We start from the raw sequence: 69,104 nt of genomic DNA, 5'->3' as shown, positions 1-69,104 counted from the left end.
CCATACTTTATTCTTTTCAAGCACACTCCCGTGCCAGGGCCTTTGCACTTACAGTTTTCCCAAGCAGCACATCTGTAAGTCCTACAGATATCTATATGGCTTATTCTTGCTCTTCTTTTAGGTCTCTGCTGAAAGGCCATCTCTTAAGAAAGACCTTCTCTGACCTCCTATCCAGAAAAGTAGCCTCTCTCTCTCTCTTTATCCTCATATGCCACTTAATTTGTCTTCATAGCACTTGTTACTGCCTAACATCACATGATAAACTGCTACATGTTTGTTAACTATCTAACACCCCTATTAGATTGTAATCTCCATTATGATCATGAACTTAATATTTTTTTGATGTGGAGTCCATATCACTTAGAAGTGTCTGACACATAGAAAGTTCTCAATTTATAATTATTAGTTGAGTGAATAAATAAACAGTTAAAATCTAAGCATTGAGATATTTCCATTTGGAGGCACAGTGTCAAGAGTGTATGTGTAGGATTAAAAATGACCTTTGTTCAGTCTCTCATGGCTCCTGGGTTGGACAAGGACAGTAGATATAAACCCTAGGAGGAGAGTGTAGGCTGAACCCCACTAAGGGAGCAGGCCTCCTTCTAATGTCACTTCAGCACGTGCCTGCCATTGGACCAGGTGATGAGTGCCTAGAGGCTTTCAGAAGGCAGAAGGCCTCTGTGAGGTAGAGTTCCAGGCAGCTTTAATGGCTGCAGCCAGAACAATGTGGCAGTGAGTACTGACAAGGGCAACCCCAGGCTGGAGTGAAGGAGGAGAGATGAGACTCAGGGAGGAGGCAAAAGGATGTCCAACTAGCTAACTCTGCTGAAACGTCTCCTCTGAAAATGACCAGGTTTCTCTTACAAGTCTTTTCCTTCTTGCTAAGTGACTTTTCTAGTAATTCTACAGACATGAACCAGGCACATTCTCTTCTAGTTTTGAAAACTAGCCCACATTGGGCATGTTCACCTTTGTTGTTCAACAGTCTCACTCTACCTGCAAAATAGTTTCCCTTGGGTTCAAAGGAAAACTCAAGTTTTTATATACTAAATTCTATGTCTCACAAAATACATTTTGTTGGAATTTCCTAACCTTCTTTAAAATGTGCCAGAGCAAGTAGGACAGTCATTCTGGTTTACACAGGGATGATGAATTGCATTACAAATGATCTCCAAACAAATAGAGCTGGGATACAGCACATAATGACAGGGCCTTTTCCTGCCATTCTTATCAAACCCACTGGGCATGGGCAGAGGAACAGGTTACAAGGGGCTTGGATGAGAAAGTGTCCCAGAGAGATGAATGTACACCACTGCTAAATGTCAGTTTTCCTTTATAAAGTAAAATATGTGAGGATACATACATGACATATATGTGTACTTATGTTACTTACTTAGATAGTTGATTGATAGATCAAACTGATCCTTACTTAGCCATGAGGTATCATACTAGTTGACAATGGAATATAAAATTCATGTTGTCAAAAGGAACAAAAATATAAAAATGGACTCTTAGAGGGTGAAAATAGGTATGATCACTTCAAGAAAAAATTTAGCAAAAGCCTCAAAAATGTACTTCTCTTTGATCTTTGATTTCTGGTGATTTAGACTAAGAGCATAATCATAGATATGCAGTAAAGTTCACTTACAAAGATGTTGGTATTGTGTGTAATCAAAATCATGGAAATTTGGAAATAACATAAATGTCTAATGAAAGGGGTTGAGTAAAATAAACCGTGAACATTCACAGTGCAAGGAGATATAATGAAGCTATTAACAAGATGTTAAAATGTTTAGAATTTGAAAAATGCAATATAGTTTTAAGTTTTAAAATGTATTCTGTTTTTTAACTTACTACAATGTCAAATTAGTCAAAAAATAAATGTGCATTTTTACCCAAGCATTTATTCAAAAAAATCTGGAAGGAAATATACCAAATGTTATTTGTGGTTGTTCCTAAATATTTTAATTATACATAATTTTTATTTATTGCTTCTGTACCCTTACTCCAAATCAGCTATAATGAATGTATATTGCCTTTTAATAAAAAGTGTTATGCATTTTTAAACTGTATGATAAAGGAAATGCACCTATGTACAACAGAAGATTGGAAAGAAAAGCAATGGTTCATTGCAACAACAGAGAATAATTTGTGTGCTGCCTCTTAGAGATATAGCTCTATCTTGCCACTCTGAAATGATAATAAATAACAACCACTCTTAGAATGAAGTAGTGTCAGAATGCTACTATGGGAAACCAAAGTAATATTAATAGTTCCAAAGTTGTATGTCAAGCAAATGTAAAAGTTCTCTAGAAAAAGGATGCTGGTAGAATAAATAATCAAAAATAGAAGACTGTACTTTTCATAGAGAGTGCTCTTTGTGAGATGACATAAGCAGAATAAGATAACAGCATTTAAAATATTAATTACTATTCTAATTTTTGAGGTATGTTGATAAGTATTTAAAGAGTTATGTTGCTAGATTTATACAATCACCATATAGTTCATGAAACAAAACAATTTGAAAATTTTGGTCCACATAATCACAAAAAATTCTGCTTTAAAGTGTTTATAAAATCATTATGCAAGTTGATGAATATATTTATCCTTCAATCGTAACTTCTTTGCTTTAATTTCTCCCTACCTTGCCCAAGCTTGCACGCTCCCCAGTACGCACATATACTCATATCCTATTGTCATGATATCAAAAACAGTATTTTTCTATAGTTTTACTTGGTATATTTCTCCTCTCTGGTAAGAAAGGGGACTGAACCAACATAACTGGAATCAGGAGTTCATAAACTATCATCTTCTGAGGACATTGGTCACTGACAGCAATAGTATGGCTTCCAAGTGGGAATCTTCTGGTATACCCAGAAATAGTAAGTCCTCAGAATAATAATGAAGCCTTGTCTGTGAATGATAAAAGCAGCACACATTTATCCTTCAAAGTGATGTAAACCATCTAGAATAGGTAGCTTCAATTATTCTAATAATTGAAGTTTGTTTCCAATTTTAATACTATTATTATTACTTTTTAATTCCCAGGACCATAAAATGCATGAAAAGTAGCATTCAGCAGTCATTACTTGATTCACGGGTAAAACAAAGGCATAGTTGCCCCGTTAAGCAGCCATCTACCAATTGGAAATGTCTCATAGAATTTGAACTAACAGTCAACTTGTTCAACAATCACTACTCAGTGTTCACAGATACTGTTTCTCTTCACACTGAGAGCAACTAATTCTAAGCTAGCCTAGTTTTAGACAGTGTTACACCGTGTCTTTGCACCTGACCAATGAGTAAGGAGCAAGTCCTCAGCAAACAGCTTCTGAAATGGAGTTATCAGAGAAGAGCAGTGATAACATTATCTCAATCACTTTGAATCAGGTGTAACTAAAACCTCAAATCCACAAAGTGATATTAGAAACATAACTTTTTTGTTTATAAAATATTTCTGTTTAATATAGTGTAAAGTAGTATAGAGTAGAGGCCAAGGTCATGGACTCAGAATTTGATGCTCGGGCTGAAATTTTGGCTTGCTACAAACCAGCCATGCAGCTTTGACAATTTACTAAAGTTCTCCATGCCTCCATTCTTTTATTTATAAAATGAAGGTGATAATGTTTCCGATCCCAAAGAATAGTAGTAAGGATCAATACATGTAACACTCTTAGAACAATACTGGGCAATATGGATGAATGTTAACTATTCTTAGTAGTGAATCACCATTTCCACATACTGACTAGTAAGTAATCCGAGTTTATTGAGTTCACAAGAATTATTTGAAAACAGAAGCTGGGAAAAGTTTACTAACATGATTTTATGGCACCCAGATGTTAGTTAATACCTTGAAATTAAACTCTGTAAAAATTGAAAGCAAGCAGTTCTGATTTCAGTAGATTCAAACTTTTTTCACATTGACTTCTTGTTAAGAAATATATTATCCACTGCATTGGATAATGCAGTATCCAATTTACTGCACTGTATTGTATCCAATTTACAATACTCATGAAAGTGAAACTGTTAACTGCTCAGTCTTGTCCAACTCTTTGCAACCCCATGGACTGTAGTCTGCCAGGCTTCTCTGTCCATGGAATTTCCCAGGCAAGAATACTGGAGGGGGTTGCCATTTTCTTCTCCAGACCATCTTCCCAACCCAGGGATCAAACCCGGCTCTCCTGCATTGCAGGCAAATTCCTTACCATGGTAAATATAATATTCAGATGGTAAATACTATTTACTCAGATGGTAAACACAATACTCATACCCACACATAAACAAATGAATATGCACATATAAACCTAAAAAAATGTTTCATGAAGCAGCACTCATGACATTCTCTACTGTCTTTTTATTTGAATTTATTAAGATATTGGTGGAAATCTACTATTGATTTCACCATCCTTAACGGTTCATGACCTAAGATTTGAAAAATTCCTATAAAACCAATCTTTTCCACTATATAATTACATGGGGAAAATATGTGTTCTTCCCATTTCTGGCCACTGTTAGGTTCATTCCTGCCCTGTAGCACCAGGGTTACACTCTCCCTTAGTACAAAGGGAAACAGACTTTTTTCTAGACCTCAAAAATTCCAAACTAGATCAGAATACTCTAATTTCTAGTTCTGACATCAGTTACTCATCCTTCTCAGCACTTATCTGAATATGAAGGATGTGGAGAGTAATCACTCCTTCCTAGGAAAATGAAGGACTTCTCAGGTGGCGCCTGTGGTAAAGAACTTGCCTGCCAATGTAAGAGATGCAATAGACGCAGGTTTGATGCCTGGGTCAAGAAGACCCCCTGGAGGAGGAAATGGCAACCCATTCCAGTATTCTTCCCTGGAAAATTCAGTGGACAGAGTAGCCTGGTGGGCTACAGTCCATAGGGTGGCAAAGAGTTGGATACGACTGAATGACTAAGCACCAGAAAAATAAAAATATCTCTCTGACCTAAAGTTCTTCTCCAGCCATGATTGTGAGAGGCCTGAGACTGTAGCAAGAAGGGAGTCATCAAACCTCTGGAGAGCTGTGAAGAGCCTCTTCCCAGCCCCAGAATAGACACAGTGACCCATGCCCTTGCATCCAATTTGTAGCCGAAGCAGCTCTCAACATAGCATCAAATTTAATCCTTGACAATTAAACACATGGAAAGGCTTAAGGGATGGAAATTTTGCAGGAACAAAGCCAGATGGAGTATATTTTTAGATCAATAAAGTTGACTCCTACCACAAAATCACTTAAACCATGGCCCATTTGCTTTCTCCTCTTTTTCTACACATATAAGTTGCATATTTTTAAATTCCACCTGGGGCTTCCCTGGTGGCTCAGCAGTAAAGAATACCTGCCAATATATGAGAAATAGGTTTAATCCCTGGGTTGGGAAGATCCCATGGAGAAGGAAATGGCAACCCACTCCACGATTCTTGCTTGGGAAATGCCATGGACATAAGAGCCTGGTGAGCTACAGTCTATGGGGTTGCAAAGAGTCAGACACCACTTAACAACTACATAACAAATTCTACCTTAGTCATGATTCACATTTCTTATAAAGTAGCTCTATGCCTTCATTTCCACACTTGACAGCTTGAATTTGAGATGTGAGAATTTCACTTCACAAAACAGTATTAAAAAAAAAAAACAAAAAAAAAAACAAAAAACAGTATTAAATAAGAGTTATAGAGATAAGTGGTGATGACTGGGATTGCATAGTCGGAATACACTTAATGCTGCTCATCTGTGCACTGAAAAATGGTTAAGATAGTAAATTTCATGTCATGTATATTTTAACATGAATAAAAAATAATTTCTAAAGTATTAAATAGAAGTTCTTTCAGATTACACATTTATAAAATCCTCCCAACTCACCCCCTCATCACTAAAACAAGAAAAAAATATAAGCAAGTGTTGCATTTTAAAGTTGCTAGTCAAGTAAAATTTAGTCAGTTATTTTGATCTTTGAATCTAAATGTCATCCATCACCACTTGCTAATTTTTGTGGTTGTGGGGAATAACCAAAGGAAACAGAAAAATCCCTCTTAATCTCTTATTTACTTGAAAGTTTTCACATATCCAACCACTCCACTGAAAATATTCTCCTTAATAAACACGTATCCACAAATAGCATGATATTTTTCCTGATGCCAGAATTGACATAGTAACTTAGTCAGAAACCCACTGACTTACTCAAATTGAGCAGTCAAAAGTAATAAAGATATATTCAAAGAATTATATAAACATGCTGTTCTAAAAGAATATGAAAATAGAGGATATATTCAAAATTTCTGCTTGGCTACAGAAAACTCAAGACAACAAGGACATTTGATTTGGGTACCTCTACTAAATGAAGCCTTGAAGAAAACCAAAGGAGCGGATCATTAAACGTGTGTTTCTCATTGACCTTGCAAGGCATTCATCCAGCATCTTAAATAAAAGAATGCTGTGAGTAAGCATACGCTCTTACTGTTGAATTTTCATGGCCTTATAAGCCACTCAAGCTTCACCTTTGCGGTTAATGTGTCATCAGAATCTATTTCTAGTCATTTCTGGATAGCTTTGTTGTAGTTTCCAATTACCATAGTATATAAGTTTCTCTCTCATGCCCCTGTTAATATCCAAACATCCTACTTACTAGAACAAACTCACTTCATGTAAGATTCATTTTTAAAAATACTTTGAGTTTAGGCTTTTTTTTTTTTTATGGTGCTTGAATAATGCATTTACATGTCAGTCTTAATTCTAATCTTGAAAATTTACTTCATTCAAACATAATGGCTTGACAGTACTCCTATGTCCCAGCACAGGTGCCTAGGAACATGCCTCTGTGCTTAGTTGTGTCCGACTCTTTGTGACCCTTTGGTCTACAGCCCATCAGGCTCCTCTCTCCACGGGATTTTCCAGGCAAGAATACTGGAGTGGGTAGCCATTTCCTTCTCTAGGGGATCTTCCTGACCCAAGCATCAAACCCAGGTCCCCGACATTGCAGGTGTATTCTTTACCCACTGAGCCAGCCCACACCTCCTGATTCCCCCCAAATAATTGATTATATAAAAAAGAGAGCATTTTTTAAGAGACTGAAGGAAATACACTTAAACTTTACATCTGGCTATACAAATATTAATACTTGCTTCTCAATGAACAGTTCTGCTTAAGCTAAAACATTAAGTACAGTGTATCTTGTGGCACCATCCTCATCTAGAACTAAAAGGAAGTTCTAGACAAAAACAGCAGGCCAAAGTTTCCAGGTAAAAAAGGTGCAGCTCTGTTATGCTATGTAATATCCAACTACAGTACTACAAGGAGTTGAAAGGAGATAGTCAAATATATCTAGAATTTCAAGGACAAACAATATAAAGAGCTTCATACAACTACCAAAAACAAATTATATCAACAGCAAGACTTTTTTTAAAACTTTCCAAAAGAGATTTTGAAATTAGCATAATGGTTGAAAAATGGAGTTATATATGCACACTTTGAAGTATTTATTGTTGTTTAGTTACTCAGTCGTGTCAGACTTTTTGAGAGTCCATATACTGCTGCACGCCAGACTTTGCTGTGCTTCAGTATCTCCAGGAGTTTGCTCAAACTCATGTCCTTTGAGTTGATGAGGCCATTTCATCTTTTCCAGCATCAGTTGGCTCTTCACGTGAAGTGGCCAAAGTATTGGAACTTCGGCTTCAGCATCAGTCCTTCCAGTGAATATTTCGGTTTCCTTTAGGATTGACTGGTTTGATCGCCTTGCTGTCCAACGAACTCTCAAGAGTATTCTCCAGCACCACAGTTTGAAAACATCAGTTCTTCAGTGCTCAGCCTGTTTTATGATTAAAATCTCACATCCTTATATGACTACTGGAAACACCATAGATTTGACTATACAGACCTTTGTTGGCAAAGTGATGTCTCTGCTTTTTATTATGCTGCCTAGGCTGGTCATAGCTTTTCTTCCAAGGAGCATGCGTCTTTTAATTTCATGGCTGCAGTCACCATCTGAAGTGATTTTGGAGACCAAGAAAATAAAGTCTGTCACTGTTTTCATTGTTTCCACATCTGTTTGCTGTGAAGTGATGGGGCCAGATGCCATGATCTTAGTTTTTTGAATGTTGAGATTTAAGCCAGCTTTTTTGCCCTCCTCTTTCACCTTCATCAAGAGGCTTTTTAGTTCCTCTTCACTTTCTGTTCTAAGGGTGGTGTCATCTGCATATCTGAGGTTATTCATTATTCTCCTAGCAGTCTTGATTCCAGCTTGTCCTTCATTCAGCCTGGCATTTCCAATGTATTTTGCCTATAAGTTAAATAAGCAGGGTGACAATATACAGCCCTGACGTACTCCTTCCCCAATTTGGAACCAACCTGTTGTTCCATATCTGGTTCTAACTGTTCTTCTCTAACTGTTCTAACTGTTTTTCTGCTTCTTGACATGCATAACAGTTTCTCAGGAGGCAGGTAAGGTGGCCTGGTATTCCCATCTCTTTAAGAATTTTCCACAGTTTGTTGTGATCCACATAGTCAAAGGCTAAATTTAGCAGAGTCCATGAAGCAGAAGTAGTTGTTTTTTCTGGAATTCTCTTGCTTTTTCTATGATCCAGTGGATGTTGGCAATTTGATCTCTGCTTCCTCTGCCTTTTCTAAATCTACCTTGTACATCTGGAAGTTCTTAGTTCATGTACTATTGAAGCCTAGCTTGAAGGATTCTGAGCATTACTTTGCTAGCATGTGAAATGAGTGCAATTATGCAGTAGTTTCAACAATCTTTGGCATTGTCCTTCTTTAGGACTGGAATGAAAATGGACCTTTTCCAGTCCTGTGGCCACTGCTGAGTTTCCAAATTTGCTGGAATATTGAGTGCAATATTTTAACAGCATCATCCTTTAGGATTTGAAGTAGTTTAGCTAGAACTCCATCATCTACTTTAGGTTTTTTCATACTAATGCTTCCTAAGACCCACTTGACTTCACACTCCAGGATGTCTGGCTCTAGGTTAGTGACCACACCACCACGGTTTTCCCAGTCATTAAGACCATTCTTGTTTTTTGCTTTTTTGTATAGTTCTTCTGTATATACTTGCCACCTCTTCTTAATATCTTCTGCTTTTGTTAGGTCCTTACCTTTTCTGTCCCTTATTGTTCCCATCTTTGCATGACGTGTTCCCTTGGTATCTCTAACTTTCTTGAAGAGATCTCTAGTCTTTCCCATTCTATTGTTTTCCTCTATTTATTTGTATTGATCACTAAGGAAGACTTTCTTATCTCTCCTTGCTATTCTTTGGAACTCTGCATTTAGATGGGTATATCTTTCCTTTTCTCCTTTGCCTTTTGCTTCTCTTCTTCTCTCAGCTATTTGTAAGGCCTCCTCAGACAACCATTTAGTGTTGTTATATTTCTTTTCCTTGCATATGGTTTTGGTTACTGCCTCTTGTACAATGTCATGAATCTTCATCCATAGTTGCAAGCCCCTTAAAAATAAGGAAATCTCAATCTTGGACCCTTGAAGTTCTAAATCTATAAACAAGGAAGTATAGCTCACCCAAAATGTTAGTAACACTATATTTGCATTAAACAAGGAACTGTTAAATAGCGAAGTAGGGTGACAGATGTTGAATGCATTTCATACAATGGCCAGTTTACATTCCTTTCATCTTTGGATATTCCTTCTGAAACCTGTTAGGCCTACATCCACGAAACCTTTCCAAATGACTCATACATATCACAATCCTGTTATTATCACAGTCTACTCTGCTGTCTGCTACTGCTACTGCTAAGTCACTTCAGTCGTGTCCGGCTCTGTGTAACCCCATAGACAGCAGCCCACCAGGCTCCCATGTCCCTGGGATTCTCCAGGCAAGAACACTGGAGTGGGTTGCCATTTCCTTCTCCAATGCATGAAAGTGAAAAGTGAAAGTGAAGTTGCTCAGTCGTCTCCGACTCCTAGCCACCCCATGGACTGCAGCCTACAAGGCTTCTCTGTCCATGGGATTTTCCAGGCAAGAGTACTGGAGTGGGTTGCCATTGCCTTCTCTGTTCAGTCTAGGGACTTCCAAAAACTGTTGCTTTTTCAACTCCCAATCCTGACTTCGATTACTACTAACAGGACCTATCACTCAATAAGAAAGGGAGCAGAATAGAAAAGTAAAAGAAAAAAAAAAAGGGAAATCAATGTTACAAATAAACAAATAAAATCATTATTATAATAGGGTAAAATACCTCATTCCACTCTTTTCCCATTCTCTAATTTGTTAACACTGCAGTGGTAAAGAATCCGCTTGCCAATGCAGAAGATTCAAGAGGTGTGGGTTCAATCCCTTGGTTGGGAAGGTACCCTGGTGGAGGAAATGGCAACACACTCCAGTATTCTTGCCTGGGAAATTCCATGGCAGAGGAGCCTAGTGAGCTATGGTCCATGGGGTCACAAAGAGTTAGACATGACTGAGCACGCACGCACAATTTACTAAATTCAGTAGCCATGTATTGAAAAATTTTCTAATAACAATAGATAGTGTTTACAGGGAACCTGTAAACAATAGATAGTGTTTACAGGGAACAATAGATAGTGTTTACAGGGAACCAGGCATTTCTCTAAGCACCTTACAAATATTATCTCACTTGATAAAACAATTTATTGAGGTAGATACTATTCATTTTCCACTCTACAGACAAAGTGTAAGGTATAGTTCAGGCCGAGGCAGAAAAGAAGGAGAGACGACCTCAACATAGGTTACCTTTATTCAGGCAAGGAGGGGTGACAGTTAGCCTAACGACCAGGCTGAGTGTGAGAGGGATCAGGGAGGCTTCATATTTAAAGGGAGGTTTGTGGAAGCAATAAGGGAAACGTTGGTCAGGCAGGACATTTTGGGTAATCTTTAGTTGAGATGGCATTTGTAGTTTAACAGGGAGTGGGAGGTTTGGGGTAGGTGGTGATAAGTCCCCTGGGCAGGGGGCGATATGTCCCAGGCAGATGTCGGGGGTGGGAGGTTTCTGGGCAGAGGGTGATAAGTCCCAGGTAGATGCAACCGTCAGAGCATCAGGGCGGGACTTAAAGTTTGGTTTTGTTTTCCCTGAAGTTAGATGATTCAGCAAGCACCTTTGAAACCTTTGTTTTATTTTCTAGGCCCAAGGACTCCTTCACAAAGAAGCTGAGACACAGAGAAGCTAAGTAACTGACCCAAGTCACACAGCTAGTAAGTACCAGATTTGGAATTCGACCTAGGCAATCTAATTCTGGAGGACACACTTTTGCCTAGTAAGTTACATTGCCTTTCTGTATTAGAAGATCTGCTAATCACATTGTTTGTGGCTTCCATTACAATAACAAGCACTCAGTGGGGAAGGAGAGCCTAAGGATTCATGCCTTCAATAAACTTTCATGATGAATTGATTCTAGCTTTAGCTGCCTGAAAGAAACACAGAAATGAATGACCCATAGTTCAAGCCCTAGATAAACTCACACTCTAGAGGAGGAGATGTAATTATGACACAGTGGAAACAGTGCTTATACGGGTATAATGAAAATGCTACTGGGGCATGGGAGTGGAGACACTAACTGCTTGGAAAATTCAGGGAGATGTCCCAGAGAAGGTGATGATAAACAACCTAAGTTTTCTGAAAGACAAGTAAGCATTTTCAGAAAATAGGAAAGACAGAAGGAGTAAGTAGGTATTCATGTTCTGGATAATGAAGAATTCACTTGTTAAGAGAAGAATTTTTGGGCGCATGTATGCACAAGTTTGTGCTTATAAATTAAAGTTTTTATAAAATATAATTTTATATAAAATAAATTATAGTCCCTTCCTAAAAAGTGTATAATCTAGGAGAGAGGATAATACACAAATGAATATTAGAAGACTACATTTTCTTTTAATGTTCTAAGACTTCTAGGTTATGCCTTTTACATGATTTAAGATCTTCCTAAAATGGATCCAAAGAATTCTGGGGAATCGATGCCTATTCTCCTTCTATAATCCTGAATTTAGGAACATGTTTGGATCAGCTAAAGAGTCTGAGGCTAATGGATGAGGACTGCATGCAGTGCCTCAGTCACGTGCTGTGTTAGACAATGCCAAGCCCGATAAGGAGTGTCCGTGGTGGCTCAACAGTAAAGAATCCACCTGCAATGTAGTAGACATGCAGGAGACGCAGGTTTGATCCCTGGGTCGGGAAGATCCCCTGGAGGAGGGCATGGCAACCATCTCCAGTATTCTTGCCAGGAAAAATCCATGGACAGAGGAGCCTGGCGGGCTACAGGCCAAGGGGTCCCAAAGATGAGACTGAAGTGACTAAGCACGCACACACAAGCCTGATAAGGTGTATCTGGACCAAGTGAGGGAGATCAGCAGAGATCCAGACAAAACAACATGTAGACATTCGCCAGCCTTTTGCATAAACACTGCGCAAGGCAAGGGATAAGTTGCACTTCCAGAAAGGCTTACAGTCTGCACTCCCAATCATGTAATCCCTGGTTAGATGGGGGTGCTCTGAAACTTGCATCTTTGTACTCAATGATGATGCTAATTGTGCCACTGTTTATCCTAACTGCACTCTGTATTGCACTCCTACTATAAATAAATATATTTCCTCAAAGGGTATCTATGTCTTGTCTTTCTGTTAATCCAAGCCTTCTAAGGAAATTTTTCAGTATGATAGTTGGGCAAGGAGTTGAATAAATCATATAGGAGTATAGAAGAAGAGACTACTGATGATTCGTTAATTAAAGAGTTCCTGGAGGAAATGACGCTGAAAGTATGACTAGAATCTATCACCAAACAATCAAGATTTCCATCTGACTCATACCCCTACTGACTGATACATTCACTCATTAGATAGGTTAATATATGCTAAAATATTAGAGTTGAGTTTTATTGATCTTGGAAATGTCCTGCCTTTGACAAAGTCTAGCCTTACAATTTATTTATAAAGAGAAAATGTTTAATTCCTAGGTTCTTATTGGCATCTTACAATACTAAGGATGTCAACAATAATAATAAACATCAATTATATAGTGGCAGACTTTATTTTTGAGGCTCCAAAATCACTGCAGATGGAGACTGCAGCCATGAAATTAAAAGACGCTTACTCCTTGGAAGGAAAGTTATGACCAACCTAGACAGCATATTAAATAGCAGAGACATTACCTTGCCAACGGCTATGGTTTTTCCAGTAGTCATGTATGGATGTGAGAGTTGGACTGTGAAGAAACCTGAGCGCTGAAGAATTGATGCTTTTGAACTGTGGTTTTGGAGAAGATTCTTGAGAGTCCCTTGGACTGCAAGGAGATCCAACCAGTCCATCCTAAAGGAGATCCCTAAAGGAGATCTCCTAAAGGAGAGCCCTGGGTTTTCACTGGAAGGACTGATGTTGAAGCTGAAACTCCAATACTTTGGCCACCTGATGCAAAGAGCTGACTCTTTGGAAAAGACCCTGATGCTGGGAAAGACTGAGGGCAGGAGGAGAAGGGGACAACAGAGGATGAGATGGCTGGATGGCATCACCGACTCAACGGATAAGAGTTTGAGTAAACTCTGGGAGCTGGTGATGGACAGAGAGGCCTGGCGTGCTGCAGTCCATGGGGTCGCAAAGAGTCGGACATGACTGAGCGAGTGAAATGAACTGAACATAGTTCTTTACTATTTACAAATCATTTTTCAGATTACTGTCTCATTTGATCCCCCAGTAACCCTATGAAATATTAGTCAAGTTTAGTGACTTGCCCCAGACCACATGCCTAGTAAGTGGACAAGCCAGTTTTTTACCATTATCCTACCTCTGAGTCCCAGTTCTGACTGAGCCCACTTTGGAACCTCCTCTCAATACAGGAATTATTCCTCCCCTCTCCTTTCTCTGAGAACTGTCCTCCCCATTGCTATCATAAAAGTGTACCCAGCCATGTTGTGCCATATAACATCTCCACTCCACTGGTGCTTAGTCACTCAGTCATGTCTGAGTCTTTGCGACCCATTGGACTGTAGCTCACCAGGCTCCTCTGTCCATGGGATTTTCCAGGCAAGAATACTGGAGTGGGTTGTCAGTTCCTCCTCCAGGTGATCTTCCTAACCCAGGGATGAAATCGGCGTCTCCTGTGTCTCCTGCATTGGCAGGCAGATTCTTTACCTGCTGAGCCATCAGGGAAGCCTCAACATCTTCAACCAGGCCCTAGTTAATTGGCCTCAAGTACACATAGATCCAATCCAGAGAAGCAGGTTTTCTAAAGGAAGCCTTTGGATATTGATATCAAGCTAAGGAGAGTTTTTCTCTCCACCTACCAGGAAATGTAAATTTAGAAGCTCTGAGGGGCCATGTTCCTCCCTGAAAACAAATGTTAGAGAAGAACTGGCAGAGAGCAGGATGAAGGAAAAGCACAAAGAGAATCAAGGAACAGACACAAAGAGAGTACCCAGTGGCTTTATCACTTGCATTTTAGTCCTAGGAGGCCTAGCTGTACTCTTAGCCCTGTATTCCATCCTTTCATCTTATTTTAACACTTTCTCACATCATATACAAAAATAAACTCAAGGTGTATTAAAGACTTAAATGTAAAACCTGAAACCATTAAACTTCTGGAGGAACACATGGCAGTAGGCTCTTTGACATCAGTCTTAATATTTTTTGGATATAGCTCCTTTAGGCCAGGGAAACAAAAGCGAAAAAAAAAAAAGGGACTACATCAAACTAAAAACCTTTTGCACAGTGAAGGAAACTATCAGCAAAACTAAAAGGTACCTACTGAATGGGAGAAGATATTTGCAAATGATATATCCAACAAAGGGTAAGTTAATATACAAAATATACACTCATACTCCTCAACATCAAAAAACAAACAACCCAATTTAAAAGTGGGTAGAGGAAGTGAATACTCAGTTTTACAAAGAAGATATACAGATGGCCAAGAGGCACAACAAAGATGCTCAACATCACTAATCAACCTGGGAGTGCAAATCAAAATTACAATTAAATATCACCCCACATGTGTCAGAATGCCTATTGTCGAAAAGACAACAAATAACAAGTGTTGGTGTGAATGGAGAAAAGGGGACACTTGTGCACTATTGATGGGAATGTAAATTGGTGCAGCCACTATGTAAAACAGTATTGGGATTCAGCAAAGAATTAAAAATAGAACTACTATATGATCCAGCAATTCCACTTCTGGGTATTCACCCAAAGAAAACAAAAACACTAATTCGGAAGGATATATGCACCCTAGGTTCACTGCATCATTATTTACAGTATCTAAGACTGGAAGTAACCTAAATGAATGATAAATAAGATGTGGTATATATATATATGTATACACACACACACACACAATATATATATATATATATATATATATATATACACATACAGTAGTATATTATTCAGCCATCAAAAAGAATGAAATCTTTCCATTTATGATAGCATGATAGAACCAGAGGTCTATTATGCTAAGTGAAATAAGTCAGACAGGGATAGACAAATACAGTATGACTTCACTTATATACATATAAGTGTATATGAGTATTCCATTTACTTATGTACAGAATCTACAAAACAAAACAAATGAGAAATCATAACCAAACAGAAGCAGAGTCATAGATACAGAGAATAAGTAGGTGATTGCCAGAGGGGAGGGTGTGGAGGGGAGGAGAAAAATAAGTGAGGGAGATTCAGAGGTACACACTTTCAGTTACAAAATAAATGAGTCAAAGCTATGAAATGTACATTGTGGATAATATAGTCTGCAATTGTGTAATATCTTTGTATAATGACAGATGGTGACTAGATCTACTGTAGTGATCATTTTGAAATGTAAAGGAATATCAAATCACTATGTTGTATACCAGGTCAATTACAGTGTTGTAGGTTAATTATACTTCAAAAGCAAACAAACTCATAGAAAAAGAGATCAGATTTGTGGTTACCAGAGACACAGAGTGTGGGAGGGGAATTAGATGAAGGTTATTAAAAGGGACAATTTTCAGTTACAAGGTAAATAAGTAATAGGGATGTAATGTATGATATGATAAAGATAATTAACATTCAAAGTTGAAAAGAGAAAGCTATGAAGAGACTAAATCCTAAGAATTCTTATCACAAGGAAAAATATATTCTTTCCATTTTTTGATGTTGTATCTATGTGAGATGATGGATGTTTACTAAACCTACTGTGGTCATCATGTCATGATGTATGTAATTCAAATCATGATGCTGAACACCTTAAACATACAGTAATATCTGTCAATTATACATTAGTGCAATAAAACTAGAAAAATTAAAATAAAAAAAAAGATTCTGGAAGGGAAAAGAAGAACCAGTGTGTTCCTGAAATAGAAAATGTGATTTAGAGAGGAAAACAGCTACATGAGCATGATGTCTTGCATTCTCTCGGTAACATCGTGGGAGAGGTCTAAGAGAGACAATGCCCGCCCTGACATCACAGCTTATAGCAGAGGCAGAGGAGATAATCAGCACTTAACAAACGTTCATCGAGTGAATTAATGAATCTGTTACTCAAATATGTATGTGTGAATACATACATAAGTACTTTTGCTGCTGATGTTTTTTATTTTAATTGGTTCAGAAAAGAGAGCATTCTATGGTTTTTCACCCTAAGGAGAATCAAAAACAACAATAAGCTTCCTTGCTTTGAACATCAGAGAAGAGGAATGTAATTACATGTCATAGCTGAGATAATTCAGCCCAACCTGTACACTCAGAAGCCATATCATCAGCAGAATAATTTGTCATTATAAAAGGCAAGTGATATAAACAGAGAGCATTTTCATTTTCATAAAGGAAATTCTATCATCCTGTGTTCACATGACCTTTCTCTAATGTCACTGTTTTCCTATGAAATGACTTGGTGCCTCCAGCCTTAACATTCCAAGGGTAGCATGCTTCCCATTTCCGGTGACAAATCAAATAAGGTCTATGAGTAATGTAGGGTAAAGATTCTCACATGTTCCAGATCAAAACTGAGAGCTGCTAATGATTGACGATTACAACCTTTTGTAACCTTGTGCAGAAAATCTAATCAAATTTGCCCAATATTACACCAAAAAGAAAGTTGCTACACAAAGTGTAAATAAAATGTAAAGTAAATAAAGAGAATAAGGGCTTGGATCATTTTTGGAAGACTGGAATACACATATTGCTATATGTCTATGCCATCAAAAGGAAATATGCTCAATAACTCTATTTTCTGAAGACGTAAATGATTTAGTGGCGTCAAACCTCAGTTGTCTTTCTTTCTAAGAGCTAATGCAGGGGTTCTTAAAATTGTCTGTACCATTGATGTCTTTGACAGTCTGGTGAAGCCTGTTAACTACTCCCAAAAGAAAATGTATAAATGCATAAAAAGAAACAGATTTACAAATGTAGCTGAAATCAAATTACAATTGAAAAGCAACTGAAACAAAACTATGAAAATATTAAATGAAAGTGTTATGATATGGTAACAGGCAACTTCTTTGCATGCATGCTAAGTCGCTTCAGTCGTGTCTGACTCTGTGCGACGCTATGGACTACAGCCCATAAGGCTCCTCTGTCCACAGGATTCTCCAAGCAAGAATACTGGAGTGGGTTGCCATTTCCTTCTCCATAGGCAACTTCTGTAATAACATATTACATAACAGCTCTACTGATGGAGCTACTATATTTCTAATATAGCTATTAGCATGAACAACATTTTAAAAATACCATAATGTGTAAGGAAATCCAGAAATATTAATAATTTCTATTGTGACAAAATCACGGGTTTATATTAATACATTATAGTTTTAGGCTCCATAGTTTGACGCCTAAATTCATAATTGAAAGAAATCCTTAGTTTCAGTTTGAGCTTAATATAAATAAAGAAGGTTTGCTATGAACCTAAGATTACAGAATCTGGGATAAGAACCCTTGGTTGTCCCTTTTATAAACGGTATAAATACAGTCGGTGTTCACCAACTTTGGGGCTTCCTTGGTGGCTCAGTGGTAAAAAAAAAAAAACAAAAAAAAAAACCCTCCTGTCAATGCAGGAGATACAGTTTCAATCTTTGGTCCGGGGAGATCCCCTGGAGGAGGAAATGGCAACCCACTTCAGTATTCTTGCCTGGGATTTGAAATCTCATGAACACAGAAGCCTGGCAGGCTACAGTCCATGAGGTCGCAAAGAACTGGACACAACTTAGCAAGTGAATACCAACAACTGTGATTATTAACTAAATTAAGTTTTTATGGCCTAGAACTACTAAGACTTCACCGAGTGACCAGAAAGGGCAGACATAGAACTGTGAAGGCTGTTGACAAGCATGGAAAAGATTAAAGTATATAGATGAATGTGGAGAGTCTCTGATACACTTTGAGAAGCAAGATCCAAGAAATCCACTAACCTGGAACCAAGAAAGGCCCTGAAGAAGGATCCTGAAAATCCATACTGTACAAATGACAATATTAAGTATCTAAGATCATGTTGCTAAGTATGTTTCTCTCTGCAATATTTTGATTAACATTCTACCAGAAAATTTATTTCACCAAAATTCTAAGGATGGCATTATTCATTTAAATATTAATAAAAATATGGCCATTGAAATTTTCTTATAAGATCATATGTAAAACACACATGAAATAGTTAAAAAGACAGAAGCACAGAAGTACAGCTTTCTTTTTTGGTAGTTGGTAGGCTGATTGTTAGAGTTGGATTGTCCTTCCTATAAAGATTGGGAGAAATAGCCCCTAACCCAGGTACTAGAACCAAAGAAGGCATTTGATGATATATGAGACAGGAATGAACCATGAAGTAGACAAGGATCTTCATGGCATTACCCAAGCCTGAATTTATTATTTGTCCACCTAAAACCAAGTGTGAAAGAAGTGAAAGTGTTAGTTGCTCAGTGGTGTCTGACTCTTTGCAACCCCATGGACTGTAACCCACCAGGCTCCTCTGGTCATGGAATTTTTCAGACAAGAATATTGGCATGGGTAGCCATTCCCTTCTCCAGGGGAATCTTCCCAATCCAAGAATCGAACTCGGGTCTCCTGCACTGCAGGCAAATTCTTTACCGTTTGAGCCACCAGGGAAACCTTAAATCAAGTACATTTGTTTCCTAAAGCTGTCACAACAAATTGCCACAAAATGCTGGCTTAAAACAACAGAAATTTATTCCATCACACTTCTAGCAGCCAGAAGAACAGAATCAAGGTGTGGGTAGGGTTGGCTGCCTCTGCAGGATCTGAGGGAGACTGTTCCCTGTCATCTCCCTTTCCGTGCGGCCAGCAACCTTTGGCACTCCTTGGCTTAAGACTGCATAACTATCTACTTCTGTCTGCCCCTGGCCTTCTCCTTTCTGTGTTTGTGTCTCAAATCTCTCTCTCCTTTCTCCTATAAGGACATCAGTCACTGGATTTACAGCCCACCCTAAATTCAGGATGATCTCACCTCAAGATCCTTAATTATGTCCACAAGGCCCTATTTCCAAATAAGGTCACATTCACAGCTACTGGCTGTGAGGACTGGCATATACCTCTCAGGGAGCAGGGAGGACACAATTCAATCTATTCCACCAAGAAATCCTAAAATTCCACACATCCTAGATACAGAGGCATTGAATAAAAGATGATAAAAGGGAGTACAAAACACGTAATTTCCTTATAGAAAATATTAGTAGATACTTGTGTATGAAAAAACTGCACATCATAAATTTCTAGCACTGCAGATGTGTGCAGTAAACACAGGGAAGGTATGGATCTACAGAACTGAAATAGAGTTAGTGCAGACTGTATAGTTTAGATAGAAAGTTAAGATATTTTAGGGACTTAACTTAGAGAAATTACAGACACAAACCAGGTACTCCTGGCAATCATGTCTGAAATAAGCTCTTCCCAGGCTGGCCCTGGAGGATGTGGGCTAGTGTAGGATGGAAAAACAGGATGAAGAGACAAACTCCCTTAGTCACTGTTGCCTAAGGATATTCCCAGTTATGTAGCAAAATAGGCTGAGTGTCACCCAACCTATGCTGGAGCTATGACTGGATTGTTTAAGATATGCTGTCTATATTGGTCCTTAAATTACCTCTTTGTGAGTTAAAAAAAAAATCACAGTTCATCTAGTGATATGTAGAGAACTTTACTGATTTTTTATGTTTACATAAAGACTGAAACTAGTGGGGAAAAAAGACTCAGTATAGTACAGAGAAAAGTAGTATCTGAACCAGGTAATATTTCCAGTCATGGTGTTCAGAGAGGGCAGACTATCTAATGTACAAACATAAATATTCTTGTTTAGATCCAACACTCTTTATATATCCTAAGATTTCGGAAGTTGGTGCCAAGGTATGGTGATGTGGCCACTTAACAAATATCTTCCATATCTTCGAAACAGAAATCACATTGTCATCTAAAAATTAGAAGTGTGCATGCAAAGGTATATTTTATCAATTTGTTCATTTTGTTTAATGATATCATACAGTTTTTTTTTTTTTTTGTAATAGTATAGGCCTATTACTACATAGATTACCCCCTGTATTTCTAGAAAGGACTGTGTTTTAATCTTCTTTGGTATCCTCCATAATACCTAGTCTGTTTCTGGTGTATAGTGAATCGACAATGATCACAGGTAACTACAAGATTTCCTAATATTTTATACTAAATGGTTGTTCTTTCTTATGGAAATGACCACATACAGATGTGATGATATGAGGGGATTCATATTAGATAAACACTGCTCAATATTTTTCCCACTAAAGCAACAATAAAGCCTGAGTTTGGAGAAACTCCTGATTGTGCTGGTGCACTGGGTGCCTCAGTTTCCCCATTTGTAAAGTGGGTGTAATAGCTGTACATGTTTCAAAGGGTTGGTGTGAGATTTAAGTAAGCTAACATTTGGAATGTCCAGGTGAGTGTCTGGCACACAGAGAGTGCTAGACAAGCATTTTTATTACTAGAGGTATTTATAATATTATTATTCACTGGCTGCTGTTTAGTTGCTAAGTTGTGGCCAACTCTTTGTGATCCCATGGATTGCAGCTCTCCAGGCTTCCCCGTCCTTCACTATCTCCTAGAGTTTGCTCAAATTCATGTCCATTGAGTCAGTGATGCTATCTAACCATCTCATCTTCTGCCACCCTCTTCTCCTTTTGCCTTCAATCTTTCCCAGCATCAGGGTCTTTTCTAGTGAGTCAACTGTTTGCATCAGGTGGCCAAAGAATTGGAGCTTTGCTTCAGTATCAGTCCTTCCAATGAATATTCAGGATTGATTTCCTTTAGGATTGACTGGTTTGATGTCCTTGCAGTCCAAGGGACTCTCAAGAGTCTTCTCCAGCACCACAATTCAAAAGCATCAGTTTTTCAGTGCTCAGCCTTCTTTATGGTCCAACTCTCAAGTCCATACACGACTACTGGAAAAATCATAGCTTTGATTATACAGACCTTTGTTGGCAAAGTGATATCTCTGTTTTTTGACATGTTGTCATAGCTTTCTTTCCAAAGAGCAAGCATCTTTTAATTTCATGGCTGAAGTCACCATCCACAGTGATTTTTGAACCCAAGAAAATAAAATCTGTTACTGCTTCCATGTTTTCCCCTTCTATTTGACATGAAGTGATAGGACCGGATGCCATGATCTTAGTTTTTCAAATGTTGACTTTTAAGCCAGCTTTTTCACTCTCCTCCCTCACCCTCATCAAGAGGCTCTTTAATTCCTCTTCAATTTCTGCAATTAGACTGGTATCATCTGTTATTATTCACTAGCCTTCCAGAGATAGGATTGTTTGAAGGAATAAGTACAGTAATATATCTTTTACTGAGTGTTGCTGGGGAACAATGTTTTCATAGTCAGTCAATCCGTCAGTCAGTATTTATCGAGAATCTATGCTGTGCCAGGTACAGTAATACAGTAATAAAGAAGAGGCAGTCTATGCCCTCAATAAGCTTACTCTCCCATGGGAAAAGAAATATACAACCACCGTGATTAAAAACACAATAATACGTACCATGAAGAAAATAAAATCGTGAAATGTGACATACAGTGCCTGCCTGAAAGGTGGTGGATGGGAGCCTGGTGAGTTAAGCCTTTAACTTTAAGCCTTAACTTTAAGTTAAGAAGGTCCTCAAAGGTTAAGACGTTAAGCTGAGACCAGGATAATGAGGCCATTGTTTATAGATCTGAGAAAAGAGCTTTCTAAGCAGAAGCGATAAAAACTACAATATACAAGCATCCTAAGAAAAGAACAAACACTCAAGGTTGGTGTATTAAGTCATTACCTGAGTGCTGTCAGACGTAAGCCAGTGGAGAGAGATGAACTGATAACTAGCAGAAAGAAGAGGATAGTGAGAGGAGTGAAGCCTTTATTAAGATGGCATGGGGTCGGATCCAGCAATACCCGGAGAGAATGGCCTTAGAGAGGGACCAAGAGACATGGTAGAGTCAAGTATCTGTATGATGGGCTCTCAGAATTAGTGGTAAAAAAAAAAAAAAAATAGTGAGATCATAACATGTAATTGATGGGGGAGGGGGAGAGAAAAGTAGAGGTTCAAGGCATCATTTCAGAGACTGAGAAATTGAATACGCTAAGCAAGTACAATAGGATGGCACTCAGGTTACTGTGCCTTTACCACGGTGGTCATGGTTTTGAAACGACTCTAGCTGGCACAATCGTTGGATTTTCTCCAGCAACAGTTAGCTGCTTGGAGGTGTATAGTGGGTAGTTATTTGGGTGAAATCAGGGTTGGTATTTGCCAGGCAAGGAAAGTGAACAAAAAGATGGCCAAGGGAATCAAGATGCATTTGCAAGAAAATAATCATAGTAGTACATGAAACATCAGCTGGGTAGGACGATTAAGTGAAAAGATGAGGGAAGCAACTGAGGAATATAAAACAATAAAGGATGAGGGCAGGGAATCAGAGGTATTGATGAAGTTAGAAACTAGCAAGGGTAGGATTAAACAGGGTAAGTGAGCTGGGTAGACAAGAGGTAATGATCAGAAAATGAGATGTTTAAAATGAAAGTATGGCAGTTGTTGGTAATGAAAAGGTGGATGTGGTGACTGCATGAGTGGTATCTATGGTAGGAGGGTGGATCAATATCAAAAACTGACCTTAAATTCCTTATTATAATCATTTTGGATAGAAATGCCATTAAAATGGTTTTTACACCATTCCTTGTATTATTGGAGTACATCAAACATTTTTCTGGTCATAATAAGGTTAACAACATAAAGATTAATTATGTTATGACATATGTGGTAACTGGCTCAGTATTTTCTGATTGTTTTGCCCCTACAATAAATTATTCCTGACACCTTTATTTGAAGACCTTAAGGCTGCTTTTTTTGTTTTTAGAGTTTTCCTGTCTCTTCCTTTGTTCCTTTCAGTAGACTGAAAACTGGGTTTCTAAGAATCAGTTTTCTCAGGTGTCCTTTGCTTGGTTTCCCTCCCTCTCTCAAATGATGCTTTATTCTTTAAAAAGGAAGAGTGGACACAGGCAGTCAGCCACCACCAAAAATAATAATAATAAGCTTTTATTTCTAAGAAGTGGATTTTGATGAGATTTTATAAACTTCTCTTTCTAAATTCTAGTATTCAATTAAAATACATCATTTGCTTATAAATGACCTCCTTGCAGGATAGCTACTAAGTTATGAAGGGCACTGGCTTTAAGTTCAACATTAAAAGAGTTCTGATGTAGGGTTTTATATAATTCATTTGACTGACACAGAAAATTATAACCTACCTCCCCACAGCCTCTAAAGATTCTTTCTCTTGCAGCCTTTTTCATGTACAATATCTATCACTGCTTTACAAAATGCAAAAAACAAATTAAGAATATTCCCAAATAGCCACTAGTCCAACCAAATTAGGTATCTAAAGGGGGCCATTAGAGTAAGCCTTTTATTTTGTTTTTCTCCACTCCTTTTAATGATAAGAGTATTTTTTACTTAGGCCAATTGAAAGCACATGTCCACATCTCCTTTTCCTGCAATTATCACATAAAAACACAGATGACATTTATGAGAAATCAAAACTCTTTCAGTGGCTACTGTGCATTTCCAAAATGTGAAGAGGGGAGTCTCTGCTCCCTGTCATATAGCGAATCCTGGACATCATTCTACAGCCTGTTGACAACTGCTAACTCCTGGGACTTAGCAAGCAATATCTCACTACAGAGACACTCTCCAAAAAAGGCCCAAGAACTCCATTATATTTTCACAAAATGCTATTGCAGACATAGCTGATATGGAGTTGGAAAAGAAGTAATTAAGTGAAAAGATTATAGATGAAAAAAAAGTCTGAAGAAAAGCAGAACCCTGGGAATAGGAAGAGATAAAGTAGCTGAAGGCATTTGGCCTTTTCTGAACAACTTGAGCACACAGCTTTGTGGAAATCAGCAGATGGCTACGTGAGTACGTCACTTTAGCTACTGAAGCACAGGTTTAATCTCACCAATGTTTTTGACATGAATGATTTCAAATATCTTATATTTCTACATATCTCCTTTACATATGGGTTTCTATCAGTCCATCATTTTCCCTTCAAACCATTCATTCATTCATCAGTATTTGTTGAAATAGTTCAAACAGTATTTGAAAAAACAATATTTTTGTTTTTCAAAGAAAATTTACGACTGCCTACAATAATCCTTTGAAGTTTCCTTATTAGAATAGAATATGAGTTTTTGAAGATCTGTTGATTTAGTTGAGGGGGGTAGGGTAGAAGAAGCAATCGTCACAGTATTTTCAAAAAGTGTAACAATTCAGTGAAGATTTTGATGTTGCCTTAAGTTTTTTGTATTTTTTTTCTCCAGTTTTAAAATGACTTTTTAATTGCAAAAGAAGAGCTTTAAACACAGGAAATAAAATCTAGACCAGTCCATTATGCCCTTTTTGAGACCCTATTATGCACTAGTCACTTAGGTGTTACATATACAACAAAACATACATTATACAAGAATTTTCTGTCTTCATGGTACTTCCATTCCAAGGGAAAGACAACAATAAACATAATAAATAATTCAAGTACACTGTGTTACAAAGTAAGGAGTGGTATAGAAATAAAAGAAAAGGGAAGCAAGGGAAGGGAGCTAGGTGTGTATGTGTGTAATTTTGAATAGAATTGCCTTGACTGCTCTATTCTGAATGATCTCTGATTTACAATAAGTGAAAAAAGCAAGCTGTAAAAGAATGTGACTAGTAGGCTGCCACTTGTATTGTTAAGAATAAGTATGTGTGTTTTTATGTGCACAGTCTGTCTGTGAAAGGAGCCCCATAAATCATCAACATAGTAGCCTCTAGGCAGGAAAACTCATTGTCTGGGGGGAAAAAAAATGTTTTTCAAGTACCCTTTTCATATCTTGAATTTTGCACCTGTGCATTATTTTTTCAAATATTTTAATTAATACTTTAAAAAGAAATTTTATATAACCCAAAACAACCTACAGTAGTTAAATCAATGGTGTGGCAAATAATCTATGAATATAAAATAAATCACCTAGATTTGGTATTTCCCTGCCAGCATGATAGAGGAAGTTTTAGAGTTATCTTTAAGGCTATTCCAAGAAAAATAACACTTATAAGTAATTTATCTTTACAAAAATTAAAAAATATGCAAAAACAAACCTAATATTTTAATTCTTCTTGTCCTTTTCTTTTCCTCCTATGATCGACTCATTGCTAACTTTGTTTGAAGGTGAACACGACAATGGATGAAGCTAAATGCACTTGAATCTTTCTCCTCTTTAGCAACTGAAAATCCAACTAACCTGCCCTTACTGGCACCAAGCGTAGATTGACTGGACTGGAAATGCCTTTACTAATACCTGCAGTGCTAACAGTAGTCACCACCCACTGTTGAATCAGAGTTCTTCCCGCAGCTTGATAAATCAGCATGTCTACTGGGAGGCTGGGGTGAAACTGAGCATCTTATCTTCACTTTTAGGATTACCAAAGAACATCTCTATTAGTAACAGTGTCTTTTATCAAAACATCAACTCAACTTAAAAGTTTCTCTATCTCTTCACACTACTTTGAACATCTTGCTCTTTGATAGTGTCCCAACTAAGTGACCACCTCTGAGGTCAGCAGGTGTGGCTTGGCCCACATCCAGATTTCTACTGGGAATGATCAGTTCACTGACCTGCCAGCGGCCTTGGAATGTCCAACATTAACACAGACCTTGTGACCTGGAGAATCAGAGACCCAGATAAAGAGGACTGGGATTTCTTGCCTATTTCCAATTCCCAGAAGTAGCCACCCTTCACTTGCAGTCAGGGACTTTTAAAAATATTACCATTCACTCATCTCACACACTCAACTCTTCCACTTTTACCTTCTCTTGAGTGTCTAGTGAGAGTTTCTTTAGGGTATGTTTTATTTTTAAATTCTTTATTTTCATTCCTGAGATCATCTCCTAGCCCAGTCTCTGCTATTGTCAGTGTCTGGCATATTTTCCCATCAGGACTTTTTTTGGGTACAAGTGGGTGGCAAATGTTTGGTTTTGCTTCCTTCTCTGTGTTGGCAGGAATCCTAAAAATAAGTTAAAACCAGGTCCATGGCATGGGTTTCTTTACTGTACCCTTTACAGTTTTACAGTTCAGGGGGTAGGGTGGATGGTTCAATTAGCTCACTTCCTGGAAAAGTAGGAAAAGAGTAGAAAAAGAAATTTTCTGGGAAAAGAATTTAAATTTCCAAGTCCACCAGGAAGTAGCCTAGAAACATCAACCAGGATTGATTGCTTACCCATGTCCCAAATCTGCTATAAGAAAATTTGGAAGTTTTTTTCCCAAAACAGCAAATGTCATCCTTTCCTGTGATGCAAGCACCTTGAACATGTGGTGTGACTGGAGAAGCAAGACCGATCAGGTGACCTTCTCATCGTACCTAGTCCCATTTTATTAGGCAAACACCCAAATATCAACTCTTGTAACTGAAAAACCCAGGGATATGAAGTTCCAGCAACTTCAGAAATCTGTCTCTTCCCATCTCTTTGCTCTCCTTTCCCTGGAAGTGGCTGCTTTCTCAGGCTCACTCTCTCTTCACAGCCACCCAGGTTTACATTCTAGCAGCTCAACAACCCTCTGGAAAGATTCCTTATTGGCCCAGCTTAGGTAATCACTGAGCCAATTGCTATGTATTGGCCAGACCTAAGTAATGGGTCTACTCCTGAAATCCCAGTAGTGCTACCACTTCCATCTGGACCAGGGATTGTGCAAGAGTGTTTCTCAAAGAAAAAAATGGGTCTGTGATTAGCAGAAAGGAAATGGATTCTGCAAGGCCAGGACAAGAGGAGTCCAGAGAAGCACCAAGAGGGCAAAATTTAAGTTAATCAGACACTCATTTTTAATTCATGGAAGTTTCGTTTTGACAGTGAGCCTTTCCTCAAATTTTCTGCCCTGGGCTCCTCACTCACTTCACCCTCATCCTGACCCTGAATGGTGAGCAAACAAAAAATAAAAAAATCATTACACTCATATTCAAAACTATCTCCCAGTGTGCTTGCAATCCCCAACTTGAGACTCATTCCTTTGAGTAGGCAGAGACATCCCGAGGGGTTCTTCAAATTTTTTTCCCTCAAAATAGCTAGAAGATAAATCTTTACGCTGATCAAAGTTTCCTCAATACATGCTAGTTAGATAGGCTATCAAGTCAATAACATCCAGGGCCAGCACATGTTGAAAGCCCTACCCCATAAAAATGTGTGTGGTATATATACTATGAGCACTGACAATAGGGAAGAGGGACAAATGGATAAGACCTGGAGCTGCACAGAAGAGGGGCCCTAAAGAGGAGAAAAATGACAGAAAAAAAGGAGATACAAGATGTTAAAGACACACTTTAATCCAATCACTTAATGACACTTAATGAACAAAGCCCTAGATATACTTCATCAATTTTCCTAAGTTCTGCCATGTGGAAAAACGGAGGTAGTAGGCTGGCAGGAGAAGAAATAACAGGAAAGACTCAGGGCACCGTCCCCATGGAAATCTCTGAACAGGACCTCTTTGGTGGTGTGCAGCATCTGGGAAGGCTTATCTGGAGTTCCAGTGATAATGCTACAGGGAGAAGGGTGAATCCTGCCAAGGGAAAAATCCTCGGGTTTTCCAATGCCTGGCATCTTTGGAAGCTTAATTTTGCCGTACAGTAAAGGCTTAAGGAAAGACTGGGAGACTTATGAACTGTGTATCCCTCCTAAGACCAAGGGAAAAATCAATTCTTAAACCACAAGATAAATAAGTCAAGTACCTCTTAAGTTTGGTACTAATAAAGACAGTTTTTTTTTCTATCTTTTATATTCCAGTCATTTTAATCTTCCCTTTCTGGGGAGTTGCCTTTGGCAAAGAAAAGAGCTTATATAACTGAAATATATCTGCCTCTAATAAAAATAAGGTTTCAAAATTCTTTTTTCATCTACTAGTGTTTATAAAGCAATGATTCAGTTATTAATGGGAGGCTGCATTTGGGAATACGATTTTCTATTTTGTCAACTTATAAAGGATCCAAACTCTGCCCAGAAACCACAGTGATCTGGTCCATAGACATCAGCTGTCTGCTTCTGGTGGCATGTATGTCACCATCTATGACTGGTGGATGGCTAGATGCCAGCAACTTTGCAATCTTACAACTCACTTCCCCTGTTTATGGAACAGCCTTTTACATAAAATGACCTCCATGGGATGTGCCTACTGGGAGATCATGTGGTGGCCACAATGTCTGGTGCCCATAGCAACCATATTTCACACTAATTATTTGCTTTATACTCCATTGACCACTAACAAATCAGCATTCTAATTGTAAGTACCAGGTTCAATGTGCTAAGAATCGAGTTTTTGTGCCCACAAGGCTTAAAGCCAGATGCTAGACCAGGGGCAAGTCACAGCAACTGTGTTGATCAACTGTGGGGCTTCTTAGAGACACAGCAAGAAGCCTTCTTTCCTTGCTACACCCTTCTCCCACCCTGTGAGTCTTCAGACTGGGAAAATCAGATGCTATAAAATCAATGAATATCTTTTTACATTCTTCCATCCCCTAAGAATTCTACCTGATGAGCTTTCTGCAAAATATAACTGGCAGTAGATTTACTAATGAGCGCAATAAATGTTGAGTACCTATTATATGCCAACTACTGTGCTAGGTGTGGTGGAGAATTCCAGGCTGAAAAGAATAGAGTATCAACCCTTGAAGCTTGCAGACCAGGAAAGGAGATACACAATAATTTTCTTAAGAGGCAAAATATCCTAACTTCTGTAGTAGAAGAATAAATTAACACTGTATGGAGAAAGAAAAGCTTAATTATAACAAGTGGCTCAAAGAAGACCTTTTGGAAGACATGGTGTATGACCTGACTCCATGAGATGCTCTGGGGAGAGTCGCAATCCAGGCAGAAAGGGATTTGACTCAAAAGTGCTGGGAAAAGGCCCCCCGTGTGGCTGAACATCTTTCCCTGGGCAAGCATACCACTAAGACCAGGTGACTGGGTGAGAGACAGACTGAGAAGGCTCTGGGCTCTAGACCACAGAGTTTTGGAGTGCAGTTGTGCTTTGCCCTGTAGATTATCATGGTTAGTTAAATTTTAAGCCATCGCAGGTGTGACTCTTGAGCTCTAAGTAGAAAGACCTATCAGTCCAATATATATAATTGCACCATTATTATCAAATATTATATAAGTATAGACACACATTGGCATCCTCATTACCATCCCTCTCTCTTACGTGGTTTGTTTCCTTTGAACCATTTAATCTACCTAAATTAAGACCTCCAAATTCAAGATCATCCAATCTATGCCCCCCCCCAAACCCAAGGTCTCCAGGTAGAGGAGAAAGATGTCACCTCTGAATTAAGACACTATGGCACAGAGGGAAATGCCTAGAAACCAAAACCAGGTGGTGTCTTCTCAGCATTTCAAAGTAGCCTCTCTGGTTCCTTCAGAAAAGGGGTCCTCCTCAGCCTCTCCAAGCCTCAATCTGCCTGGGATGCACAAGATCCCAAAGGGTCTAGGGAAAATCCTTTAAAAACTCCACTGGCCCGAGATCAACGTCAACATCTGCAGCAACAGCAGTGGCAGCACCGGAATTTCTGGTCCTCCCAGCTGTCCGGGATTCCCAGCTTGAACTCTTCCTGGAAGCGCTTTCTTCACCGCTTCTCTTGCGCAATCTAGCGAGCCCTCCCTCCGCTCTCGGGCTTCTTAAACCGTGTGTGGCTACGCTCCGGAGCACAGAGCTCCGAGCAGCGTCCCCTCCCAGCCTGGCCCTCGTTGCGCCCTGCAGCAGTGGCGCTGACCACAGCCGCTTCGGAAGCACCTCTCCCGCAGGTGGGTCATGTTGCTGCCGGCCTACGCCTCGTACCTTTCGCCACAGGGCTCCCCTCCCTTATCAGCTTCTGCCCACCTTGAATCCCTGCTTCCAGGACTCCGCTCCGCAAACCTGCTCGCCCTGGGAAGAAGGTGCACGACCACCCCAGGGTGTGGCGGGAGGAGTTAAGCAATTCAGCAAGCGGCTTGCTTCCAGGAGTTTTCTCTCTTGCTTCCTCGGGGTGCAGAGGAGCCCTAAGAAGGAAAACTCAGGGCTTTGGACTCCTCCCTGTATCTTACTTCTAGATAAAGGCAATCTCAGATGTGAGTACACTTCCTGGCCAAGAGCTGAAAATGTGTCCTGAGATTTGCAACTGCTTCCATCCTTGATCTTTAGCAATTGTTTTTCCAGAGATGAGAAGAGTAAATAAAACCTTTGGTTCCCTGTTTGTCCAGAGGCATCTGGAAGGTACTTTCCCCCTCTGGATAGTAATTTTAAAATTTCTTTAGAAGATGACTGGTCTAAAGGAAAATCAACTGGATGGAGAGTAGGGCAGGGGTGGGACTGGAGAATTCTATTCCTAGTTCTAATTAGAAATTCAACACCTCAGTCTCAGTTTCCACACACATAAAATAAAAGACTATTGGAGCAGAGTAGCCACAAAATCCACCTCTAACAAGGTAAAAAACTTATGACTAAAGATGCTTGCTGATTTGAAATACATTGAAAACTTCATCAATGATGTACGTGTAACTAAGAAATTTCTTTCTTCATAATAATGCAGGTTTCACTTTTTTAGGGAAATTACCCAGTTGTGGAGAGACAGTCTTTTTCTACTGAATACCTTGGACTTGCACCACTTTTATCATTCAGAGAATACTCTCAGCTTTCCAAACCAATTCTTCAGCCTTACTGGGTGAAAATGTCCTATTCCGTATAAATGACAGTCATATAAATGTCACTCACATGAAAGAACATTTTTTTTCTGATACAGTAGGTGTAATTTTATAAAATGGTACAATTATTTGAAGCAGTAACTTTTTTGAGATATGGCCTTTTGCAAGGCCCCGAGTTTTTCAGAATGCTGTGATTTAGCACGGTATCAAATTCTACCTGCCTGTATTCCACCTGCATGGCAAACACCACCACCCCAGAAAACAGGATGAAGCATTCGTATTTATCAGGCTTGGAGGCTGTAAAGTAAATGGAACATGTGTATGGAGAAATTGGGTCATGGCACTCTCTCCATCAGGCAGCGTTTATGGTGCTGCTGAAGTTCACGCAACTTGAGGTTCAGAAACCAGCCTGTTCAAGGCCTGACCCCTAACTTGAGAATGATTTCCAGATGCCTGCCTTGCTTAAGCTTGCTAACTGGTGTTAGAAGTAACCAAATAAATTTTTATAAACCTGTGCTTAAATTGAAAACCCTGAGCCTTGTTCTGAACAGTTTTAAGAAAAATAGATTCATTTATCATAGAATTTCAAAATTGAAGAACGCTTGAGCAGTCACTCCACATTTCCTCAAGGACCAACCCCCATCATGCTACCATTATTTATGACATTATTAAAAGGGTATAAATTCTCTTTTTAAAGTTTCCTGAGTAGCTGATTCTGAAGTCACCCTCAGAAACACACCCAGTGTTTCATGATCCTCACCACCAGTTCTCTTTGGAAGTCATTTGGATCTTTTGTCAACTGCTATTTCAAAATTATTTCCTTTTAAAATCTTAACAAAGTTAATAAGCTGCTAACAGAATAAAAAATACAATCACTTTTCAAACTTGAAGACTTGCCAGGGCATCTTGTAGGTTTCCTCTGGATTATCCTCTGAAAAAGTGAAAAACTTTTTTTAAAGTGTTAGTCACTTAGTCGTGTCCAACTCTTTGCTACCCTGTGGACTGTAGCCTGTCAGGTTCCTCTCGCCATGGAATTCTCCAGGCAAGAGTAGTGGAGTGGATAACCATTCCCTTCTCCAGGGGATCTTCCCCACCCAGGGATCAAACCTAGGTCTCTTACAAAGAAGGCAGATTCTTTACCATCTAAGCAACCAAAGAAAAAGTGAAAGTTAGTCACTCAGTCATGTCTGACTCTTTGCTACCCCATGGACTATAGTCTATCAGGCTCCTCTGCCCATGAAATTCTCCATGCAAGAGTACTGAAGTGGCTTGCCATTTCCTTCTCCAGGTGATCTTCCTGACCCAGGGATTGAACCCAGTCTCCTGCATTGCAGGCAGATTCTTTACTGTCTGAGCCACCAGGGAGAGGAGGTCAATTACTAAGTGTCTGCAACTACATCTACCTATAAGTCCTGCCCTAAGAGTCTAGGACATGCTGAGGATAGTGAGGTTTTCTGTGTGGGATTTTATTTTTTTGAAGTTACAACTAGGCCAGAAGTAATAAACTTTACAAGGCCTCTGAAGTCACCTGTTTGACTGCTTTTGTACATCCTTCTGTGCTTTGTACATCCAAAGAGAACAACAGGTCATTAGTTAACTATGAGGACAGTTAACTATGAAGAGTTCCACATTACGTGTCCCACCTACCATGATATTTTAAATTACTTTTGGGTCATTTCCAAAATGATTTGAATAACACTTGTTATTTTATTGAGAAAAATCAGGCCTGCAAAGAATAAAGCTAATAACTAAAGGATAACTAATGCTGAAAACAATGCATAGTAAGAAAACATATTTGGCCCACATACTTAAGCAATTTGTTCGTAGCAAATTATTATGGAAAAAGGGTCAAAGAGTGCTTGCACTGTTTGAAGATCATCTTTCAGAAATACATCACTGCAAAAATGTATGCAATGTTCTACTCAAAGAAGCATTTCCACCCTAATTGACTAGGCAGGACATGACATCCTAATCTGAATGCTTCTCCACAATGTTCTAGAAGAGTGTTGTCTGCCATGTGTAAAGAAGCCTTATCATACTGAATTTTGATGGCTGCATATTTCTGAAGTTATTTTGAGAGAAGTATGTTACTTTTAAATGTAGATTATATGATCAGTCTTCATGTCAGGATGAAGTTCACTTTTCATCTTATAAGGAAGGCGAATGTATGCAAAGGATAATTTTGAAAAGTCAGGAACTATAATTCTGAATACAAAGAAATCTAAGAGGTAACTTAATATAACTATATAGCATACCTCTTGGGGAGGGGGGTATCAGAACACATATTAGACCATCGCTTTTGCCTTAACTCCAAATAAATTGAGGGAAAATAATGGCATCAAGCACAGAGCCAAGTGCTCCAATCAGATTTTCACTGGCGATGGCTCAATAACTGAGAAGAATCAGAATAGGAGAACATGGCTAATGACCACACTGATCATACATCTTTCATCTATACATCTCATTTTACAAGGTGTGGAAATAGCTTTGAGCCCAAATAAAGCAGTGGCTGAAACAGTTATGCATAGATTTTGGTAAACTTTCTTGTTCTGCTTCTCAGGCAAATTAGCATCCTTTTCTGTACATTCAATGTCTTTACATGTTGTTTTACAGCAGTTTGATTATGTGTCTACATCCTCCCCAAGACAGGAGCCCCATGAGGACAAGAACAGTCTAGTTTATCACTTTACACATCTTATGTAGCACAGTGCCTTGCACAGAGAGGCTGTCCAATAAATCTGTCAAAAACATGCAGTGTTTTTGTGTATGAAGACACTGTTTTAGTGTATCAAGACATTGTTGATACACTAATTTTTATTTTTAAAAGATGCTAATAATTATAGACATAGGAGGTTATATGCACAGATACCTCCTGTGCTGTACTAGTTAAGAGGGTCAAAGTATTCAGATTTCAACTACCTGACCTTTGGGAAGAAGCATGAGATTGCTTTATACTCTACAATACACATAAAGTAAGTAGCAGAAATTATTCTGCTTTTTTAAAAGAATAAATACATTGTAGGAACCTTGGTATTTCTTCTAATTAACCTTAATTTGATAACCCTATTATGTTTCTATCCTGGGTAAGATTCATAATAAATTTGTAACTATAATACTTTGGAGTTTAATTCATTTTAAAGAGTGACATAATGCAATTAAGGCATTTAACTGAGGTCATGAAAGTTGGAATATTGAATTGTTAAAGGTTTTAATTAGTTTAACTTAAATAAAACACTTGAACCTTTCTTTTAATACCTGAAGGCATGGCATAAGAAATGAAGCCTACTGATTAGCTCAAAAGAGCTAAGTTACATTAAATCATTCTTATTGTAGAAATGGCTACTTCTTTTCCAGTACCCAAGTATTGATACTAAAGTGATTTCTTCATTATATTCAATAGCCCTGACATAGTATGGGATATGGGAGGCACTTGAGGAGAAAGCAATCAGCAAGTTGATAAATGATACATTGCAGCTAATAATGGTTATCCCAAACTAAGATCCTAAGCTCCTTTTTTAAAAAAATGCATGTCTGAATAATTCAAAAATATGTGTTTGGGAATGATGACACACAAAGAGGTCCTGGTATCTATCTTCCTAAGAGAGCCAAGAGTCGAGCAATATCAGACTTATAGCCCAAATCGTGTTAACTCTATGTATGGGGTTGAAAGGACCTGGGACCTTTGCTGGGGTAGAGGGACCCACATGGATTCTGTTTTCATTAAGAACCTATGAGCCTGAGACTCACTAGAAGAGGGGGAGAGGCTCTAAGGAAAGAGGTTTTAAGGCTTAAAGTCTGGAGTCAGGGTTGAGAAAGCGTATCATCCTGTCAGTCTAACTATTTTCCCACTTCCATGGTCCCAGGCAGAGTCTTGGAGAGAAGAAGATGAGAGATGGAGAAGGAGCCAGTGTGTGCCGGTAAATGGCTCTCGAAGGAAAAAAGACATCCTAAATAGGAGCACTTGCTGATTTCTATAGCACGAAATCTCCAAAGTTGGCTGATTTCAAACTTTCAGCTGGCAAGCCAGCTCCAGCCACACCACACCACTAAAAAGAGCTGCGATTAAAAATCTAGGAATTAAAAAGGAGGAGCTGTTTCACTAAAATATATTTAACAACCAGCAGTGCTGTCAGGCTTGTATATCAGAGTATAACATGAGAAGGGGAAAGGAGCTTCAAGAGCACTTTCTTTCCTGGGGTAAGAAATGGAGCAGCTGCAAGGCCAGATCATTCCATACAGCTCGAGCTCATGGAGTCTTGGCAAATATTAGCAGTACTCTGGCCATTGGGAATCTTTGCCTCCAAAGCCAAATCAAAACTGAAAGAAAATGGGCCAAAAGAAGATGAAGGAGACTATATAAAGGATATATAAAGCACCCCCAGGAGATTTCTAAACATTGTAAGGAGATGCTTTGCAGCAGATTGGCTTACACCATCAGCAGGGTGAAAGGGAGAGAGGGAAACAGGATCAGAGCCACAGGTTGGCAGTAATCAATATTCAGATAATTCCCAGTGGCCTCAAGGTGAGGATAAATGACTATTTATAGGAAATTTATTTAAACAAAGTTAATTCTGAAATGATCGAATAAATTCCTAAATGTTTCTGACTACAGCAATCCTAGAAAAGCAAAATCCACTAATTGACAGTAAATATTAAGTGGGTTTTCACAATCACCAAATTAACCAATAAGCAAGTGGTCAGGTATTAACAGTATGTAAAAGTCAAATGCCACCAAGTCAGTGAGATAGAGTTGTTTTCCTGATGGTGAATTGAGGTGAATGACAGATCTATAAGAAGTTGTTCAGAATTTAGTATGTAAATAGAGGTCAAGGTAAATTAACTTAGACATGACTGAACCCCTGACCTTTCTGTCATGAGCTCCAGCTTTAATCAAATGAACTAACCAGCCTAGCGGAGAAGGCAATGGCGACCCACTCCAGTACTCTTGCCTGGAAAATCCTATGGACGGAGGAGCCTGGTAGCCTGCAGTCCATGGGGTCGCAAAGAGTCGGACACGACTGAGCGACTTCACTTTCACTTTTCACTTTCATGCATTGGAGAAGGAAATGACAACCCACTCCAGTGTTCTTGCCTGGAGAATCCCAGGGACGGCTGAGCCTGGTGGGCTGCCATCTATGGGGTCGCACAGAGTCAGACACGACTGAAGTTACTTAGCAGCAGCAGCAGCAACCAGCCTAGACAGGGGCTAATGAACCTACATGATAAAATTCTTGGTCAGGGAATCGTAAAACAATCTTCATTTATCTTGACAGATGCAACTGGAATCTAAATGTGAAAACACATATTAGAAAGATCTTTAATTGGATCAGAATTTCACCAAACAACTAATATTAAAAATAAAGTTTCATCTAAAGTATAATTCAAATAGGTAATACAGAGCTGCGTCACATTGCTCTCCTGATAATTCATTGGATGGTAGTGAAATGTTACTGACAGAATCATTTTAGCTGCAGCATGTCATAGCTAGTTTTACTTACTAGCAATCCACGTGGATATTTATCCCCATAGAACTTCAACATAAAAGTTTTATATTTAGTTATGTTCTTGTTACTTGATCAAGTTGTACAACTTGATTTGTTTCCTTTTGTGTCATTCAATTGGATAGCATAAAAACTAATCATCAGTAAATTAGGGTGCTATGAGATATGTAACATTTTCTCCCAAAACAATTGAAATAATTAGTTTTAATAATTAATAATTAAATAATAATTATTTAATTATTCAATAATAATTAGCTCATTACAAATATGTTGTCAATTTATGTAGGGCTTTCAGAGTGAAATTCAGAAGGAATAATAAAACAGAAGGAAGGACTAAGAAAAATCCCTGTTTACAGGAATCAAATTAAAATGAAAAATCCTGCCACAGCGTATGGAGTTTTAAAGTGTTATTTGTATTCTGACTCTCTGGGAGGTGCCAAGCCAGATCACTGGACTTGAGAACAGTAACCCTGAAGGAGGGGAGATGGGTGTCTGGAGAAGATAATGTAGGAGGAATTCAAAACCTTGTGTGAAAACTCAGTTCAGAATTCAAAGCTGAATTCTCAAAGGGAGAGAAGGATAGAATGTCTTTAATACTGGTTCCATCCAAATGTAACCAGGATGTTGTATGGCACCAAAGGAGAGATGCTATGGAAGAATGACTGTAGTAGATTCATGGCTGGATTTGATCAAATTATAACTTGTGGCTCATGGAAGACAACTCATTAAAGTTTCCTTAAGGAACTTACAGGGCAAAGCCTACCAAGTGTTGTGTCTGGCATCCCTTGATCCTCTCTCTTGGAGTGCCTGAACACTCTTCAGTTACCATAAAAATAGGAATTCTAGGTTATCAATTATACCCAGCCAATTATTACTTAGAGGAAGAAATTTTAAAGCAAGTGAAATGTTTCTGCAGCCCCTTATAAGCTCATCCATAGCCTGTTCTCCCTCTGCCTTTACCCTCCCCATCTCTCTCCAAAAAATATATCCTTATCTTTTCCCACTTTCAGTGGTTCTCAGCTCTGGATGCTCTTGAGAACTCATTTGTTTGGTTTATTTTTTACAAAAAAATACAGATTCCTGGGCCCAATCTCAGAACAATTGATTCAGAATCTCAGGTGGTGGTACCTGAGCATTTAATAGCATTGATATTTTAAGTAAAAGCATTTAAAACATGCAAATTTTGTAATTCTGTCCCAACATTTCCAAACAAGACATTGAGATAGCAAATAAGCAAATGAAGAAGTCCGTACCATGGACTGAACACTAAAAAAGAACAAACTATTTACACATGCACTAGCTTGGATTGATCTTAAGGGCATTATGCTAAATGAAAAAAAAAAAGAGCCAGTTTGAAAATATTTCCTTTTGTGTGGTTTCACTTACATAAAATTCTCAAAATGATAAAATTATAGAGTAAAGATTAATGACTTTCAGAGGTGGGAGAGGTGGCAGAGAGGGGGTCAAGTATGACTATAAAGGGGGTAGTAATGGAATAGCTCTGCATCTTGCTTGCGGTAGTGGCCACATGAAACTACACACGAGATGAAACAGCACAGAGCAACACAGCCAATGTGCTGGTGTCAGCTTCCCAGTTTTGATGTTGTCCTCTAGCTATGTAAAAGGTAAGTGTTGGAGGAAATGGTAAGGGATGCACAAGAAAATCCCATGGATGGAGGCGCCTGGTAGGCTGCAGTCCATGGGGTCACGAAGAGTCGGACACGGCTGAGTGACTTCACTTTCACTTTTCCCTTTCATGCATTGAAGAAGGAAATGGCAACCCACTCCAGTGTTCTTGCCTGGAGAATCCCAGGGACGGCTGAGCCTGGTGGGCTGCCGTCTATGGGGTCGCACAGAGTCGGACACGACTGAAGCAACTTAGCAGCACAAGAACCTCTTGTACACTCTTGAAACTTCCTGTGAATCTATCATTGCTCTCAATAAAAAGGCTTCTTTACTAATACCATTGATTTGTTAAATATAATCATTTAAAATATGAAATTTTTGTATCCTCTTTGGACATTTCCAAATTCTTAATACTCTAGAATCCTTTAAAACTGACTCTACATGACCCACATCAGTGCCCCCCTCATCACACACACATAGGTGCACACACACACACACACATTCATGCCTCTTAATGGTGGCTTCTCCCATGGCCCGTACAGTTGTCTCTGCCACCTTTGCATTTGCATCATTGGTTGCCAATCTCTAATGTATATAAACACTCTTGTGGGTTTCCTTTACCTGTCTTGGCCTCCCTCTATGGGAAATGCTTCCAGAGGAGGCAAGGTGAAGTTGCTCAGTTGTGTCCAACTCTTCGCAGCCCCATGGACTGTAGCCTTCCAGGCTTTTCCATCCATGGTATTTGCCAGGCAACAGTACTAGAGTAGGTTGCCATTTCCATCTCCAGGGGATCTTCCCAACCCAGGGATTGAACCTGGGTCTCGCACACTGCAGGCAGACTCTTTACCATCTGAGCCACCAGGGAAGCCAAAACCAGGAGATTTTCCAAACCAGGGGGTAATCTTGTTTTCCTTCCTGTTATGTAACTGAGGTTTGCAAAGAGCTGAAGGAAGGAGATCACTATGCCATAATTTAGCCATAACTAAGTTACCCCAACTTTCCCTTAATAACTCTGCTTCCTGTTTACCACCCTCCTTATTTTCTTTATTCCCTCCATCCTACATCTGTGAATAAAAGAGGACTAGGAAAGTTTGTTTGTTTGTTTGTTTCCCCAAGTCTTTAAACAAGAAGCCTTACTACCTTCATAAATCCATGTTTATAAATGGGAGTTATTTTGAATTACAAATAGTCTGAAATGGGTATAACTTCCTTCTTTACCTAGTACTTCCTATAAAATACACCCTTAATGAGATCTCCCTTGCGGTTTAGAGTATGCATACATCTCATTTTCATGAACTCCTATCATTAGGATATTTGTTTCAAGAGTGTGGAATCAAATTCTTCCAAAAAATTAATTAACATTTTATTTTTACATCTATTTCATCATCCTACTTATGGTAACCTTAGATCTGATCATTTTTCTTGTATCATAAAAACATAATAATAATAATCAAAATATTGTATTACCCTGGGTTGATTTGCAAGCAGAGCCTGTGATGAAGGTTTGCATGCAGATAGTTTATTACAGAAGTGATTGCAAGGAGAAGGAATGAGGGTCAAGGGGCTTAAAACAGGGAACAAGGGAAAGACAGGACAAGAGCCCATTAACTTGACCACTGTTACAGATGAATGAGGGTTTCCCACATGGTGCTAGTGGTAAGAATCCCCATGCCAATGCAGGAGACATAAGAGATGTGGGTTTGATCCCTGGGTCAGGAAGATTCCCTGGAGGAGGAAATGGCAACCCACTCTATCCAGGATTCTTGCCTGGAGAATTCCCATGGGCAGGGGAGCCAAGCAGGCTATAGCCCATGGGGTTGCAAAGAGTCAGACACGACTGAGGTGACAGCACACACACAGACGAGTGGTGTTCTGTTGCTCTGGGACTCCCAAAGAAGCCTTATGAAATGTGTCAGAACTGTGTTCCAAACAATGAGAAGGGAAGCCCTTATCCACGGAGTCCTGTCCCCTACTGGCCTCTGATGGGGCCATGGGTTGTACATGTCTGAGTGCCAAGCAGGTACAGATTTCAGAGAAGCCCAGAACAAAGATCAAGAGATAAAAGATCTAAAGCCCCAAAGTAAGCTTCTGTTAGGCAGTGGAAACAGAGTAGAGCTCAGTTATTGCCCAGTGAGTAGAAGTAGAACCAGGAGGATTTGAAGGGCAACTCAAGATGTATGCAACACAATTATCAACCTTAAAACTTCTATAATTTAATACAGAGTGACTAACTGCCCAATGGAATAACTATATTTCTTTCTATTAACTCCATCAGTAATATTTTAATATCTCCTTATTGTTTCTGTATCCTCAATTTGCCCAGGGATGTCTCTGAAGATTTAAGAGTGAAAATAAATGTTAATGGTTGGGGTAACAGCCCAAGTGTGTTATACTGGATTTCCAGCTGCATTTTAAGAGGGAAATATTAAAATTTGAAAGAATTACAAATGAGGGAAATTCACACTTGAGCTGTTTTTACATCTATGTTTTGATAAATTCTTATGTGCTGAAGCCATTTCACACATGGTTTTACTTATAAGAAATAAGTGGGGAAAGGGCTTCCCAGGTGGCTCAGTGGTAAATAATCCACCTGCAGTGTAGGGGATGCAGTTTTGATCCCTGGGTCAGGAAGATCTCTTGGAGAAGGAAGTAGCAACCCACTCCAGTATTCACACCTGGGAAATCCTATGGAAAAAGGAGCCTAGTGGGCTATTGTCCATGGGGTCATAAAAGAGTTAGACACAACTCTGAGACTAAATAACAACAAGTAGGGAAAACAGACGTTTCTTAAAAATTACTGAATGTTATTTCAAATAAATTTGATATATGTCCAATAATCACACTTATAGAAGCATAATGAACCCTAAATGTATAGAATTTACATAAAGACTACATTAATTAGATCATTAATAGATAGACTAATTAGATTAAATTATAGCATATTAAATATTCTCTTAAGAATAGCCAGCTTATTGAGTATTTATCATGTCTCAAGAATTGTTCTAGGATACATTAATTCATCTGGCCCTTACAATGTCTCTGAAATAGGTACCATAGAGCTCTCATTTCAAAGATAACGTAACTAAAACACAAAGAGCTTGAGTAATTTGCCCAAGGTCACACACTAGTAAGTAGAGAACAAAATACTAGTATAGTGTAATTAATATCTTCAGTGTTTTTTACGTTTACAAAAGTTTAGAATAGATGCATGTGGGGGCCACATGACCAAAATAAAGTCTGGACTCTCTCTCTCTGCAATGATTAAGATGATCCAAACGAGAATATGTCAATAAAGACATCATCCATCGCACTGCAGGACACCAGCAACTTTGTCAAATCTGTATTTTGCTTGCAAATGTTCATTCCAATATAAAAGAGAGAAAAATAATATATTAGGACAAATAACGAAAAAAAGTTATAGGACAGACAGGCACACTGGCATTCTTTCAATACACTTACAAACCAGTTCCACAAAGTAAAAAATTAAGGCATCATTCAGCAGTTTGAGGGTGTGAGTTATAACAACTAATTGTTAACTGATTAGAAATATAATATAAATTGCTACACTAGTTTGCATTTGAAGATGCTGCTAAGAGTTTTTCAAAGGCATAGCTGTGGTTCCATATGATAGGCTCTGATCATCTCCAGGTGCTTTCCCATATAAAGTCACACCCTTCTCTGACATAGTTCAGGATATCAGTCATCGGCTAGTTTATAAAATGATTCAGTTGTTGTGGTTAATTCAATTATTCAAAGAGTTTCTGTGGAAGTATAGAGAAGTCTTGTATGTCTCATCCCTTTTCTCTATAACTTCTGACTACTTATTAAAGTCTGAATGATCTGCCTGTGATATAGATATTAATACACACCTTCAGATAAGCTCAGGTAAGAATTCCTTTTTTCTAATTTGAAAAGATACATGCATTCTCACAGAAGCACTATTTACAATAGACAAGACAAGGAAAAAACCTAAATGTCCATCAAGAGATGAATGGATAAAGAAGACATGGTACATATAAACACTGGAATATTAGCCAGTCATTAAAAAAGAATGAAATAATTTAATTCAGATGCACTGAAATAAAGAAACAATGAAAAAAAAACGAATGAAATAATGCAACATGGATGGACCGGCATGCTAAGTCGCTTCAGTAGGGTCCAACTCTTTTTCCCCCTGTGGACCGTAGCTGGCCAGGCTCCCCTGACCATGAGATTCTCCAAGCAAGAACACTGGAGTGGGCTGCCATGCCCTCCTCCAAAGGATCTTCCTGACCAGAAATCAAACACATCTCTTATGTCTCTTGCATTGTCAGGCAAGTTCTTTACCACTAGCACCACCTGAGAAGACCCCAAAGTAATTTAGATAAAGACAAATGTCATATGGTATCACATGTGGAATCTTTTAAAAATGATACAAATAAACTTACTTACAAAAAAGAAATAGACTCACATATGTAGAAAACAAAAGTGATGGTTATCAAAGTGAAGGAGTAGTAGGGAGGGGAGATAAATTAGGAGTTTGGGGTTAACATATAAACACTAATATATATATATATATATAAAATAGATAAACAAAGACTGACTGTATAGCACAGGGAACTATATTCAACATCTTGTAAGAACCTATAATGAAAAAGAATATGGAAAAGAATATATATATATTTGCTATACCCTGAAACTAACACAACATTGGGAATTAACTATGCTTGGATAAAAACAAACAAAAACAAACAAATTCAGGTATTTTCCATAGGCTAAAATGGAAAGCGCAAATTTGTGAACCTCTTTTAAAAAGGTGAAAGCTTCATATGCTCTGCAATCTGCATGAAATTCACCATGTCGGAAATGAATAGTGATTAGGTCTGGTTTGAAATTCCACATCAAATTCATGGAGTTTTACTTTAAATCCATTTGGGTGAAAGAAGTAATGTCCTTAATACCTTCCCCCCTCCACCAACTTCTCTCTCTCTTTACTCCTCCCTTCCTCCCAGTGTTCACTCTGTTCTCATTCAGCTTCCTCTTCATCATGCACCTCTCACTGTGCCTGACACAGGGCAAACTGCAGCTAACAACTCCAACGATCCACCCCTCCAATATCATCCCACAAATATTTATCAAGAAGTGTCTGGTCCATCACAGTCAGTGCTCTTTTTAGCACTGAGGATGCATCACTGAACACAAGAGACTACCATCCACACCCCATCCCTGAAAAAAACAGATTAACTAAAAGCTTACACTATATGCTAAATATTGGGAAAAGAAATTTTTTGAGAAAATTCAGTATCGAAATAAGAAATAATATTCTTTGAAAATGGAGAGAGTATCCTAGATGGTTTTATTAGATCATAAAAACTTCAAGAAGTTTAATTTTATTATTAATTTAAATTTCAAAATCTTAAAAAGCAACACAGTCAGATGGTTTATAACTTTGTATCAGTTTAGTTTTGTCCCGCATTTCTTTTACATTGGGTAAGATTAAGAAATCTTTTACTATATTGAAGTCATAAAGTTTATAACCTTTCCCCTCTAAGGTTATAAAAGAATTCTCTATGGCCTCTTACAGTTCTATTATAGGTCCATTTCTTTAAAATATATATATATATTTTTCAAGCCTTAATATATTTTAAATTTACCTTGGGGAAGAGTGTGAGTATAGATTAAACTTTTTCTTCCAATTGGTTATTTAGTTGTCATAATATTAGCTACTGAATAAGCCATCTTTTCCTCATCGACTTGAGATGCTCATCTTTATCATATAAATTTAGGTTCATTTCTCTTTTTTTTTTTACTCTATTCCACTGAACATTTGTTATTCCTGTGACAGTGGCATATTTTAGATTTAAAATATTTAAATATTTAATAGAACTGGTCCTCTATTTATTAGAATAGAATTAGCCAACTTTTCAGAATGTATAGATTAAAACAGAGAAAACTGACATTTTTGTGAAGCTGAGGCTACCCACCCAGAGACATGCTGTACATTTCCATTTACATGAATCTTCTGAGTCTTAGGGGAATTTTAAATTTTTCTTCATTTGGATCTTGTACATATCTTGTGTGTGTGCATGCTCAGTCACCAAGTCATGTCTGACTCTTTATGACCCCATGGACTCTAGCCCACCAGGCTCCTCTGTCCGTGGGATTTCCCAGGCAAGAACACTGGAGTGAGTTGCAATTTCCTTCTCCAGGGGATCTTCCCGATATGTACCCTGTATCTTAAGTTCATCCTTAAATACTATCTCTATTGCAGCCATAAATAGGGCCTTTTCTTCTATTAAATCTTCAAACTGGTTTATTTTTCTCATATTAGAAGAGTATTGATATTAATTGAGTGCCCAGACAAGATATTGAATTGCTTTTATGTGTACAGCACTTTTTCAATTGACTTTTGAGTTTTCCAAGATTACAGTTTTATTGTCTGCAACCCCTTTTGAATTTCTATACCTCTAATTTCTTTATCCAGTACAATTATGTTAGCTAGAATCCAAACAATAATATAAGATATATATATTATCTGGTTTATGACTTTATTAGGAATATTTCTAGTGATTCTCTTTAAAGTATGAAACTAGATTTTTGGTTGAGAAAGATACTTTGTATGTTAAGGAAACCTATTTGTTCCTTTTTAAATAAAAATAAAGAAACAATGTCAAATTTTAATGTAGGTCCACTTAGCATACATAAATATGGTCATATTTTTCTCTTTAATCTTCTAATATGGTGTATTCTAATAATAGATTTTCTCATATTGAATTTATAGAACTAATATTTACATTTTTAGAATACTCCTATCTGATCCAAGTGCACTGTCTTTTAACAGGCCACCAGATACTGTTGGTTAATTTGGGATTTTGCATCACTAAACATAAATAAATTGGTCTATAATTTCCATGTTAGTGCATTCTTTGTCAGATTTCGCTCTTGAGAACTTTGGGAACTGTAAGTACTCAATAATGCAGTATCATTGTGATATATGTCCACAGTTTAAGACCGCAACTGGCAAATGTCTTGGATTTTCACTGCATTTCTTTATCCAATACAAGATTTTGTTCAATAAGACATATGAGAATATATGAGACAGATTTTACTCCTTCCAAACTTTGTAGGGAATGTGCTTGAGATAATTCATCAGAAGATTCAAACATCACTCAATCACTGTTTCCTTGATATAATTTTCATTCCTTTTTACAAGAACATTCATATTTTGTTTGGGTATCTGATTGTCTTTCAGTTATGGAGAAAACTTCTACAGATGCATTTCCTCTCACTATGCATTCTTCAGAAAAGCAAGAGACTGTATGCATTTTTGGAACTGGAGATTTTGGAAGATCATTGGGACTTAAAATGCTCCAGTGTGGTTATTCTATTGTTTTTGGAAGTCGAACCCCCCGGATGTCCAGCCTGCTGCCCAATGGTGCAGAGGTCATGAGCTACTCTGATGCGGCCCAGAAATCTGACATTATAATCATAGCAATACACAGGGAACATTATGATTTTCTCACAGAATTAACTGAGGTTCTCAATGGGAAGATATTGGTCGACGTCAGCAACAACCTCAAAATCAATCAGTATCCAGAGTCAAATGCAGAGTACCTTGCTCAGTTGGTGCCGAGAACCCACGTGGTAAAAGCATTTAACACCATCTCAGCCTGGGCTCTCCAGTCAGGGGCACTGGATGCAAGTCGGCAGGTAAGATTACAAGATAGATTTACACTCCATCTTTAAAAAGTAAATGTCTTAATATGCACTTACCTCAAAGATTCCAAAACATAATTCCAAAGGAAAATATTTTGTTTTGCTAATATGTGCCATGAATAGCTTTCTTAGGTTTGATGAAGTAGGGTAACCAATTTTAGTGATTTATTTCCCATCATCTATACCCTGAGCTTTCAGCTTGATAGAACCCAATGGTGTCAACCTTTAGAGGCCTCCTGTCAGTACTAGAAAAAAATACCACTAAATTGTTGATGGATATCCTTTCCACTCCCATTACTTTGTATGAAATGGGTTCCATTTATTCATCAAGATTAAAAGCAATCCTTAAGTGATATGGCACCCACAAATACAGAAGAGAACTCAAGTTGTCTGCACTGCAGAAAACCAAGTCCAATCATATCAATGCCATATGCCTAAAGCCACTCTCAACTTAAAATCCTGGTACTTAACTACCCAACACACATGTGCAAGTCTAAACCACTATCTGGTTAAATATGTTCACTCTACAGCCTTATTTCAGAAGCAGTTAACTACTATATAATACTGTCCTCCATTACTAAAGAAAGAATAAATACAAAATTAATTATTTTAACCCAGGTGTTTATCTGTGGAAATGACAGCAAAGCCAAACAAAGAGTGATGGATGTCGTTCTAAGTCTCGGACTTACTCCACTGGATAAAGGATCTCTCGTGGCAGCCAATGAAATTGAAAACTACCCGCTACAACTATTTCCAATGTGGAAGTTCCCCTTCTATTTGTCTTCTGTTCTGTGTGTCTTCTTCTTTTTCTACTGTGTAATAAGAGAAGTAATCTACCCTTATGTTTATGAAAAAAGAGACAGGACATTCCGTCTGCCTATTTCTATTCCAAATCGTGTCTTTCCAATAGCAGCACTCACACTGCTCGCCTTGGTTTACCTCCCTGGTGTTATTGCTGCCATTCTGCAGCTGTACCGAGGTACAAAATACCGCCGATTCCCAGACTGGCTTGACCACTGGATGCTTTGCAGAAAACAGCTTGGCTTGATAGCACTGGGATTTGCCTTCCTTCATGTCCTCTACACACTTGTGATCCCTATTCGTTATTATGTACGATGGACAATTAGCAACAGAACCGCTACCCAGGTAAATCTCTACTCATTTGTATTCTCCTATTTTTAAATCAAAGAGCAATCTTGCTACATCATATTCCATTTCATAATTATAGAAAATCACTCTTCTAAACATCTTTATTTTTTAAAGCAGCTACAATTAGACACTTCATGTTTGTCTTGGGGAGTTTGTTGTTTTACTTCGGTTTTTTAACAAATCCTGTTGAAATCTCATATAACTATTGAAGAGTCAAAGTTAGACTCCCAGGTTCACTTGGATCCATATCTGTATTCTCAGGATTCATTGGTACAAAGTAACAGATGTGAGGGCTCAGGAAAACCTAATGAACCTACCTGAGTTACTTCAATAAATGGAAGCCAAAATTTAAAGTTTCTATTTTTATGCATGCTACTTTCTTTTGGAAGTCAAAACCAACCATCTTATAAGTGAAGGGGCTGTCCAAACATGAATCAGAGGAATGTAAACAAATTTACAAAAGGGTGTTTATAACTCCGTTAATGTTTGTCTTGTGGGATGCCATCCTCAATGACGAGAAAACTAAACAATTCTGAGCAAATGTCAAAAACTATACTCTGCACAGTCAAAATATTCAGAGAGAAACAGCTCAGGGAGTCTTAAAGCAGTCCCGGAAAAAGTTCTGTACATCAGTTCTGGTTTGGAAATAATTGGTTTTGATCAATCCTACTGCAGTCTCAAAGTTTATTTCAGTAACTCATTGACGGTGTATCTGTGAGATTTCTCTACATTATTTCCATAACAAATACATAGCATGTTCTTGGGTAATGATCATGTTACATGAGCTAGATTTCTCTCAAGATGTGTTACAACAGACCTGAAACTACATTACCAAAAAAAAAAAAACAGAAAAGAACTCAAACTTCACGTGTGTGAATAATCAGCATATAAAGCAGGAAAACAGAACCCTGATGTAATCATTTGAGAACATCAATTTTTGCTTGGGGAACAAGAAGCCATATGGTTAAGAACGTTTAAGTAAATGTTTATTTTGTTTTAGGATTTACAGGGTCAATTAAAATCCTCTATACAATTTCTGGAGTCAACTATCATAGAAAAGTCCCAATAGAAACAATTACTTTTTCTATCAAAAAACATAATATCTAAGTGTATTTTTCTAAGTGTAATTATTTTCAGTGACTCTTCAAAAATGTTATACAACTTGCGTTAAGCAAAGAAATGATGCAGAGGTATTTTTTCATTATGTTAAGTTTGGGAAGTTTGTAAAAAATGAAATTTTTAAAAATTGCTTCTAACTATTTTAGGCAATAACCAAGAAAGAAAATCCATTTAGTACCACTACCTCCTGGCTCAGTGATTCATATGTCGCTTTGGGAATGCTTGGATTTTTCCTGTTTGTACTCTTGGGAATCACTTCCTTGCCATCAGTTAGCAACATGCTCAACTGGAGAGAGTTCCGATTTGTCCAGGTAAAAGGACTTCATGATTTAATCTACTTTGAGTGCAAAATGATTTTGAGTTTACAAATATTCTGATTTTTCTCTCATACCTGCATAACTTTTCATTTTGCTCCATCAGTTCCCTAGCAATCACATAAAAATAGCAACTGAAACAAGTTCAGATTAGAAAAGCTAAACTCTGGAATGCAAAGGCAGATTCCATAATGGTTTGATTTCCTAGCAGGACAAGATTCCTGACCACTCCCAGAGACACAGCTAAGAGTACAGAGTGAAAAGCACCAACTAGTATTGAACCCTGTGTATGGAGATATACTAGGCGCAAGGCAGAAAGAAACCCAAACACAAAATTTCTACTTCTGAAAATCAACTTTAGAATACGGACTTATGGGTATAAAACTTTCTATGTTAGCCTGTCATCATACCAGATTCAGTGCTGGTCTGTAAGATGGAAAATCAGTGTTTCCACACATCAACCACCAGATACGTCATTAAAGGCAGTTAGTAAATAATCTTGTAGACCAGGGGTCTTCAAAGTGTGGCACCTGGACCACCAGCAGCAGCAGCATCGCCTAGGATCATGTTAGATATAAATTCTCATGCCCCACCCCTACCAAACTGAACCAGAAACTCTGGAGGTATTGAGGCAGGAGTTAGATGGGCCTCAAGTTGAACAATTTCTCCCCTGTGGACGAAAACCCCATAATAGGAAAAACTCCATAAAAGCAGGATGATGGAGGAGGCTGTGCCCTGCCCCGATACAAAATTTTAAAAAAACACATATTCCTCATTCTTGAAGTTAAGGAGACCTCCCTGACTACATGTGCACAGAAAGGCTTCTTGGAGGTAAAAAATGGAGGAGGTGACACCTCATAGTAAGTGATGTCAACTACCCATGAGCCTCTTCACTATTCACTAGACTCCATCTTGGCAAAGAGATGAGCTTCCACACAAGAAAGGATCCTGAGATATACCAAATATGACCTCAGGACCAAACAAATCAAAATGATTGGCCAAAGGAAACCCAGAAGAAATGATCCATAAACGTAATTCAAACTGCCATGCAAGGGTGACTCAGCAACTCTCTCTCTCTCTGAGCCTGCCCATGTGTCTACCCACACATACTATACTCTTTTCCTCCTAATAAACACTTTGCTTGCTTCACTACTTTTTGTCTTTGTGGGAATTCTTTTCTGCAAAACCAAAGAGTCAGGGTCTTGTCGCTGACCACTGGTCTAGTGGCTAGGATTTGGTGCTCTCACCACCTCGACCTGTCCTCAGTCTCTGGCTGCGAACTGAAGCCCAGCTTCGAGTTGCTGCAGGCTGAAGTCATCCAAGATCATCCAAGTCCAGTAAGGCCCAGCAGTTGGTTTGTTTTCACAAGCCCTCTGGGTGATTCTGAGGCATATTCCTTGAGAACTAGTGTAACAGAATAGACCGTTAGTAACGGAAGTCAGAATTGCACTTTATAGAACTGTTTGAATTCAAAAGTCTTACAGTTTCTCCCAGGGACCAAATGCAGTCGACATTTTCTCATGTTTATACCTTTATTCAAGACATTAAGACAGAAATAAACATTGGGCTTTGTATGTAGGCCTAAACAAACAACCAACAGGAAGTAAAGTTTGCTAACCACTGTTTACTGTGATACAATTCAGCTAGTATCTGCTTTTAGTCAGCAACATACACTAATGTGGTATTTCTTGAGGACATACTGTGTTTTCTTCATCTCTGGCCTCCAGAAAAGATGATCCAGGAAACAGTGTTACCATTTAAAAAGAAGGTACATTACTTATTCAAATGAAAAGAATCTATTCCTGGGAACCTTTCTCATCCAGTTAGGTTAAGATGAAGCCACCAGGTCATTTGTAAGCAGTCTTTTCTTCTTTTTTTAAAATGATACAATGATCATCCTGAAAGAAAGTTTATGTTTTTTCAATTCTTGGCAGTGTTCTAAATACTACAGGTTTCAAAGGCTTGTGGCTTTGACAAATACCCTTCACTGACTCACAGTATTTCACGTGAAAATGTAAACAGTGTTAATGTACATGTTTTTGTTTCTTGTTTATAGTCCAAACTGGGTTATTTGACCCTGATCTTGTGCACAGCCCACACCCTGGTGTACGGTGGGAAGAGATTCCTCAACCCTTCAAACCTTGTGTGGTATCTCCCTTCAGCCTACGTGATTGCGCTGATCATCCCTTGCACAGTGCTGGTGACCAAGTTCATCCTCATCCTGCCATGTATAGACAAGACCCTCATGCGGATCCGCCAGGGTTGGGAAAGGAACCCGAAATACTCAGAATCGGCATTGAATGGAAAAACAGATATTTAAAGCAAAGTTCAATTCACCTGGACTTCTTAACCACGGTGTTGCATGTTTAGAGAAGAAAAATTAGTGCAGTGAAGAAAGTGTTTTTCTCCCACCATGGGCTGAAGTTTGTGAACAGAGAAAGAAATCATGCCTGACTTTGAGAAATGGGACACCATTTAATCTCAGGTCCATGTTGAGTCACTGCTGGTCTCTGCCTTTCCTTTTTCTGGAGGTGCGGAGCTGAATCGCCATTAGCTTTGTGGTTTCACAATAAGAAGCTTCTTTGCTGTGGGCAACATGCATGACCTAATGTCTTGCAAAATCCAGGGGAAGTACATACAGTTTGCTTCTCTGGTTCAAGGGCTAAGTAGAGTGAAAGAGAAAATACTAAGATGGTTACCTCTGATAAGGGCTTTATTAGATGTGTCTGAAAAAGAGGGCCAAGGAAGCAAAAGGAATGAGATTTTTAGCCTGGTGTTTGAAAGTGCAGGTGATTATAAATATTGCCATGGTAAATTCTGTAGTTACGTGTGATTTTTTATATTTTTTTTACCAACCTGGATATGTAGTGTGGGGAATTATTTTATAAAACAATAAAAATTTTACAAAAGATTAGAAATAATCATGGACTGGATATATGCAAACTTATACAGTTGTCATAAGATCGTTCCTCCACAAAGGAATAGGTATAGAAAAGATTGAGTTAAAAATGAAGGATATCCACTTGGATTTTCTCAATGTACCATAAGTGAAGAAGAGTCGATAAAAGCCCTTGTGCAAAAAGTTAAAAAATAAATAAATAAATTTTATAAGTTTGTGCTACATCAGGTTTACTATTACTTAGGTTTTGTGCTATGCTTTGTAAATAACATATTCCAAATTTGTTCAATATTAATCATCTATGAAATGAACTGCTAGTATAAAAAAGTAGCTTCTATAATTTGTCATAGTTTGTTATAAATTTAAGCAGTGAAATTAAATGAATAATGAAAGTGTAAATTGGACCAATACACAGATGAGAGAGAATTTTGAAGTCTTAGGCAGGAGAGGTATAAGCAGCAGTTTGTAATATGAAACTTGGTTCTCAGGTCCTAGCTGGAAGGCAGGATGTTTCTCTCTGCTCTTCTGTGATAATGAGGCCATTTCCAAGATGACCTTCAGCAGGAATAGCCTTCCTGGCTCATATATGGAGCAGAGAGGAGCCTTATGTATGACCTTTCCACAAGCCTAAATAACCAAAAGGCTTCGGATTTGACAATTTTCTGCCTGCCTCACACAGGCCATTTCTTTTACTTTTTACTTTCACTATCATATATTCTATATGACATTATACAAAATGATTATAATATATTAAAACATCACCCACAATCCAGAATATTTTTCTATAAAACTTTTTGAAAATAGTTCTACCTATACTGTATATTCAATTGTGTATCCTTCCTTTTTCACTTAATATATTGCGGCTTTGTTTGCTTACTTACATGCTATATGTATTGAATCAGTGGCTTCCTGATATTACATCAAATATGCATTTATTTTACCACTGCTGTAATTCAACATTTAGGTTATATCCATTTTTTACTAAAACAACATTTCAGAGGATACCTTAGCACTTATAACTTTTGTGTGTATTTTAAGTTACTTCTTCAGAATACTTGCGAAGAATTGGGATTAAAAGTTAAAAAACATTGAATATAACTGCCAAATTATTTCTGAAGTTAATACCATTGGCACCATATGAAGATGTTAGTTTCATTATACCCTTTAGTTCAGTTCAGTTCAGTCACTCAGTCATGTCTGACTCTTTGTGACCCCATGGACTGCAGCATGCCAGGCTTCCCTGTCCATCACCAACTCCCAGAGCTTACTCAAACTCATGTCCATCAAGTCAGTGATGCCATCCAACCATCTCATCCTCTGTTCTCCCTTTCTCCTCCAGCCTTCAATCTTTTCCATTATACCCTTACAGATTTTGTTTGTTTTTTTAAATTTCAGTTTGTGTTAATGAGAAGACACCCAGAATACATGCTCCATTAATTTATCCTTGATCTACTCAAGGATTCAAAAAAGCTTGTGACTTTGAGCATAGCTGTGCTATGTGGTGAAGACCCCAGGGCATCAGTGAGAAAGACAGGGCAACTGTCACTACTCATTCATTCTATTTTATGCAAAATAGCCAAGTGTTCTAGGGTTGGCCACTGCCTTTTGGCTAGAGAATTGGTTATCTAAAGGTTAAGCACTATTCAGGCTAATCTAAAGGAGACCTTTGGGGTTAACCATGTTCCTTCTTTGGTAAAAGAGCAATATTTTTACTGGCTATCTGGTTCATTACTAAGACTAGAAAATGCCACTCTTAGGTTAAACAAGGGGCTTCCCAGGTGGCTCAATGGGTAAAGAATCTACCTGCAGTACAAGAGACATAAGAGATGTAGGTTCAGTCCCTGGGTCAGGAAAATCCTCTGGGATTTAACATGGCAACCCACCCCAGCTTTAAAAAAAAAAAAAAAGCTTACCTAGAGCTTACCTACAGTAAAAAGGATTCTGCTTTTATAACCTAGTAAAAATGTTCTTCCTGGGTACTTCACAAAAGGCATCCAGGAAGCCAGACATTCCAGAGCATCCCTGGTGGTTTTGGCATCACAGTGCATTGCTGGGCATGACCCTCAGCCTCACCCACAAGGCTCCAAGCCCCACCAGCTGACCAGAGAAGCCAGTTCCCTCCTTTCACCCCTTCCAACATCCATTCCCAAGCCATCAAACCAACGTGCCCATCCTAACACAGCTGATTCCCCCAGTTTCCTTAAAGTGGAAAAGAGTTTGAAACAGAAATAGGTGTGTTGTGTGAACTACATTCTTTTTAATTGTTCCAAACTATTCTTCTACATTAAAAAAGTCAGACTAAACTTCCTCACTCCTCATATGTTTCCTGTATTCTAGGAACGTTTTTATTATATGATAGACCTTTTATTTTTGTATGTATTCCCCATATTAAGGGATGACTGCTTTTGGAAATGTGTACTCATTAAACATTGTTTTAAAAGTCTTTCTAGTTGTATAATCATTCTGGTGTTGACTCATCTGCTTTCCAAAAACAGTGACTTGAAGGTTTTGGATCACAGTAGTTCCAGCATCTGGAACTAAAAATAGTTCCTTTCAGGGATAAGGAAAAGGAGAGGAAGTATAGCAGTTGGAAAGCACGTTAGGGGATTTGCAGCTTCATGTGATACATGCCTACACTCGGCACATGTCGTATTCCAACATCCTGCATGTTTCAGTTTTTACCCTCAGAGAGGGAAAAAAGCATTAGCACGTCAAACAGGTAGGGGTCAAACTATCCCACACTGGATTTTTGCAGAAGGAAAAAAAGGCCTTCTTTCCTTCTCCCAGGTGGATGCCACCCAGACAGGGCAACTGCCTTAATGCGTAGACTGATTTCAAGTTGAATTTTAACCTGTGGGACCAGACATGAAATGCCTTGGACAACTGAACAACTTCAGCCCTGATGGGTGTTGCCATTCTTTCGAAAGCAAAATAAAAACAGATAAATAAAGGGTCAGCAACCTTGAGTAAGCTAGAAGCAGACAGAACAAAGTCCCTATTGGAAAGCTACTTTAACTAGAAATTACATTCAAGAGAGCTCTCCATGTGTTTACAGTTCAAGGATCACAGAAGAGTCATGATAACAATGAATGCAAATATAATGAATTTGATCACTAGCAGCTCAAAAGGTTCTGGACCTCCTCCCCAAATCAAGGTGGATTGGCAGTCAAGTTGCTGCACACAGAGCTTGCAATTTCCATTCTCCATCGTGACTGTCCACAGCACTACCTGTTTAATACACACACGGCAAAAGATTCCTTATATGATTGATCCTCCTCTACTTTTCTACAGTGAGTTAAGATCACAATGTAGAAAAACCCTCCAGTCTTCCAAAGCTTCATTCAGTAGCACTGAGGAGAAAGGGAGTAAGTCACCCTTCTCTGCATTACCTTTCTGAAGTTTACAGCAAAGCCCTGAGCTCTCAGATAAGAAGAAACAAGAAATCGATCCAGTTGAGGGGGGAGAAGGATCAGGGGTGAAAGGGAAAGCAATGAAAGTTGGAGTAAAGGGGAGCACAGACCAGCAGGGTCCTGCACCCTGCCTTAGCCCAGCCAGTTTCCTCCTTTCGTCCCTTCCAATGTCTCTCCCTCCCCAAACCATCAAACCAGTTTGACTATCTAAACACAGCCGACTCCTCCAGTTCACATAAGGTTCTACCTGTTTCCTGCTAGGAAGGAATCTTGGAAGGCTTTTAATGATGTTGACTGTATGATATTATGATCAAACACTAAGCACTTGACATGCAGTACCTTATTTCACCCTCATAACAACTGTCTAAAATACTCTTATTATTACCATTTTCCAGAAGAAACTGAGCCTCAAAAACACTGAGTGCTTTGCCTAGAAAGAGACAAACTTGGGATTTGCATTAAGGCCATCTGAGTCCAGGGCCACCACCTTTCAACACTATAGTACAATGGAGGACCCTCATGTGCTCCTCCAAAATATGCCTGAGGATCCATATATTAGGCTGAGTAGACTGAACCACTGGCAACCTTTTTTAAAAATGTTTTTTAACAGGAGCCTTAAATATTTCTGATTGCCCCATCCTTAGCACTCCATATTTGCCTATTGTTGATATTAGAATGCCATTTAAGGTGGCAGGGACCTGTGATCCCTTGGTTTCAGCACTGAACACAGCTCTGTTGTAAGCACCACTTTAATCTTCCCACCACAGTCTGGCCACAAGCTTTTTTAAGCAGCAGAAAGACTGCTGGAGGTAGGGACTAGGTAGTACAGGTGTAGGTAGGCAAAAACCCCTGACCCGAGCACTCAGAGGAGCAGCCAATGAAAATACAGTTCTACAGAAGCTGAAAGGCAAATGTTTTCTTTCTGTTTGGTTTCACCTTGGTGCTTTGTGTACTGAGAGTGAAGAGGGAATTCATAGGGCCTGGACTCCATCTTAGGCCTGTTCATGCTGATCATGCTCGGCCACCTCTCTAATGGACTCTAAATTCTGTGCTTAGTGCCTATGGAAACAACAATAGAAGGATAAGACCCCCTCCGGACAGGGGAACCTTGAAGATCATATCTAGGTTACTCGCCTAAGAGAAAACATACACTAATCACCCCTGTCTCTGGACAGGCCATACATTTTTCTGTACCTATTGGAGTGTAACCTCGGGCTTATTGATTATTGGCCAATTGTTTAACTGTTTGAACACATAATACATGAATGATGGGAGTATTGCGATTGTATTTACCCTTCCTTTGTTTATGTAAGTCTTAAGAAATTTGGGGTGGTGAGTTCGGATACGTACACTTGGGGTATAAAAGATTTTCACAAATGCTGGTCGGGGTCCTCGGCTAAGAAAAGACTCTGCCTGGGCCCGCCGGTGTAATAAACTGCACTCCACTACCTGCATTGTCCTTCTGAGTGAGTTTGTTTCCCAGAACGCACGACGACAACAAGAGGACTTATTTGTTCTTGAGATCCAGTGACACACCGAAGAAATTTCATAACACTTTCCACTTTGTATTTTAAGACTAGTTGAGAAATCTTAGTGCTAAAGAAAACAAGAGTCAGTCTCACTACCCAAAGTTGCCAGTTTCTCAGTTTTGTAAATGTGAAGGGCTATTAGAATGGAACTCACAACGCATCAAAACAATCAGAACAGGATTAACTCTAATTAAACTCTCCCTTAGGATTTTTAGAGAATCAGCATGCATTAAGTATGTATTAAAGAATACAACTCATATACTGGTTTCACTTTTACTAATCTTTTCTTTCACAGAAATAGATGAAAGAGTAAGAGAACTACTGTTCAAGTTTCATTAAGGCAGAGAAGTAAAGTCTGTTAAGACAAAAGGTCTGCCCTCAAACTCAAGGATTCTTTATAGTCTCAACTGTCCAGCCAGCCAAGCAGGCTTAATGCTTCTCAAGATAAGCATACTGACTGCCACCAATAGGAAATCTTTCCATTCTTAGGTACACTGGGCAATTAGAAAACTCTCTCATACCAAACCCAAATTGTCCTAATTGTTCTTCCATCCACTGGTCTCAGTGCCATCATTTAAAGTTGTGCCTTCTTCACCTATGCAGTGTTTTACTGTATTTATTTATCTATTAACTTTTTATTTATTTTTGGCTGTGCTGGGTCTTCACTGCTGTGTGCGGGCTTTCTCTAGTTGAGATGAGCAAGGGCTATGCTTCATTGCAGTGTGCGGGGATCTCACTGTGATGGGTGGCTTCTCTTGCTGTGAAGCATGGGCTCTAGGGGACATAGGTTTCAGTAGTTGTGACACACGGGCTTATCTGCTGCAAGGCATGTGGAATCTTCCCCAACAAGGGATCCAACTCATGTTCCCTGCATCGGCAGGCAGATTCCTAACCACTGGACCACCAGGGAAGTCCTACAGTGTTTTTATTTTTTTCAGTTCATCAAAGACATTTGTGTGTGTGCGTGTGTGTGTGTGTGTGTGTAAAACACAAAATCACCACACTTAAATATCACAGCAGCATCAAATTTCTATAGAAGTTTCTAAACTTTCAAGCTCAATTTCTGACTTTATCAGACAGGTGACAAATAGATCACACACCATCTGCAGGCCACACTTTCAGAAGCACTCATAGAGAGGTCTCACAACCTGGCTTGACCTGGGTTCACCCAGAAGCCAACTCTGAGGCATGGATTCCAATGCAAATGTGCAGTTTATTCTGGAAATGAAATCATTAAGTATGGGGCATAGCGTAGGGAAGCAGACAGAGCAGGGAAGGAATAAAGTGTGGGTCCTCAAGTCAGTTACCACCACAGGTCCAACTCCACTGGGAAACTCTGGAAAACAGTGTCATACCTGTTATCCTCATCCAGAGGAAAGGAAAAAGGGGGAGGGGGGTTCTATACCAAATTCCTGTTTATTACCAGATGAGAGAAGCTTCTAGGCACTAACTTTTTGGATCTTCTGAAGTTTTCCCATATGCTCACTGTACATGCCACACCATGGCCAAAGAGAAAGCCTGCAGTCAAGGTGTCACAGGTACTCACAGAAGCAGTTTTTGACTCATAGGGAGGGTGAGGGGTCAGCACTAATACAGCTACACAATTGAACAGAACAGCCGGTCAGAACAGATCACAGTGGGACAAAGGTACTTCAACACGTGAAAAGACGCTCAACTTCATTCCCAAAGAAATGCATGAAAACTCAGCCTGCATTTAAATGCCATTTCTTACCTCACAGATGGGCAAAATCCAGAAGTTTGAGCACACACTCTGTGAGCAAGGCTATGGAAACACACATTCTCATGCATCACTCTAGGGTGTGTAAATCGGGACAATCCTAAGCAGAGAAATTAGGCATTATCTTTCAAAATTAAAAATGTACTCTGTATAACAGGCTCTAGGTTCATCCACCTCATTAGAACTGACTCAAATGCATTCCTTTTCATAGCTGAGTAATATTCCATTGTGGAGAAGGCAATGGCAACCCACTCCAGTGTTCTTGCCTGGAGAATCCCAGGGCCGGCGGAGCCTGGTGGGCTGCCGTCTATGGGGTCGCATAGAGTCAGACATGACTGAAGCGACTTAGCAGCAGCAGCAGCAGCAGCAGCAGCAGCAGCAATATTCCATTGTGTATATCTACCACAACTTCCTTATCCATTCATCTGCCAATGGACATCCAGGTTGCTTCCATGTCCTAGCTATTGTAAATAGTGCTGCAATGAACATTAGGATACACATATCTTTTTCAATTATGGTTTCCTCAGGGTATATGCCCAGTAGTGGGATTGCTGGGTCATACAGCAGTTTTATGGGCTTTCCTGGTGGCTCAGTGGTAAAGAACCCATCTGCAATTCAGGAGATGTAAAGAGACAGGGGTTTGATCCCTGGGTCAGGAAGATCCCCTGGAGTAGGAAATGGCAACCCCCTCCAGTATTCTTGCCTGGAGAATCCCATGGAGAGAAGAGCCTGGTGGTCTACAGTCCTTAGGGTCACAAAGAGTCAGACATGACTGAAGTGAGTGAGCATGCATGCACACATCGTAGTTTTATTACAAGTTTTCTCAGGCATCTCCACACTGTTCTCCATAGTGGCTGCATCGATTTACAAAGTCAGAAGAGAAAGACGAACACCATATATTGGTGGTTTAGTCACTAAACCGTGCCCAACTCTTGTGAACCAACTTGCAGGGCAGCAAAGGAAACGGACATAAAGAGCAGACTTTTCAACACAGTGAGGGAAGGAGAGGGTGGGATGATTTGAGAGAACAGCATTGAAACATTGCCATATGTTAAATAGATAACCAGTGGGAGTTTGCTGTATGACGCAGGGAACCCAAAGCCAGTGCTCTCTGACAGTCTGGAGGGGTGGGATGAGGTGGGAAAAGGGAGCAGGGTTCGAGAGGGAAGAGACATATGTATAACTATGGCTGATCCATGTTGATGTATGGCAAAAACCATAACAATATTGTAAAGTAATTATCCTCTAATTTAAAAAAAAAGGAAAAAAAATGAGAAAATCTGAACTTTGGGCTTAAGAAAAAAATCTGGTTATGAAGGTTTTCATTTGTGTTTTCTATTTATGTGACTTTAAAATAAATTTGCATGTTCAAATAAAAAATTAAAAATGCAGAGTTAAGTTTTGACCCAGGGACTCTGCACAGGAGCATTTATCCTATAGATATGCCTGCAAGCATTTGAGATGACAAACAGACATTAGTATTCATTTTTCTTATTTTTCAAGAACAACAGCATTGTAAAAACAAAATATAGGCAAGAACTCAAGCATTCATCTTCAGGATGGATCAAATAAACTATAATGCTTTCACAGAAAGAAATTCTATGTAGCTATTTAAAACAAACAAGTCACCTTATTTATACATATACAAAAAGATCTCCAAAATATATTATTAAGCAAAAATAAAAAATCAAGGTGCAAAATAACATGTAAAGTTTGATTCCTTTTGTATATGTGCATTTGCTGGTATTGCCAGAAAAACAATGAAAGGATTAAAAAAAAGTAATAAAAAAATCATACCTAAATAGGATGGGGAGAGGGAGGAGTAGAAGTAAGAGTAGATGCACTACATTTGTTTTACATCATTTGTGATTTTTTAATTATATGAATACTTTACCTAATTTTGAAAATAAATTTAATTTAAAAAGTAATTGGTCGCCAAAACAACAAAAAAAAAGGTAACTGGTTGCAGATTCCTGCTAAGTCCTCTCTTGTTCATGCCAAACCTTTCCAGCTCATTCACTCTCCTCTTATATAATTTCCATATCTCTCATCATCTGCTCCCTCTTCTTTGGATCACCTACAAACATTTCAGTGTCCCTGTGAAAACAAAACCCAGAACTTCAGATAAGATACAGCTAAGTTAGAGTATGACTGTTGCTTCCCTTATTCTGGATGATGAGTCTCTGTTAATGTATTAATAGTTGAGCATTTATTAGGGTTGTGTTTTTTTTTTTCTTTTTTGGAAAGTCACATATATCAGGATCACATCACAGAATACACCTAAATTCTTTTCACATAAAATGTGAAGTCCATCTCTCTACCATCCACCCCACTGGCTCCTTCCCTGCCCCCTTTCATCACTAATACCACCCACTCAGCATTGATTTCCACCAATATTTCTAAAATTGTGTAAAGCAAAAATAAATAAGCACTCTGTACTATCTTCACAGCAATTCTGTAAATCTAAAACTATCTTAAACAATTTATTTTTTTAAAAACAAACAAATCCATTCTATTAAAGTTTATCTTGTGGAAAGTAATCTCTTACTTCAGCCTGGAAGATTGCTTTAAATTGCGTTTTCCTATATATGTGCTGTTCACACATTTTCTAAATACAGCTTTTCACTTTTGATAACAAATACAGAAACATTTTAACTGTAACCTCCACCTTCAACCACAAAATTTCATATCCTAGATGAAGCTTGGAGATTATCTAATCTAATAAACTCATTTCACAGATTGGGAAACTAAAGCCCAAGGGAGTAAAGTAATTTCTGCAAGGTCACACAGCTACATGGTAACAAAGAAGAATTAGACCACAGATGGATCTGATTCCAATTCCCAGGCCAGGAGTTTCTCTAGTCCTTTTGGAAGCAAGTGATTCAGCTGAAAACAAATTGGTTGCAGATCAAAATCAAAAGGGTGTAAAGGACAGACTGATCAGAAATAGGTATATCCAGTTAGCAATTTTGGTCTTTTTACTAAGTGCTAACATGGTAAACAACATTGTTGTTGTTGTTCAGTCACTAAGTCGTGTCCGACTCTGCAACCTCATGAACTGCAGCACACCAGGCTTCCCTGTCTTTCACCATTTCCTTGAGTTTACTCAAACTCATGTCCACTGAGTCAGCAATGTTTACCTTTAAAAAATGACTGGACTAAAGGAATAGCATTATCTAATGGTATGTTTAGATATCCTATGATTATTAGGGTGGTAAATAATAAAATCTTATTTTTACCTCCTTTCACATTCTCTAAATTAAAATAATATTTAAATTCTTAGTAGACATTTTAGGGATATCCAACAACAAAAAGTTGTCCATTATTTAATGTTAGGATTCTTCTCTCCCTTATGAAGGAGTCTTTGTCAAACTGCTTTAAAATAAAGAAATTTACAGTAGAAATATTTCTTTGAAACTGGCTCAATATATCAAGTAGACATCAAGGCAGCCATGGAGATAGTCACATGTCCCTTCAAGAGCACCTGCTGCAAGGGAGCATAGCTAATTGACAGCCTCCAGCTGCCACACCTTGCAATGCACCACCTCCTTCACTGGATTCATGATTCATGTTGCCCTTGGCTGCTCCCCTGACAACGACTGTGCATGACAGAGATACCAGAACCATTACTTCCTCATGCAAAATTCCTCTAACGGGCAATATCTGCTTGGGTGTTTCCCATAAACTCAGCCAAGAGTATTTCACAACTGCACTGAAATCTGAGTATCTTCCTATCCAATCTTCCTCTTCCTTTGCTCTTTCACAGGTGTAACACCTGTGCAGTATGAAAGCTTACCCCTCCTTTATTCTTCAAGGCATTTCCTCCAATGTGTCTCTACACCAATCTTGATGTCTGCTTTCTTGTAGGACCAAACTGGCAAGCATCTTTGGTTTAAAAGTTGTAAAATAATTATTTTTATTATGAAAGTGGAAATGTTAGTCTCTCAGTCGTGTCCAATTCTTTGTGACCCCATGGACTGTAGCCTGCCAGGCTCCTCTGTCCATGGAATTCTCCAAGCAAGAATATTGGAGTGGGTTGCCATGCCTTCCTCCAGGGAATCTCCTCAACTCGGGGACCAAACCTGGGTCTCCTGCATTGCAGGCTGATTATTTACTGTCTGAACCACCAGGGAACATTATATGTGCATGCTAAGTCACTTCAGTCATGTCTGACTCTTTGTGACCCTGTGGACTGTAGCCCACCAGGCTCCTTTGTCCATGGGATTCTCCAGGCAAGAATACTGGAGTGGGCTGCCATTCCCTCACCCAGGGGATCTTTCTGACCCAGGGATTGAACCCGCATCTCTTGCGGCTCCTGCACTGTAGATGTATTCTTTACCACTGCGTATTTTTTACTGCTGAGCCAATGAGGAAGTCCTATTTTTTATATTTTAATTATCATACCATTTATTGTGTCCTTCACCCAAATATATCCTTCAACAATTAGGTTCATTAACTATTTATATTAAAATAAGGTAAGCATATATCAGTGAAAAATCACATTACAAGAGTGTGTTAGTAAAGTGTTAAATAGAGCTTGCATCTACTTTTCCAAGCTCTAATACCCTACCCATAAAAGGGAAGACAATATTTTTCTAAAGGCCTAAAGCTATAAAATATCCTTTAAAACACCCACACAAAAGAACAAAAATGTGTTTCTATTGCACTTAAAATTGTGAAACTAATGGTCTCAGAGAGGGGCTAATGTGGTAAGAAGGTAAGAGGCTTGGGCAACAAAAGTGGAAAATGGCCAAATCTGAGAGAAAGGTGTGGATTTAATCCCTCCTATCTGAGTCTGAGGCAGACAAAGGAATGAAGTCTGTGGAGTGAAGCATCTCAAATGCTGTATGATGTCTTGTTGAGCTGTACTGTGGTGTGACACAAAGGTTTCAGTAAGAGTCTTAGCCACTGGAGTGGAATGCTCTAAGAAACACCTCTAAGGCCACCCAAAGCAAAGTGCCTAAACTGAGCTAATTCTTAACAGGAGTATCCTGAATCCAGAGCAGCCACAATGAAGATATCAACCATCTTGGGCCCAGAGCCAAACCCCTCACTATCTTCAAACCCTAAACAATCCCTAGATTCAGCTTTGATAAAACAGTGAGGAGAATCAGCCACTCTATGAACTTGCTGTTAGCTAGGTTAGGGGTAACTCCATAAAGAGTTTTCTGATTGAGAGAATGAAAGAATTGTAACATTCTTTATTTGTAGAAGTTGTGCAGCAAAAAATATGGAAGGATAGAAAAATGAGAATTGACAAATGTCAAGAATGAACTAGGGGAAAAGAGCAAAAATTAGCAATAGGGACTATTTCAAATTACTGAGGGAAAAGGTTATTATAGTTAATAAGACAACTAGACTTGAATAAAATCAGGTCAGTACTTCACACTGGAATGCATTCCAAATGAATCAAAATTTAAATGTATAAATTAAAAACACACTAAAATAAAACATGAGAAAGTTGCCTTATAATCTGATCTGAAGATAAACTTACTAATTCAAAAACTAAAAGCTATGAGATAAAATATTGATCAATCTAATTAAGTCAGTTTTCCTTAAAATACTGGCATGACACAAAAACAACACAAAGTTAAACGATAAATGATGAACTGAGAAAAATATTTGCATTTAAAATGTTAATAATCTTAATATGTTAATCTGTCCTACAAACTGAGAAGAAACAAAATAACAATCTGATAGGAAAGTGCCAAAATATATGAGCAGACGTTCACAAAAGAAGAAATGAAAACGGCACCTAAATGTATACAAAGATGCTCAAACTTGCTCTTATTCAGGGAAATGTAAATGCAAACGACAACGAGCTATAACTCTTCATATATCTGATTGTCAAACATCCAAAAATCTGACAACATATTCTGCTGGGAAGGTTATTTCAGGAAACAGCTGAAGAGAAAACAAAATGTACAGCTCCTAGTGAAAGAAATTTGACAATATCTTAAAAAAAATTACTCCAGCAATCTACATAGAAAATTCAGTTCTAGGATTCTACCATCAAAAAATCCTGGTAAAAGAATATAAAATGACTTGTACGCAAAGGGTATTTTTCCAATGGCAAGATACAGAACATTACATATACTCTGCTAACATTTAGATAAGAAAAGATATTAACATATACACAAATGTGTTATAATTTGGAAAAAAAAACAAACAACCTAATAAGAATGGTTATCACCAGATCAGTGGTTCTCAGATTTTAGTGTACATAAAAATAACCTTCAGAGCCTGATTCCCAAAGTTTCTGATTTCAAAGTTCTGGGAGGGGGCCCAAAAGTCTGCATTTGTAATAAGCCCACAAGTAACACTGAAGCAGCTGTTCTAAAGATCACACTTTGCCTCCAAACTTAAGATAAATGAAAACAATTGGACCTATCAATATCAAATTAATGACATTATAATATAAAAAATAGATTTATTTATTTATAATTATAGATATAGTGACTTTTGAGTATTTTGAGAGTGTATCCTAAATGGTGTGTGCGTGTACTTAGTCATTCAGTTGTGTCCAACTCTTTGCGGCCCTTTGGACTGTAGCCCACCAGGCTCCTCTGTCTATGGGCTTTTTCAGGCAAGAATACTGGAGCGGGTTGCCATTTCCTCTTCCAGGGATCAAACACACATCTTCTGCGTCACCTGCATCACAGGCAGACTCTACTGCTGAGCCACCGGGGAAGCCCCTTAAGTGAAATGAGTTCTAATTACAAATAGAGCTTCAAATAAATCTTATATTCAATTCAATATTTATTATAAATGTTAGTATTACTAATTTGAAACTAGCTTATACATATACAAATACACACAAATATTTATGTTGTTGTTCACTCACTAAGTTGTGTCTGACTCTTTGCGACCCCATGGACTATACACACCAGGCTTCCCTGTCCTTTTCTATCTCTGGGAGTTGGTTCAAACTCATGTCCATTGAACCGATGCTGCCATCCACCTACCCACTCCTCAGTCATCCCCTTCTCCTCCTGTCCTCGATCTTTCCCAGCATCAGGGCCTTTTCCAGTGATTTGGCTCTTCACATCAGGTGGCCAAAGGATTGGAGCTTCAGCTTCAGCATCAGTCCCTCCAATGAATATTTAGGACTGGTTTCCTTTAGAACTGACTGGTTTGATTTCCTTGCTGTCCAAGGGACTCTCAAGAGTCTTCTCCAGTACCAGAATTTGAAAGCATCAATTTTTTAGTGCTCAGCCTTCTTTATTGTCCAACTCTAACATCCATACATGACTACTGGAAAAATCATAGCTTTGACTATATGGAACTTTGTGGCAAAGTGATGTCTCTGCTTTTTAATGTGCTGTCTAGGTTTGTCATATCTTTTCTTCTAAGGAGCAAACATCTTTTAATTTCCTGGCAGGAGCCACTATGCACAGTGATTTGGGAGACCAAGAAAATAAAATCTTTCACTGTTTCTACTTTTTTCCCATCTATTTGCCATGAAGTGATGGAACTGGATACCATGATCTTCATTTTTTGAATGTTGAGTTTTAAGCCAGCTTTTTCACTCTCCTCTTTCACCTTTATCAAGAGGCTCTTTAGTTCCTCTTTGTTTTCTGCCATTAGGGTGGTATCTTCTGCATACCTGTGATTCATCCAGCCCAACAATTCTCATGATATACTCTCCATATAAGTTAAATAAGGAGGGTGACAATATACAAACTTGATGTACTCCTTTCCCAATTTGGAATCAGTCCACTGTTTCATGTTCGGTTTTCACTGTTTCTTCTTGAGTTGCACACAGGTTTCTCAGTAGGCAGGTAAGGTGTTCTGGTACTCCAGTCTCTTTAAGAATCTTTCAGTTTGTTGTGATCCACATTTTTCCATAAAGTCAAATAATAGTGTCAATATTGTTAAGAATTACAATTATTGGTGTAAAAGAGTTTAAAGTTTAAAAAGTTAAATTAAAATTCCCTGATATTAAATTTGAATTGAATATTGAATACAGACAAATCAGTATTATTGCATGATTGGCTTTTTTTCTGTTCGAAATATATATTCCTTAGCTCTGTAACTGCGAAGATCTATAGGACAGTCAGTGACCACCCAAAAACAAGAGTACCCCAAGTGCCCACATTTTGGTCTCTAAGTAGCAATTCCCAGTACAGGATCCAAAGCCCTATGGCAGAATTCTGATTCCAGATTTGGAGAAGAAAATGCATTAAATGGGTTTGTGACAAGTTATGCCAGAAAGCAAGGAGGCAATCAAAGACTAATGGGATATGTCAGAAGCAAATATAAACAAACAGGAGCAAATATAAGCAAGAATCCCATTGGAAAAATATGAGAACATATTAAAAATACTGACTGCTGTTAATTAATTAGAATTCATGAATTCATTCTATCACTAAAAACGACAGCAACAAAAATGAAAATAAACAAAACACACAAGCAAAAATCTAGTTGGTCACTATCGTATTTAGAACATTTCCTTATTTTGAAAATTGACAGTAGAAAGAAAAGAATTAAGCATTTTTCCTGCTTTCTGTGTACAAAAGAGTTGATGACAGAATGTTCTTCTCCATAAAAAATACCCAGTTAATAAAAGTTAAAAGAAAATTAGAAAAGTGCAACTTTGCCCAGTGAAAATGCTTTTACCAGTAGATGAAATGGCTAGGTGAAAAGTTTCTAGGTAATTACATCCTGTCAGCATCACAAAAGTATGATAACTAGACACTAACACCATATGCTGTCTATGAAGCACCCAAAGACCACAAATGTTTGCTAATAAAGTTGAACCCAAATCTCTTCAAGCCTTGAATGCTCACTTAATTTTAGGAAATACAGTGGGTGGGGTAACAATTAAAAGTCACCAACAGGAAGCAGATAGACAAATCCAGAATATGGAAAATTCTAAGGGTTAAAGCACCCAATTTTTTTTTCCAATAAATCAAGGGCAAGGAGGGTATGAAACTAATCTAGATGTAATCAAATGCAGAATGTGAATCTTGTGAGTTCTTTAATTAAATAAATCAAATATTAAAAGACACTTTTGAAACAGTTGTAGAGTTATAAATATTGTTAGACTATACCAAGGAACTGTCAATGTTGTTAGTGGCGATAATGGTTTCATGATTTTTAAGTCCATTTTTAGCAAAGCATAGTAATATATGCCAAGTTAAAATAACAACATTTGGGATTTGTTTCAAAATATATCAGCAAAAAAGAAAAAAAAATAGAATGGATTAAACAAGTGAGGTAAAATGATGATAATGATTGAAGCTGGCACATGGACATTCATTATACTATCATTTCTATTTTTATGTGTTTTAAATTTTAAAAATATATTTTTAAAAGTAAGTTGGCCCAAAGACCTCTGTCAGCTTGCTTAAGTATTTCACGTTACTTTTGCAGAAATACAATGGAAGATTCTAGATTACTGGTAATTACTGCTTTCTAATCACCTAAGAAGAAAAGGCAATGGCACCCCACTCCAGTACGCTTGCCTGGAAAATCCCATGGACAGAGGAGCCTGGTGGGCTGCAGTCCATGGGGTCGCGAAGAGTCGGACACGACTGAGTGACTTCACTTTTCGCTTTTCACTTTCATGCATTGGAGAAGGAAATGGCAACCCACTCCAGTGTTCTTGCCTGGAGAATCCCAGGGACAGCAGAGCCTGGTGGGCTGCCGTCTATGGGGTTGCACAGAGTCGGACACGACTGAAGCGACTTTGCAGCAGCAGCAGTAGCAATCACCTAAGAATTTAATCAAAACCCCACTGCAATAGAAAGTACCCTAGAATACAAGTCCAGAAGAAAGTTAGGGTCAGGCCCTCACACTAATCTTCTGAATTTGACAAGTCATTTAATCTTTTCAGATCTCATGATTTGTAAAGATGGGAAATTAGATCACTTTATGTCTCATCTTTACCCCAATCACTAGAAAGTAATATGACTGTTCCTTTTCAGGCAAGCAGAGGGCACAAAATTGAGTAACAACAACAACAACAAAAAAGCATGAAAGTGTAGCTTAAACAGAATAACTTTCTTGAATTCCTATCTGGGAAATAAGTGGGTTAGATTACATTGTTTCTAAGATGTCTCTTGGTTCTAAAATTCTATGGCATGTAAAAGCTGCAGCCATAGCCCAGACAAATGTTTTATATCAAATTCCAGTGGCTGATGCTGGCACCCAATTTCAGTAAGGCACTTGTTTCTGTTTTCTCGGTAGATGGAATACTTACTCATTAATAGGACAGAAAAACAAAGACCAGTTGTTTTCAAACATTCTTATCCCTGGTTTGTAATCAATGGTCCCTATTAAATAAAGAGCCTTCTAATGATGACGTGGAGTAGGAACCAGCAACCCACTCCAGTATTCCTGCCTGGAAAATTACATGGAAGTAGGACCCTGGCAGGCTACAGTACATGGGGTTGCAAAAGGTCAGAAACAACTGCACACGTACACACTCACTAAAGATGAAGAGTGGGTGAGTTAACTTCTCTCAGTGTTGTATTGCAGTACCTCAAGAGACAGCCAGGGCTGTAACCCCAGATGAATATCCAGGCTCTCAGGGGAAAAAAAAACCTTACAATTAAGACGACAATTGATCCTGAGCCGGAGAGTGCAGTGTCAGCACTCTAAAGGAAGGTCAGAATTCAAAATGTGGTGAATGATATCTGTCCTTCAGTATGACATTTGATGAACTGCCATGGTGGGTGGAAATGGTGAGGAGATGCTGTCGGCCATTACTAGGACCAGCGAGTGAAAGCCATCCGGGGACGCTTTCCATCGAACCTCAGGATGAGATTCTTCTTCTGTAAGGGCTACTGCTGCCTGAAGACAGAATTGATCATCTCGGGGAGAATGAATTCAGTCACTGGAGGCTGTTTCACCAGGGGTTAGTCTGCATTATACAAATGGATTCCAAGCATCAGAAGTTACATAATTCATAAAATTCATATATTATAAATAGTGCAGCTGGGGCTCAAAAAAGCTATTCTATCTGAGAATTTCAACTACCAATTAATGAAATT

At 38.5% G+C, this 69,104-nt stretch overlaps 1 protein-coding gene across 3 annotated transcripts; it reads left to right on the top strand.

Moving 5' to 3' along the window:
* Positions 1 to 8,415: 8,415 nt before the first annotated feature.
* STEAP4 (STEAP4 metalloreductase) lies at positions 8,416 to 53,873 on the top strand. 3 transcript variants are annotated; one of them, XM_081533920.1, is made up of 6 exons: positions 8,416 to 8,444; positions 11,106 to 11,175; positions 45,486 to 45,943; positions 46,568 to 47,095; positions 48,364 to 48,528; positions 50,588 to 53,873. In XM_081533920.1, the coding sequence occupies exons 3-6, from the start codon at positions 45,488 to 45,490 to the stop codon at positions 50,849 to 50,851; spliced, it is 1,413 nt and encodes a 470-aa protein (XP_081390046.1). In that variant the 5' UTR covers positions 8,416 to 8,444; positions 11,106 to 11,175; positions 45,486 to 45,487; the 3' UTR covers positions 50,852 to 53,873. The 3 variants fall into 3 exon arrangements, with proteins under 3 accessions (XP_081390046.1, XP_081390045.1, XP_081390047.1); XM_081533919.1 differs by lacking the exons at positions 8,416 to 8,444; positions 11,106 to 11,175 and adding an exon at positions 30,156 to 30,251; XM_081533921.1 differs by lacking the exons at positions 8,416 to 8,444; positions 11,106 to 11,175 and adding an exon at positions 30,161 to 30,251 and having other exon boundaries at positions 46,919 to 47,095.
* The last annotated feature ends 15,231 nt before the right edge of the window (positions 53,874 to 69,104 follow it).

The sequence above is a fragment of the Giraffa tippelskirchi genome, chromosome 10 (genome assembly GCF_054371585.1).
Source record: "Giraffa tippelskirchi isolate mGirTip1 chromosome 10, T2T-mGirTip1v1.2.pri, whole genome shotgun sequence".
NCBI lineage: Eukaryota > Metazoa > Chordata > Mammalia > Artiodactyla > Giraffidae > Giraffa > Giraffa tippelskirchi.
The sequence above is the reverse complement of the archived record's forward strand: the minus strand, read 5'-3'. Positions and strand labels throughout refer to the sequence as shown.

Bases quoted from the DNA above. Each gene is read 5' to 3' on its own strand.
- STEAP4 (XM_081533920.1), top strand. From the start codon at position 45,488: ATGGAGAAAACTTCTACAGATGCATTTCCTCTCACTATGCATTCTTCA. The intron at 45,944-46,567 runs GTAAGATTACAA...ATTTTAACCCAG, and splicing joins CACTGGATGCAAGTCGGCAG to GTGTTTATCTGTGGAAATGA. The intron at 48,529-50,587 runs GTAAAAGGACTT...TCTTGTTTATAG, and splicing joins GAGAGTTCCGATTTGTCCAG to TCCAAACTGGGTTATTTGAC.